Raw genomic sequence first — 51,818 nt, 5'->3', positions numbered from 1 at the left:
GACAGGGGTTAGCTCACCCTAAAAGGCTCAGGAACAAAATTCAACAGATACTTGTACACATACAATTAGAAAACATTTAATCCAGGACTTTAAAGAATTCAAAAAGTAACTTATTCTAAAATAATTCTGATGTGTGTGGCCTGCTGAGTTCCCAAGCATCCAGCCTGGCCTAGGGAACCTTCCCCTCCCTCCCTCTCTCCATCCCTCTCCCAGCCACCATAACTTTTTGTGCATGGGCTGTTGTCCTGTTCCCAGGCACATTCCAATGTACTCCAAGGAAAAACAAGAACGAGCAGCTCAGCATCAGGACAGACATTTCAAACATGTGGCTCAACACATGTTTTATCCAAATCCTTGGTGATTTTCTTTTCCCCGTTGGGGCAGGCAAGAACTCCGCAGCGAGCTCCCACCCCTTCAGTGTCCCACTCTGGCTTCCTGACCAAGATGGGACCTGTAGCATCTTTCCCATAAGCAGCAGGAATATTTCTGTTCACCCTGCAGTGCTCCCTTTCCCTCCCTTTCCCTCCTCAGGCTGGACCTCTGGACATGTCCAGTGTGACAATTCCAGCGGGGCGCTCAGGGCAGCCGTGCTCTGTTCGGGTTCCCATCCCCAGGGCTTTCTGCAGCCCACACCAGCCTTTGGGTGCTTGTCCCACAAGGATTTTCCTTTGCCTGTGGCCCTGGCTGGCCCCAGAGGCCAAGGAGTGCCCTAGATGCTGTCGTAGGGCACTGCCAGGCCGATGTTGTAGTTGTAACCTGTCACCTCATCGTAGGAGGAGCGGCAGATGGGGAGGACACTGTCCACAGCCAGCTGGTCCACAGAAAACTCGTAGGAATAAATGACCCCTCGGTACCTGTGTGGAAAACAACCAGGACACACCGTTTCACCCCGGAGGGAGAGCAAACAGAGGTAGAAATCACTGGAAAAATCATCTGAACTGAAAAATGCAACGCTGCAGGAGCTGGATAAAAACCTCCATCCTTCTGCGGGAGGCTGAGCACTTTGAACAGGGAAAGCTCCCTCCTGCCTCCTCCCAGGGACCCAGCAAGCTGGGAAGGGCTGTGAATCACCCCCTCCAGCCCTGCAGAGACCGACTGTCATCTGCTGAAACATCTCCAGGCTCTCCAGCACGGGGGAAGATAAATACATTGGTATTTGATAGTTCAATTAGCACTAACAGCCATTTGAGATGCAAATACCAAAACCTGCAGCTTAAATGCCAGTAGTTTTCCTTTAGGAGGAGACAGCATTACTAATATTTCAAGCATGGAGAGGCCTGTGTTCCCTGCCTGGCTTCAGTGGGTTTTATGTTCCCCTGCTGAGGGAAAAAAGCTTTTTTTTTTTTGGTGCTCAAGCAAATCAAGAGCCAATTCATCACTTGTTTTATAAACCTTACCCTTAAACTTTTTTAAATTTAATTTTTCTGCTGCTACCCCCTCTCTGTAAGTGCTCTGGGTGATGACTCAGGTGCTCAGAGATCTATTTAAAAAGCAGATTGCTGAGGGCTGGTTTCTCACTTTCGGTGCAAGCTGGGGTCGTCCTCGGTGATGCTGGAGCCTCGGGGATTCTTCTCCTCGGGGATGTTGGCAGTGATCAGGCTGTGGGAATTGAACCACACGTGGCGGACTGGATGTCTGCAAAACAACCCAGAGCACGGGCTGAGGGCCACCTGCACTGGACTGCCCAAGTCTGAGTGCTGGGACGGGAATGGCTTCGGATGAAACACGGAGTGACTGAAATCAGCGCCCTCCCCATGGCCAGAGGCCGGGAACCTGCACTGCTGGCTCTTCCAGCCTGGAGCACATCCCACATCTTCTATCCCCACCTAGTGGACTCTTCCCAGAACACACAAGGAGGCCAGAAAATACTGCTGCAAAGCTGGCAGAGCACCGGCTGTGAGGGATGGATGTGAGCTGGGCTGGGCTGGCTGCCCTAAGGGCTGCAGCTGTCCTGGAAGGGCAGGATGCTTCCCAAAACGAGGGGAAGGGCACCCCACACACTGAGCTGGTTTAGAAATGCACGATATGGCACAAGCTAAGATCCATGGAGTGGGAGGGAACCACAGGATCACCCAGCCCAGCTCCTGTCCCTGCACAGACCCCCCAACAATCCCACCCTGTCCATCCCTGGTGTCCAAACACTCCTGGAGCTCTGGCAGCCTCGGGGCCGGGACCATTCCCTGGGGAGCCTGGGCAGTGCCCAGCACCCTCTGGGGGAGGGAAGAACCTTTCCCTGATCTCCAGCCTGAGCCTGCCCTGGCCCAGCTCCAGCCATTCCCTGGGTGCTGTCCCTGTCCCATGAAGCAGAGATTGGAGCTGCCCTCCGGAGGAGCTGCTGCCCCTGAGGGATCTCCTCTGCTTCAGCTGAACATTCCAAGTGCCCTCAGCCCCTCCAGAGCCTTCCCCATCCTCGTGCCCCTCCTTTGGACACTCAAGTCAGGTCTTCATACCTTTCCCTTTCCCTGGTGAGTAAGTGACCCCGAATCTGAGGAACAGCACTTTCTGTTGAAGCAGGAGTCACTTCTCTCCTCAGATGAGGATGGCTCATCTCCACACCCCAAATATGTCTCCTGTCACCTCCCTCAGCTCCTGCTCCTGTTTTCCATTCCTGGGATAACAACACACACCTTATCTAGGAAAGCCCTTTGACTGAAGTGATCCCTTCTGACTACTCTATAGATTAAACAGTTTTCTACATGTTTAATCTAATGGTTTCACCTGGAGTACATCCCTGAGCTCAGCCCTGCTCTCCTCCTGGAGCAGCACTAATGAGCATGCCAAGGAGACAATCAATGGAATATTGTCCTTAATGCATCAGCCACATCACAACAGGCTTTATCACTCCCAGGGTCAACACAGAAAGTGATACCTGCTATTAATCAATGACAACTCCAGCTTGAACTTCCCTGGCTGTAAATACCTCATCTAGCCCCTCTTTGGGGAAGATGCATTAAAATAATAATAAAAAGAAATCAGGACTTACCTGTTCATTTTATGGATAGCACTCAATCTACAGGGGGCTAAATCCTCAAGTCTTTATCCAGACAAAGCCAGGGAATTGTGCTTTGACCAGGAAAACTTAATTTAGCTGTACAGTGTCAGCTCCAGGATGCCGATATCTGCTTGTACTTTTAGTACTGTGCTCCCTGTGCTCAGTACAAACCAATATTTCAATATTTAACTGAGTTTAAATGCTTTGATCCACACCATTAAGGGTATTTGTGGATGAGGTGAACAGAAATACTGGGAGTGTGATGGATGCATTGCATGGAGACAGCCAGAAACAGACACTCTCAAAACAGCCAGTGCAAAACTTCAAACCCAGTGTTCCACAAGTAAATAGAGGTTGGGGATGGGGCAGGGAGAAGTCACTGATTGAACTTCATGGAAAGTCCAAGGGGAACTGCTGGATCCCAGAAACCTGGGAATTTTTGAGCTTTCTGTGCTTTCTGGCACTGAGCCCCTGGAGAACACTGCTTTTAACCTGAGGCCTTGGAAAAGGCTTCTGAACTTGAGTGATGAAGTTAAAATCACGGGTGTGTAATTAGAATAGAAGGGTGTGATTTCACAAGGGTTTTGAATTTGAGGTTTTTATAATATAGTAATAGATATGGGACAAGATGGAGGATTTGGGGGGGTGTTTCCTTCTGTCTTCTTCCTTCTTCATGGTTTCAGGTAGTAGTTTCTGGTTGGATAATTAGTGCTGCACTACAGATCACAGGAGTTTGGTGATTGGGTCAAAAGTGTAAATAATATAGGTGTTAATTCTCTATTGGACTGTTTAGCTTTAAGAGACCTTGTAACTAGCTAAATTCATCTCCATTTTTCTCACTTTTAGCTGGTAGCTAGAAGCGTTGCTGAACTCTCTGTACTTTAGATAAGATTTAATAAACAATCAAGCCTGAACACGAGAAAATTTGTCTCCTTCATGGTTTTTAATCCTGGCTCTGAGTGACTACAAAAAAAAAAAAAAAAAAAAACCCAAAAAACAAAACCCTCAGACAAGCCACTAATTAAGTGGTGCAAATATCCCTGTTACAAGAACAACTTCCCTGCTCCCCAACACCAACTGAAACACTCAGCTAATGAGTAAAAAGGTCAGGAGAGCTAAAGAAACACACAGGGCTCCAGCTGGGGAAACAACCTGTCCCCAAACCACATGGAAACCACACAGAACTCCCAAAATTCTCTCATTCCCACATCCTCCTTCCCCCCAGGCCGAGTTACCTGGCGTGCATCTCCCAGAGTTTGGTGCCCATGCGCTGGTCCCACACACACACCAGCCCCTCCTCCCCTCCACTGACGATTTTCCACTCGTCCATCTGCACTGCAGACACTCCCAGCTGGTGGCCATACATGGAGCACACGGCCTCGGCACAGCGCAGGTCAAACACCCTCACCCTGCAGGGAAACCAGGGAGAAAAACGGGGATCAAACAGGGTAAACACAGGGATACAAACAGGGTGAATACAGGGATAATGCAGGGTAAAAACAGGGTAAACACAGGGATACAAACAGGGTAAAAACAGCAATGATACAGGGATACAAACAGGGTAAAAACAGGGATACAAACAGGGTAAACACAGGGATACAAACAGGGTGAATACAGGGATAATGCAGGGTAAAAACAGGGATAATGCAGGGTAAAAACAGGGATAATGCAGGGTAAAAACAGGGATAATGCAGGGTAAAAACAGGGATAATACAGGGTAAAAACAGGGTAAACACAGGGATACAAACAGGGTAAAAACAGCAATGATACAGGGATACAAACAGGGTAAAAACAGGGATACAAACAGGGTAAACACAGGGATACAAACAGGGTGAATACAGGGATACAAACAGGGTAAAAACAAGGATACAAACTGGGTTAAAACAAGGATACAAACAGGGATACAATCAGGGTAAAAACAGGGATGATACAGGGATACAAACAGGGATAATACAGGGATACAAACAGGGTAAACACAGGGATACAAACAGGGTGAATACAGGGATACAAACAGGGTTAAAACAAGGATATAACCAGGGATACAATCAGGGTAAAAACAGGGATACAACCAGGGTAAAATCAGGGGTATAACCAGAGTAAAAACAGGGATACAAACAGCTCTGGACACGCAGCCTGAGGGTTCTGACAGCACAAGAGTTTGGAGTTATAGAAATATATCTGGGGCAGCTGCAGTGCCACTGCTGTTCCATGGCTGGAAAACCAGTGAGCCCAGCCCCTCCTCACCACTGAATTTTCACCCTGACTTCTGCTATCAAAGATCTTTTCCAGGCAGATTTCTCCCACTATACAGGACCTCTCTTGAGTTTTTACAGGTTCTAGGACATAAAGAGGGCTCTGGGATCTCAGCACAGGAGGGATCTGGAGCTGCTGGAGAGAGTCCAGAGGAGGCCATGGAGGGCTGGAGCCAGGCTGGGAGAGCTGCGGGTGCTCACCCAGAGAAGAGAAGGATCCAGGGAGAGCTCAGAGCCCCTTCCAGGGCCTAAAGGGGCTCCAGGAGAGCTGGAGAGGGACTGGGGACAAGGGCTGGAGGGACAGGACACAGGCAATGGCTTCCCACTGCCAGAGGGCAGGGCTGGGTGGGATATTGGGAAGGAATTGTTCCCTGGGAAGGTGGGGAGGCCCAGAGCAGCTGTGACTGCCCCTGGATCCCTGGAAGTGTCCCAAGGCCAGGCTGGACATTGGGGCTTGGAGCAGCCTGGGACAGTGGAAGGTGTCCCTGCCCATGGCAGGGGGTGGCACTGGATGAGCTTTAAGGTCCTTCCCCAACCATTCCATGATTCCATGAATTATGATATAAAATCAAAGTGAAATTTGGAGAAAGCTCCTCTCTCTGTGCCTCCCAAATCATCAGTAATGCCATGAGGCAAGACACACCCGTTCTGGGCTCACTGTTAACACATCCCACCCCTTCCATGGGTACATGCCCACTTCCACTATGGATGAGGGGTGGTATTACCAGGATCAAGGAAAGGATTATTATTGCAAAGATTTCAGAGAAGATTAAATGTGTGGCAATTCAAAACAGACAGGGAATTACAGGTTCATACCCTTGACTTAATCACCAATATTCAAAGCAAGCACCCAGCAACCAGGATTTGCTTTGACTTCAAAAATGCAACTGACTGTGGGCAGTTTTTAGGTACGTCTGATTTTTGGACATTATTGACCACCCAGACAAAGCATTTCAAAGAGAAATAGATTGAAGACTCAGCCAGAAGCAGAACTACAGAAAAAGAGCTTAGTGCTTAGCAAAGCTCTGCTACCAAGGCCACAATACCAGTTATAGCTAATGGTGTTAAGTTTTAAACCCAGCTCATACCACAAAGGAGTGTGGAGTTTGATCCTTATTTATCAAGATTAAAAGATAAAGCAAAGTACATAAATAAATCAGAAATGCAGCAAGTGAAAACAGAAGGAAAGGGGAAACACTGATCTCAGATTTGAGAAAAAGCCAGACCAAGTTCCTCCCAGCTGATGGCTATCAAGAACAAATCCATCAGGTACACATTAATTCCAGAAAAAGCCAAAACACACTCGTTCCAACACATTAACTGCACTTCATTCCATACCCCTGCTAGGATCCTAATGGTGCTGCAAGTCCTTCCTCTCCCCTTCTCCGGAGATTGCATCATATGATTTTACAAACAACACATTTCAGGGGCTGAGAGACAAGGCAGCAGAGACTCCAGAGCTCCAGCAGAGCAGCATCCATCTGAGTCTGACAAGGAGCAAAACCCATGGGCAGGGTGAGGAGAGCTCTGTGTGCCACAGCCCATCCCACAGCAAGGACTTCTCGCTTCCCCCAGCTCCAGCAGAGAGGAGCTCTGGCTACAGCCTGGGGCTGTGCTCTGGGAAAAGATGGGGTTTTTGGAAGGGCTCACTCCTGGAGCTCTCCCCATTGCCCTGTGTGCTCTCACAGCAACCAAAGCTGCTCCTGTTTGGAAAGCACAGCTGGAAGGCAAGATCTGAGCGAGCCCTGCTCATCCCATGAGGAAGCACCCAGCTTTCAGGCAGGTGTCCATGTGGCACACCCCTGGGAGAACCAGAGGCACACTTGGCTGCTCACATGTGCCTTAAGGAAAAAAAGGAACAGTGTTTTGCCAAACCCACGTGCTGCTGTAACACAAACCTGGCCCAGCAGGTCCTGCCTGGACAGCTGGGCTCAGTGGGAACACTTTGGACTCATCCCAGCTCCAGGGAGGTGTCCTCCCTGCCTTGGGACTGAGCTGCCTGGCCTTCAGGAGAGCATGGAACACGTTTGGATCCACACCTTTCTGGGTTTGCCATATGTTTGCTTTCCCAACACTACTCTCCACCTTAGCTTCCACCAAGGAAAAGCAGGATCAGCACACACTCCCTGCTAGGAGGCCTCTTGCCAGAGCAAAGCACAGCTCAGCAATCAAATCAATCAGCAGTGCTTCAGCAGGAATTTCAGATGGAAAGACAGATTTTACAGGTCCTACCAAAACCATTTCATGATTATTACTTTTCAAAATCATGGTTTTGAGTAAAAGATGGGCAAATTCAAGTGAAACAGGTAAATTGCTGCATTTAATTCAAACACTAAGTGTTCTCTCCGGCCAGCAGCAGCCTGAGCTCCTACGGCAAGGTCCCTGCTTAATAAACTCACTCCATAATATGGCTATGGAGATTCCAGTCTCATTCCACCTGTGGATGCCCAGCACGTTCCTGCAGCATCACAGAAGGATCTGAGCTCTGAGATACTCTGCTCCTGCCTCCTGGATGCCAAACCTACCTTCCCAACTATTAATCCCTAACTCCTTGCTGTTCCAGTGACATCCAGCCCCCTGAACTCAGTCAGTGCTAAAGCTGAAAACCCCTAAAGCTTTCTGGAGGGGAAGGGCACAGACATTTACTCTGCTATGAAGGGGAGGGATATCAACTCCAGCTCCTCTCCTGTCATTGTGCAGGAGATCAAAACTGGACGTAGCTTTACTGGGGTGCTTTGGAAAAACAATTATCTGCTTTTAGAGGAAAAACCACTCCCAGGGATTCAATTCCACTTGTCAAACTTCAGCTATTTCCTTTATCCTCCTTGCTGAGAAAGTGTGAGGCTTGCTTCACTCCCTATTCTCCAGGAAGGCAGAAGAAAAAAAAAAAAGCTGCTTGACAAAATAATCATTTTTGCAAGCTGCTGCACTGGCGGGACAGAGGTCTGGGATTTGGCAGAGTGAAGTGCCCGCCTTCCAATCTGATCCCAGCACCAGAGCAGAGCACCACCTGCAGCCTGGTGCCCAGTGTGGAAAGGAGGAGGGAAGGAAGCAGGAGCCATTAGAGACTGGCTCCTGGCCATCCCACATCTCCTTTGGTGCACTGGATCAGACCCCACAGACGACTCGCCAAAAAAAGGAAATCTAAAAATTGGACTCAAAGGGTCTTTTTAAGCACTTTAATCCTTTCGCACAGCCTGTTCCCAGCGCAGCCATTCCTGGCAGCAGCCACTGAGCTGGGAAAATCCTACTCCCCAAGCCAAGGAGTTAAAGAGAAAGCTGCTAATCAGCTAAATAGAAGCTGGAATCTGTTCATATGAAAGTCTCTTTTTCTCTCTGTCACCTGAGGGACATCACAGTGTTCCGAAATACACTTTTGACATCATTTGGCAGCCAGGCCCATCTCATCCTCCATGATTCATCCCTTAGGTTATGTTTTTAATATCAGAAAGTGAGCTTTTAAATGCCAAACTCATTTTGTGGGTGGCGATGGGGAAGTAGAAGATATTCCAAGTGGTCTCGCTGGGCTGTGAACCAACTGTGTCCACCAAATGGCTCCAAGAGCTCCTCTTCCCATGGAGCTTCCCAGACAAAGCATACTGACAGCCACATCCAACTATTACCTAATAGTTTGGTCCTCAACTTCATGGAAACACGACAGCAGAAACCAACTGCAGCAGGACCAGATGTAGGACAGGAAGCTGGAGATGGGCTCTGGGGATCACCTACCTTCTGTCCTTGTTGCCTGCCACCAGCATGTTGGGGGGGCTGCTGTGCAGGTTGACACATGAGAAGTCACCTATGGCGTTGCCCACCTTGGTCACACACTGGTTTGTTTCCAGGTTGTAAAGAAGGACCTGGCAGAGAGAGAATAAAACACCACATAAATTCAGCAGGAGCACCACCACTGTTTTGCAGCAGCACAAAACAGAGCTGTGACCACCAGAGGAGTCCTGCAGGCCTTGTTTCTTGATGTGTAAAACAGAACCAAGAACCAGATCTACCCCTATGAAGAAAGGCAATGACACCCTCAGAAAGAAGGAATTCAAGTTTCCTAGTGAGATCCAGCAAGAAGCAGGGATGCACCACCAGAATGGCCAGGTACAGCTCTCAAAAAAACCACACAGGTGAAATCTTCAGGGTTACAGGAAAAGGAAAGTTTCCTCATCAATTTTAACTTTTGAGAGAGCAGCAAAAGCAAACAGGACCAGCCCTGAGAAGGTTTGGACAGATGGACAGTGAGAGCAAGTGCAGGGCAGAACTGACCACAGCCCTGCTGAGGGCCTGTGCCACACACACACACACAGAAATGTCACATCTGAAGTGGCAGCTCAGATGGGAAAGGCAGAAAAACAATTCTGATTGTAGGCAGGATCCGAGATGATTCAACCAGAGCCTGGATGAGAAGCACGAGTTGTTCCCCATCCGTTCCCACTCCTCTCCTCAATCAGTTTAATTATGTTTGCTGTCCCCCCTGTGGGGCCAGATCTGACCTGTCTGTTTGGGCCTTTCAATCTAGGAGAACAAGTATTTTTAGAAACAGAAAAATGCACTGGTCAAAGCCCAGTGGAGCTCAGTGCACCTGGCCTTATATAACTTCATAAACGTGATTAAATTTCATGGTGATGCTAATTTAAATGAAAAGAAACCTTGTGACCATAAAAAGAGTTAATGGTATTTAAAACATCAGAACTACCCCACAGCTTCCATGGCAACATCAGCATGGTCATGTCAACGTCACATCAATATTCTTAACTTCTAATTTGCTGATTATAGCCACGTGCAGTTCAATAAACATTGCACTATCTGGATGTATTATTTCAACATTTGCCAGAACAGCAGCACTGATGCTGCCTGGCCTTTTATTTCCTATCTGTGCCATTTCAGAGATCTGAAAGCTGAATTAGGAGAGCAGGAGAGGATCATTTTGTGATGGAGGCCTCTGGGCAACCGAAGTGAAGCTTCAAAGATCTTGAGGAACAGGGCAAAGAGAGGCAGAGAATTTGCAGGTTTCCTCCACCCGCCATTCTCCCAGGTTAATGACCAGGTAAATTCAGACATAATTCAGATCCCTGTTAGGATCAACACATCCACATCGAACTCCCTTAGGTGTTCCTAAGAATTATAATCACCCAATTATTTCTTTGTGAAGCTGTCTTAAAAAAAAATAAAACAACAAAAAAAACCCATGGCATTTTCCATCCTTAAGACCCAAAAAACCAAAGCAAGGATGACCTTTGTTGGAAAACCTAGGACATAAAAGTTAACCTTAAAAGTTAAATTTAAATAAAAATTAATTTAAACTTCCACCCCAAGGAAAAAGCTGCTACAAACTGTGTGGAAATGTTAGTGTTTGAGGTAAAAATCAGTTTACAGCCTGTTCTCACTTCAGCCCAGCTCCCAACAGCTCAGTAACCAAACCCACAGATAATGATGTTCTGGCAAAGGCACCTCCAGGGGTTTTCAGTGCAAAGGAAATTAATATCTGTGCCTGGCAACCCAAACTTCTCTTTGGAAAGTTTGGAACAAAAGACATAGTCAATAAACTGCTGAATTCAGCCTAAGAACAAGAAGTGACAGGGTCAGGAGTGAGGTATTCCAGCTCCCAGTTGAGCCCTGCCCAGCTGGATGTTAAAACTCCAGAGGGGAGAGGGCCAAAAGCTGATTTCTTAAAAGTCCCCTGGGGCTGATACTCTCAGTGAACATCCATAAACTATTAATTTATCTAAATGACCAGAGTTCCCATCTCTGCTATAAACATAGGATACATACTCGAACATCCAGCCATGGCCATGAAAGGCTGCAATGAAAAATTGCTTCCATGTAGCACTGAAAGATTCCCATGTAACATTTTCCAAGATACACTTTCTCCTGCCTGCAGACCCCTGATAAAGCTCACAGGCAAAGGCAGCTGGGAAAATGTCTTATTTCTCCTCACATAAACGGTAGGTGGTCACCAATTTAAGGTGTTTGTATCTCAGAATCTGTTAAAAAAATAAGGGTTCACACCCACAAAACAGGAAGAAAAGCTTGTATAATTTCCTCCTACCCCCTTCAATTCCTTCTCATGCCCTTCTCTATTCTTTTAAAGATTGTTTATTTTAACCATCAATAAAAAGACTGATGGTTAAAATAAAATTTGTTTTAAATTTTATCACGCACAAATGTCTTTCTAACCAATAAGTCACATCACTGGAAGTCTCTGTGATTTTCAGTATCCAGGTTTTGCCTTGCTCAAAATTCAACCTGTCCTGAGCAGTTTTTGACCTGCAAATGAATTTCAAACCCTTATTCTGACCAACTGATAAGTAAAGAAGCTAAAAGCACTTAGAATGCTTCAGTGTGAATAATAACTTCCTGGAGACAGGGATTTAAAAGCAGGCTGATGACAATTCTGAAGTTACTGGAACACCTCTGATGAGCTCTCCTGTAATATCCCAAGGCAAGAAGGATTTTCCTTACAAAGGCCAAGGAGAGAGAATGGAAATACCTGGTCAATAGGGACTTGAAATAAGGGCCTCTGTGTTAAAGGGCAGATAAAGTATAAAATCTCTGGGAGGCTTATAATCCTATAATGCACACTGCAAAGGGATTACCCTTTTAAAGGTATTTATAATCCTATAATGGACACCCAAGCCCAGTGACCTAATAGGTACTGAACTGAGGGAAGTGAACCAAGAGCATCTGGGTGTGAAATGAAGAACCCTGGGATAACACACTAACGAGCAGCCCTGGCCCCACTGGGACCTCAGGGAGGAAAAGCATTAAAGACCCCGTGCAGCCTGCACCAGGATCCAACGCCCCAAATAAAAAGTGTCACCTATTAACATTGGCCAAATGAAAAGTCCAAGTTGCTGGCCAAGAGCCAGGCAATCTCCCTGAATGCTTAATAATTCAACAAGCCAGGAATAGCCAGAGCACCTCCAGCATTCTGTTTAGTTAAAGACCACAGAGATTAGCAAACACATTATCCATCTCCGAGGCGATGCTTTCCCTGTTACAAGTCCCTTAACGACCTTTACCATCCCTCCCTCCCTCTCTCTCTCTCTTTTAATAAGGCTGAGCAAATGGGACTTCATTTCAGCCTACTGCCACAGACTGGGGGTATTAATTATTCATGCTCATAGTCTCCCCTTTGTTAAGGCAGTGCATTAGACTAATTCCCCTCTTTACTGGGTGACTTGGGCATGGCTCAGCTCCTCCGGGAGGGATGCGCTGGGAACCCGGCAAATCCACAAGCCCAGGCACAGGAAAAAAGGAAAAGTTACTGTTCTGCATGGAATTGCAGAGTGGTGGGGACAGGGAACTCTCTTTAAATGCTGTCCAAGAACTCGTGAAAGATGCCTGAAATTAATTCCTGAAGAATTAAAGGATCTGGAGCCAGAAGAGCTGAGCTGTGAGCTTTGTTACATCTCACAGCTAAGTGAGGTCAAGCGTGGTCGATGCACTCTGCTTGAGACACTTCCAAGAAAAGCCAAGGAACTGAAGGAAATGCTGGTGATGGAACTCTTCCATGCATGGCCAAAATCCCAGCAGGTGTTTTGGGATGCTGTGTTGTTGGAGATGTCTTTTTTGGACAGAACATTAAAACAACAAATCCCTGAGCACTTGTTATCAAAGAGCCTGTGGTACTTTCAACAAGAGCTGGGGTGTCCATCCCACTGTCCTGGATGGCAGCCAGCACACGCCTGCTCTGGGGAAGAGCTGCTTTCCCTTTCCCTCTCCTTTTTCCTTTCCCTTTCCCTCCCCAGCCCATTCCTGCCTCCTGTCCACAGGAACAGCTGGAGATCGAGCTGTGTCTCAGAACTAGGTGAATCCCTCTGTGTGTGGGGTGTATTTGGTTCTTATTTAGATGTTCTTATTTAGTATTGGAGGGAGGATCATAAATATCAGCAAAAAGCACATTGTAAAACCACACTCAAACCCTACATCCTTCTCCTCACTGAACAACACGCAGGATTGTTCACATCACTGAACCACATCCATTATAAAACCACTTTTTCAGAAAGAACCATCCAGGATTGAGGTTTCTGTCATTTTAAGTAAAACAAAAACCACCCCGAGTTGCACAGAGAGACAGAAGATCAAGCAGCAAGCCTGAGAACTGAATTTACATTTATTTTCAGGTTATGCTTCTTCCTTTTGCTTCTGTCCAGCCCTCTGCCAATTGGAAAAAAAAATGCCTGAATACACACAAATATTACCAATGAAAAAGGGGTTGTGAAATTCCAAGTCCACCATAAATATAAAGGGATCTGGTTTCTGCTCAGGTCACACCCATCCAATCCAGAGGTTACCTACAAAAGCAGGAATATGCATTTGTGGGAAACTCATCAAATTAAAGACAACATATGGTACACACTGCTGCAAGTTTGGATTTTATTTCTAAAGTGATGTGGAAAACAAGAATATTTTGAAAGTTTACAAGCCCCAGGGGCACAGTTTCCCAGTGCAAATGTATTGGATTGCCTACTGTAAATATGGCACATAGCACTGCGACAACAACAAAAACAATCTGACTGTTAACAAATGCAAGGTCAGCACACTGATACTTGTGCACACAGATAAGTGTTCTGGCTCCATAAATTTCAAGATGAGCTAAGATTTAAAAGGAGCAGCTGAGAGAGACAGACAATCAGAGAGGAAGAAAAAGAGTAAATCAAACACAAAACAGCCAGTTAAAAAAATAAATAAATAAAAATGCAGTTAATATCCATGAATAATGGATGTTTGATTTAAAAGCAGTTTACTCCAATATGATGTAATTTTTGACAATCAGCCAGAGACACTATTTTTCAAGTTCTTGCCAGATATAAGTCATTGTGGGGAGCTGGGAACACGAGTGCTTCTCTGAGCATGTGGAAAATTGACTTTCATGCCATCCTAAAGGTGACTCTTCCTGGCAGACGCATGCGCCAGGCGATGCCTGCAAACCCAAAAGCAGCAGAGCCCGCACAGCTCCCAGCAAATCCAGCAGGAAAAGCAGCTCCCTGCTCCTCCCCATCCAACACCTGCTGCACAAGTCACAGACAGAGCTAAAGACAAGTGGAGTTGGCTTTTCCCTTTGAAGTTTCCCTGAGCCTGGAGTTCCAGAGTGAGGCTTCAGGCTGGTGGCAAACAGGGGAGCCAAGCGTTGTGCTGGTGCTGCCAATGCACCTGCAGCCCTGGGCACTGCCAGCCCCCGGGGCTCTGCCAGCCTGGGATGGGCTGGGATGTGGGCAGATGTCTGCTAGGACCTGGAATGGGGTCACCAGGCTCGTTTGACTCGTGGCTGAAGCCTGGGCTAAGAGCTCCAGGGCCCGTGGGGAGGATGTTGTGTTTACCCACTGAACCACCCACACACTCAAAAAACCCCGCTAGCCCAGGGACAGGTTTCCCCTAACCTGAGGGAAACCTTCTCCCATGGAGAAGGGAGGCAAGGTGAACCTTAAAAACGGAATTAAATCCCTTGGTTTCATCACCTGGAATATTTGAGGCACATCTTAGCAGCTCTATTTTCTAAACCTGAGGCACTCACCTCAGCGGCCGTGCCAATTTTGAGGCACTCACACTATAACACAAACAGGGGAAAAAAAGCAGAAAGTCCTTAATGTCAGACAATACAAAGGGATTTGTTTATTTGCTATTTATATACTCTTTTATTCCATATTATTCCTGGTCATTTCGAGTGTTTGATCAATAAATCATGCAAAATTTACACACAGAAAAGTTCTGGACTCTCTGCTGGTCTCTTTCTCTTGTAGAGGCCAACACAGTTCAGTTCCTCACAGAGCTCTGCCTCTCTGAAGTGGTGCCAAAAGTTTAGAAGGAAAAAGGTATTTAAAACACCTTTCAACACCTGCAAAGATCTGCTAACACCCTGCAGTCCTGCAGCCCCTCAAAGAGAGACATTTGGGCAAGTTCCATCTGTTCAGTCACCAGCAAGCCCTGCCCTTCTACTGGTATGAAAACAAGAGCTCATAAAGATGAATTTGTTGAAAACTGGGCTCTTTACAAGGGTCATGGAGGTTAACAGAAGTGAAAAAACCCCCTTTCTTTAAACCTAAGATTAAACATATGGAAGTCTTCGGAACTCCATGAGAACTGGAGACATTTGACACCAGAAAAGAGACAATGCAGCTTCCTAATTAGAAGGAAAAGGTATAAGTAAGGTGTAAACTAAGGCAGAAGTAAGGTTAAAATAAGGTATAAATAAAGTGCAAAAGCTCACATAAAGCAGCCATGACATGACCTAAATATATCATTCAAAATGGCTGTAAAGTATGAAACTCAATTTAAAAGATTATTTACTTTGTCTAGAGAATCTGTGGCTGTCCCTGGATCCCTGGAAGTGTCCAAGGCCAGGCTGGACAGGTCTTGGGAGTACCCTGGGATAGTAGAAGGTGTCCCTGCCCATGGCATGGGGTGGCACTGGATGGGTTTAAGGTCCCTTCCAACTCAAATCACTCTGGGAGTCGATGATTTCAAATCTGTTTTCACTCACTATCAATTCACAACAGGGGCTAATTCCAGTGTTTGCAGGCTGCTGAAAGAAGCCAGGTGAGGTTGAACACCTTTCCTCAAGCACAAGCCAATCCACAGCTCTGGAGAGCTTCAAAACCAAGAGCATTAATAAGCAGCACCCAAGAGAGCTGATCTCAGCACATGCAGCCTTCTGCCTCTGAGCTGGAAGCTGGAAAATCATCCCTTCCCTCCTTTCTTTCCCCTCCACCAGTCCCGGAATCAGGTTCATGTTTGTGCACAAAGCAACCAAACCAAACAACTGAACTGTGCCTGACAATATCTGCAATAAAAATCCTCATGCGTGCTGTATGAAGCTTCTTTGGTAGAAAATCCCCCCAAATCCTACATCCACCTTTGCTCATTATCTCACATCCCCAAGAACTGCTGAATATGTTAAAATTTTCAAACAGAATTTAAAAGTTGTGTTTTAGGACTTTTCCCCTCATCTCAGGAGAATAAAGACCTCTAAATTACATACAAATAATCCACAAAGCTCACCTGAGCTACAGCAGGACCTACCTGATAGCAGATTCAAAAAAGGTTATAATGGTACCAGCTATGAGAAAAGCTCCAGCCAGATCCAGATTCCATCAGAAATCAGATGAAGTCAAGCCTAACGTTCATCCTGCTGCCTCCTTGTGAGGTTTAGATCCTGACATGAAGAGGACCAAAGCCAATCTGTGGATTTAATCTCCCCCATGGTGTTTAAACCCAAAATTCCCACAGGTGAATGCCCAGCCTTGGTGCTGCTGCAGCAGCTCTGTGATCACGGGGCTCCCAACTGCCTGACAAGGGGGATGTGTCACTGGCCTGACATCATCTCTCAAGGAATGTCCCCTGGATGCCCTGGGAATCAGGATTTCCCCCATGGGTCATTATCTGGGCTATTTAATTAGCTCTAGACAAGCCTAGATGAGAACTCAGAGCTCAACATTAGGACTTTAAGGGATTTCGTGTTGAGTTAGCAGAGCTGAAACAATAAAATCTTTCATAGCTTAACTTCAGAGAGTTCAGGGAGCACTAAAACAGAAGAACTTTCAGGAAACAGCATCATATTTGGGTTGTTTGGTGCTACTGAAGTGCAAGCTGAACTCCTAAGGGATGAAGCATTTCTATTTACCCCTCCCTTCTGCACGGGTGTCTCTCATCTGACAGGAGCCAAGTCTAGGCCACAGATTTGATGTTTCCTCCTCTCCAACATGAAAGTTCCCACAAAATTTATGCCTCAGATCTCGGTTCTGCTGTCAAACATAGCTAAAATTAGAAAATTATTTAAAAAAAAGAAGAGAGAGGGAGGAAAAATATGGCTTCCCTAAGTACTTTCACCAGGAAGCAGGTTACTAGGCAGGGATTGCAAGAAGGAAAATAACAACCCGGAGGAAAACAAAGAAAACCCCAAAGTGGGGAGAAACACAGGCAGCAGCAGCCAATGGGGCTGGAATCCTCCAGGATTCCATTTCCAGGCTGGAGAGCTCTCCCAAAGACAGATTGTCACCGTGTGCCCAGTGTAATCAGCCGCTGCAAAGTCCCTCCACGTCTGCGCGAGGCCGGTAATTATCATAATAGACATTAGTAATTAATTTCCGGCGTGATGTCAGCTGGAGCAGCAGTGCCAAGGCAGTGTCCTTGTCACACCACCCGGCTGTCTGGGCCCATCTCCCTGATTAGGATGCACCAGGCTCAATGCAATCTGCCAGCAAGAGCCAGGGAGCTCAGGACTAAATTAGGAAAGATGTCCGGCTTTGCTGAGTGGCATTGGGAGCCTGGGGAGGTTTCTCTGCTCTTTATGAGGCACAGAAGTGATCACTGGGGTAATGGCCCCAAATGAGGCACTTTTACCTCCTGACCTCCCACCTCTGGAGGGAAAAGAGCTGGATTAGAACAGCAGAGGAATTAATAAAGACAGCACAGCTCGTGGCATCTCAGCCCTCGAGGTATTGATGGCGAACGGGGAGTTTAAGGGGAAAGAGATGCAGCTGCACACATTTAATCCTTACAGAGAAGTCCTAAATAAAGCTTTCCCATTCCAGTCACTTGCCAAAGAAAATCCTGCATTTTTACAGTACAGACCACAGGTCCTTTCTCCTGGGTGCTCCACTCCTGCTCCCTTCTCCAGCACCCTCCTTCCCTCACTGCTGACAGCCTGCAGCATAACACAAAAGTGGAAAGGGGAGGCAAGATGCAGGAATAGGACAGGAATTCTTCCTATGCCATCTGGAAACACCAAAATCTCTTCACAGTTTGGCCAAATTCTCAAGAGCACAGCAGAAAAAGCATCCTCCTCCTAAGGGTGCTCATTTGCCTGACACTGCTCAGAAAAGCAGAAAAGCTGAGGGATGGTCTGGGATTTTGGGTTGTTTACTGGGGTTTTTAGGTGACCTTTCTGAGATGATGCCACTGATGCAGCATGAACTCAGCTGGGCCTTGCTGAGGAGCAGAGGTTGCAAAGTGAACTCAGCTGGCTGAACAATAATCCCTCACTTCAGCCTACAGAAGAACACAAAGCATCATCAGATTATTGCATTGAACTGTCCTCTCTACTGTCAAAACTGGAGAGCAGGGAAAGAAGTCCTCAGCATGAACTCTTTTCTCCTTCATTACAAAGATATCAAAATCTTATCAGAAAATAATTACAATACCTGGTTGGGCTCATTCAATAACCAGCCAAAGGTTTTGATGCCAAAGGCTGTTTCGTGAGCAGCCACATCGAGGCAGGTGACAGGCTGACCATAGACAGAGTGGAGAATTTTGCCAGGATCTTCTGCTTTCAGGAGATAAACAATGTCCTCTGCAGCTGCCACTGCCACTGGTCTCCCTGTGACATCTGGAACCAGATTAAGGAAGTTGACCTAAAAAGAGCACACTTTTTATTTTATTTTTTATTTTAATTTATTCTAATACAGTCTTTCTAAAAATTCTTTTGCATCACTAGTGCCACATGCTGAACTGAACAAAATATTCGTGTGTGTCCTGAATCATCCCAGCTATGGATTAATTCCACACAAAGACCAAGTGTCAACCTTGTTTCTGAACTGTAAGCCTGACTTAGCTTTGGAGGGGGGGATTAATCAGGATTGGTTTAAATCACTTCACACCCTTTAACTGCACAGCTTCCTCCTACAGGAGAGGCTGCAAGACTTAATTATTCCTACACTCTTCCTTCTCCTTTCAAACAAATGTTGATACTCTTGAGACAAAATAAAACTTCTGAGAATCAATTTTAATTACAACTCTCAAAACTTCAGTGACAGAAGGTGCAACCTAAAGAAGCTGCACGAGTACTTACAGCTTCACAAGTGACACTATTAGGCTGCCTGCAATATCCTGCCTCAGAATTAATCAGATAGTGTGGATCTGGAATGAGACCTGGAGTTTCAGCTCCAATTCTATGCGAGAAAACTGATTTACAAAATGAGCCAACTTAGTTTACTGTTGACAAAAAAGAGAAAAAAAATAAACCCAGCCAACCTCCTGCACCATATGGACTTGTGTTCATTTTCACTCCTGGTTGAAGCCAGCAGCTCACCCTTGCTCTTCAGGGATGGAAGACTCATCCCTTTACCTGCTCCAAAGTCAGAGCCTCGAGCTGGTAACACCCTGATCTAGTCCAGGCTGTAAGACTTTTATAGGAACCATCTTAACCCTACCAAAAATAATTAGTGGATCAGGAGCTCCTGGAACGAAGCAGAGTAGGCTGGAGACTCACCAATTTCTGGATTTCAAAGGTTCCTGGGGTTTGCCAGAATCCTTTGTCATCAGGGCTCTCCACCTTGACCTGGAAGCCGGACGCCGTGGCCACGGCGGGGCCGCCCGGGGCCAGTGCCAAAGCCTGGATGCGCTGGTTGTGCTGGAAGTGATGGATGGGCTCCTGCCCCAGCAGCAGGCTCCAAACACTGACAGTGCCTGCACACGGGAAATGGGCACTGGGTGTTAGCTCAGGGTCTGACACGGCTTTCAAAGAGTGCTTAAACAGCTGCAGATCTGGTGGAACAACGGAATACACGGGGAAAAGATGAGGGCAGGACACCTGAACTTCAGGATGCTCTGGTTCATCTGACCACAGGACAGGCTCACAGGAAAACTTATGTGCTCTGGCCTGAAGCTGAAGGAGGGGATGTATAGATGAGATATTGGGAAGGGATTCCTGCCTGTGAGGGGGGTGAGGTCCTGGCACAGGGTGCCCAGAGCAGCTGAGGCTGCCCCTGGATCCCTGGAAGTGTCCAAGGCCAGGCTGGATGGGGCTTGGAGCAGCCTGGGACAGTGGAAGGTGTCCCTGCCCGTGGCAGGGGTGGCACTGGATCGGGTTTAAGGACCCTTCCAACCCAAACCCATCAGCGATTTTGAGATTCCAGACTCTATTGCCCTTTACCTAATTCCTAATTTCTGACTTTGCAATAAGATTAGTAGCTACCTTGGGGAAGATTCTTGGACTTTTCTCACATTTCGATGTTTGGAGATCAAATGCAAACAGACACCTGAAATTTTATTCTATTGTAGAAAGGCTCTCAATTACTCCAAAACCAGACAGGAAAAACCCATACTCTAATTTTAAGTCACGTTGATGAATGATTCACAGAATCACAGAATATCTTGTGCTGGAAAGGACCCACAGGGATCATAGATCCAGCCCCTGTCCCTGCACAGACACCCCAGCAATCCCACCCTGTCCATCCCTGGTGTCCAAACACTCCTGGAGCTCTGGCAGCCTCGGGGCCGGGACCATTCCCTGGGGAGCCTGGGCAGTGCCCAGCACCCTCTGGGGGAGGGAAGAACCTTTCCCTAATCTCCACCTAAACCTCCTGACACAGCTCCAGCCTTTCCCTGGTACTGTCCCTGGTCACCACAGAAAAAAGCTAAAGATTACAAATCCTAAAGAATAAAGGAGTGTAAGTCAAATGAAAATGTATTTGTAATTGCATTTTTGCCAGCCTGGCTCCCCAGTTCTCTATTTAAAAGCATCATAATCTGAGTAAGAGCAACCTGAGGCAATCAGGAGGGAACAGAAGGGAATTGGAGCCTTCTGGGCCACCTTTGCACTGAATTAAGGAGAAGCAATCTTCCAACATGACAGGCAGGGCTGGAGAAGCCTCCCTTCCAGTGGAGCACGTTAATGATGAAATGATTAATGGCAGCTCTTCCTTCAGAAGGAGACATAAAAGCCCTGATAGACAGCTGTGGATGGGCACCACTGCCAGTTTGCAAACACTCCTCCCCAGTCCCAGAGGAGGTGAAGCAAGAGTGTGGTAATGAAACTGCACATAGTGAAATGGTAGCTAAATGAGTTTAAATTGATTTATGGTAGCTTTTGTAAAGATTATTTGGTATCTGGAAAGTGCTACCAATGTGAAATAATGCAGATAATCCTTAAGATCCCTGTCTAATGGCACTCCCACTGAATATTTATATTCCTTACCATGGGAATGAGTACCATAATGGGGACCATTTTTGTTTTATTAGGGATGAATATTTAAATTAATCTGCTATTTGCCTAAACAATTAGCTGCCTCTGTTTGTTTACACAAAGCCAAAACTGCAATTAGGCTTCCATCAAAAAGATAAGTCCCGACTAAAACTGTCCCGACGGAGTCATAAGGGCTCAGAGCAGAACTTCCCAAAATTACTTCTTAGCATAATGGTAATTATGTTAATTGCTTGAAAGGTAAATAACTGCTGAACTGGGTTTGCAAAACAGACTGGTTGCACACAGCTGAAAACCAGTTAACAAATGCAACTGGGCAGCACAGGCTGTATGCACTGCAACCCATGCCAGGGCAGAGCTGAGGCACTCTTCCCCAAAACACAGCCATGGGGAAGTCTCTTCTGCAGGAGAGATGATGGAGTCAGGCAAAAAAACCCATCAGTGATAAAATGGTATCAGATAAAGGAAGTTACAACTGGACTTTTGCGTCAGACCATGGATTTGGCTCCCAGGATTGTCCAAGTAGGAGGATTTTCAATTTTTGTTCAGCAGAAAATTTATTCCAATTAAAGACCAGGTTCATTAAAGGGAAAAGGGAGGATGATTTGCTTCCAGTGAAGCCTTTTGTTTACACATGTCTGTGATGAACATTCCACTGGGTTTAACAGTGTCTAAATGGACAAAAGTTCTGGAAAATAATAATAATAAATAAATAAATTCTGACCACAGCAGCAGATCAGGAAACCCAGAGCTCAGGGTTCTGCTCTCTAATTTTGATCAACAAGTCACTATACTATTATTATTATTATTATTATTATTATTATTATTATTATTACTATTACTATTATTATTGCAGCTCAAACATGACAAAATCTGTCCAAAATAAAAGATTTTAACCAGGTAAACACAGAGTGTGCAACATCTGATACATGATAAGGGCAATAAATTCCTTGTAATCTAAAAAAAAAGTGACTTGTAAGGTCACAAATTCACATGTGATGAAGGAGCATAAAGTAAAGAGTAACAAGGAGAATTCGAAGAATATCCTGAGTTGGAAGGGACCCACAAAGATCAGGTCAACAGAAATCAGAAAAAGCAAATACTCCACTGGATTTATAAATAGGCAAAGCTGCTGTAAGAGGTAAAATCACTGCTCGGAATATTCTGCATTTCACTGCAGAAACAGCAAAAGGTATTTATGAGTGTGCAAGTCCTTGCAACAGTCAATCATGTTTGGGTAAGAGCAAAATATCCCACATCATTCCAGTTCAGGTTATTAGTGTGGCACTAAAAAAAAAAAAAAAAAAAAAAAAAAAATCAGGCTAAGATTTAGCAGTGCAGATGAGATCACTGCTCTCCACAGTCTGTCTTCCTGCCTCCAGCACTGCCCAGCACCTCATTTCCACAGAAATTCCTCTGCTGAGGTGAAGTTAAGGTTGCAGCCATACGTTATCTTTTTGATTTTTTGTAATACTGAAAACTTACTAGAGTTAGAAGGTCATTAAATCAAAATTATAAGCAGCACTTTCACAGCACACTCAAATCTGAACCGTAATTCTGATTATTCCAACTGAACTCTCACAATAACTCCCCAAAATTATTTAGAATTATGAGCAAGCTGGAAAGTCATCATGGCTCAAGAGAAGAAGTGCAAGAAGCTGCTGCTGATGGTGTAATACTGACATTCAATGTGACAATCACTGTACCAGCCTCGTTTAACACTTTGCTCCAGATCTGACAAAAACATTCAACTCCCAACCCATATATTTCTGAATTGTGGCTTGATAAAGGTCCATTTACTGCCATTCACTGAAGACTGGAAAGTGCTTGGATAAAATACTGAGCACAAGGCTGTTGTGCCTCAGAGAGTGCAGCATTGATCCTGCCTGAAGTCCAAATTTCGGGAGCATCACCAGCCTTGCACAGCTCTTGCTGTGTCAAAGGGAGGCTGGAGGCTCCTCTCTCTCCACCAGCAGTGCTGGCAGCACAAAAGACATCCTGCAAAAGCAGCTGCTACATCTGCTTCCACACAGGTTTTTCTCTGCTATTACAGGCAACACATTTGCTACAAAATTCAACAAACCCAAGTATCTCTTTTCCTTTAAAATCCCCTAATCCTCCGACAGGGCAAGGCATCACAAACACAGAGCAAACAGTGTTAAATCTCATTTGTAAATATTATCCTGGCTGTGTCTGGCAGTGTCACACAGCCTGTCTGAGCCCCTCCTGAGCTGGGCACAGCACAGGGCACTGCCCACCTGAGCTGCCTGCTCGTGGAACTTGGAATGGGAGGGCTGGATCTGGGTGAGGAAGATCCCAGCTCAGACCCTAAAGACTCACTGCACTGGTTCAAACCAGCATTTGCTGTCCACTGGTGGCTGCTGCCAGCTTTGGAAGAGATGTAAAGCAATTTACATGTGTATTATCTGAAAAGAAAAATTAAAACCCCAGAATTTTGTCTGTGCTGGAGCAGCGAATCCAAATGTGCTCATGCTCATTCACTTCAGCTTCTAAACACAACAGCATGGGAAGGCCAGAAGGTCCTGAATTCACATCACCTCCATAATGCTTGTCCTGTTTCAGAGTTGTGAAGAGTTGTGGTCTTGCCACCTTGATTCAAACAAAATAAAATTCTTTTTTACCTTTTGAAGACCCTTGGATTTGATGATCCTTGTGGGTCCCTTCCAACTCAGGCTATACTGTGATTCTATGGCTCCTTACAGGTGTTTGGTTTTTTTACTCTGAAGTGGGAAGATTAATTTATTTCCTTATAATTTTCAGTTATATCATATCTCTATGAAATACAAACAGTGTAAGAAAAGTATGGGTAGATATGAACACCACCCAGGAGTATCAAAACTTGTTGCTGTGAATTTTGAGTTTTTCCCAAAAACAATTCTGGTTGGAGGAGCCAATTTAACCTTAGTAGATACCTAAAGTTCATTAAACAGCATTTTACATCTAGTTTTCACTTCCAGCAGGTCCTGAGGGTACAAAGAAAAATCAGACCTCAGTGACAAGAGCCTTGTCCTCACAATACCATTACACCAGTTCCCACCAAATGTTCCCAGATTTTACCTCCACCTCCCTTCTTCCAGTGATTTCCACACAACACCATCCCTGGACAGTCTCTCAGAGAAGGCACAGACCCTGTTTCATTCCCAGTGTGGGGAATGGGACCACTGGGATGGAAAATCACACCCCATTCACCCAAACCAAGAGATCTGCACCCACAGCCACCAATGGGAATAAACATCCCAGCCCCTGCTCCTGCAATTTTCTCCTAATATTTTTTCCTTCACTCCAGACAGCCTGGAATGCTCCTGCTCTCTTGGAGCATGTCCTGGCACTCAGGGAAAGGTACCAAACCCATCCCTCTGCAAAGAGGGTACAGAAGGGACAACACCCCCCAGGCAGTTTTAGGGGCTTCAGAAAGGACAAGAGAACAGAATTCCAAAAAGCAGCACTGCCAGAATTCCCCTCCTGGAGCCTGCAGCAGGCAGGAGCACCTCTGATCCCTGCAGCACCACCCTCCTCTGCTGCCTGGAGTGACTCTGCAGCTTGTGAAAGACCACCAGCTCCTCGCAGTGGGTCTGAGGGGGTACAAGCAGGGCTGTACCTGGGTGGCCATGGCATTTAAAGGACAGCAGGAAAAAGTTCTGCTCTCCTGTTGCTGCACATTGTTTTCCAGGCAAACCACGCAACTCCGGAGCGCAGGGGGGAGAGGGATGGCTGAAGTAGACTGCTGTTTCCCAAAAGCTGTGGCTCCCAGCCAAAGGCAGGCAAGCATGGAGCAGATGGAGTCCTGGCAAGGCCTCTCCTGTCCCTGCATTAGCAGCATCTGCTCATTACCCAGAACCCTCGCCTGCTTTATCTAATGCTCCAGGAAAAGCATTTTGATTTGATTCATTTCAGTTCGGTAACGTGCAACACAATTAGTGGTAAAATCAAACTGGAGCACTGCCAGCGCTGACAATAGGAAACAAGGCAGAAGAAATATGAGGCCAGTGGGTTGGAATTCAAAAATCACAACTGTGGCTCGAGTTGCCAAGTCCCGTTGCCCCAGGTGTACACCCAGCACCCCCACTGAGCCCTGGCACGGGCACAGGGAACTTCATTTGCTCCCCATCCATTTCTCCCTGTTCTCCCTCTCCCTGCAGCCCGTTTCTTCATCAGGAGCCACAATCCCACTTTCCTTCAGAGATGCCGTGGAGTGACAATCCACTTGGGCCAGGGAGGACAAACCTGTGTCCTTGCTCAGCCTGCTGTGCCTGGGGAAGGCAGCTCAGGAGCAGAGCAGGGCAGGCTGTGCTGTCAGCCCTTCCCTGGGATGGGCAGCCAAGGCCAGCGCTGCGGGAGCCCTGCGGGACCCGGAGCAGCCGATGGATTTGGGACGAGCCAGGGAAGTCTAGACTGCCTGACAGCACCACCTCCAACACGAGCAGATGGTTTCTCTGGGTTAGTCAAACTTACAAACAAAGAGGAAAGGGAGCTGGAAAAGTACAACAAAGAACAATCAAACGCATTATCTTCAAAGCTGTCCGCTCCCTCCCCAAAATTTTAAATAACTCTTCTCCACCAAACTGTAAATACGTGCTTTCGGCTTGCAGTTAGTAAACACTGCTAAAATGGGTCTTTTTATCTCCCTATTCCCATAGAAACTAATCTATTCTGACCGAGGCTTCTCAAATCAGAGTAACTGCCATATCACAGAGCCTATTAAAATTTCTACCCAAAAGAATAAAAGACGCTGAGCTTTATGCAAACTAGTTCAGTCACGGCACTGACAGCAAGGGATATGACAGGCAAAAAACCCAGACAAATTATTAGATTAGTCAGTGGGAAACTAGAAAACAAACAAAAGACCCTCTGCTAGTCATTGTTTGGCACACTGGAAAAAAAGCCAGCACTCAAACCTGTGTTATAATTTCCTATGACTCAAGTAAATAATATTAATAACACCAGATTTGCTGCTGTCAGAAAATGTTGCCTATTAACAATTTCTACCCACAGAATACCATCCTGGCCTGATCCAAGCCAGAAAAACAGCAAAGGATGTTGAAAATCTTAAAACACATAAAGCATTTAATTTACTTTTAAAATAAAACTATGGGCTAGGGATTTCGTTTGGATTATCCACCTTCTGTTTTCACCTGTAGAAATGCCAGGATCAAAGACAGTATGTGTACGAAGCTCTCTAAACTTACAAATATTCTTTATTTACACCCAAGGAGACATTTTAAGTATCAAATGATACATTTTAAAGCAAGATGATGGGAGTTGAGCTCTGCCTGAGCCCCCCAGTTTAGTATCCCAGCCGGCTGGCACCATCCAAACCTGACTTTTTTAATTGCTGTTCCCACATCCAGAAGATGTTGGTCTCTGGCTCTTGTTGTCCATTATAGAAACCCTCTAAGGATATTTAAAACAATGCACACAACCAGGATTTTATGAGGGTTTCACTAAATATTAGGTCAAAGCTTTCATTTCTTTCAATCCAAGTATATAATAACAACCCAGCACTACAAACCAACACTTCAGTGAATCCACACACCACGCCAAGAGCGAGAGGGATGGGGATTAATCAGACATCCAAGTTTACCACCATCCCCATAACAAAGCTCCACAGCACCCCAAGGGAGTTTTGGCCAGAGTAGAAGGCTGGTGGAAGAATATTTAATATTTTTATAGCAAAACAAGTTATTTGCTTAAGATAGCTTGGCTGGACTACAGCCTGGCACTCAAGCTTTGTGCAGCAGCTCCAGTAGGAATTAAAGCTCAGTTTTAATGGGTGCTATGTTCCAATGCCTCCTAATGCATTTAGGGTTATTGGCCAACTTTCTCACATAAAAGCAAGAGTGTGCGTGTGTGTGGATACACAGGATTACAGACACACAAAAAGCTGAGCACAGCTGCTTAATTTTTTTTTTTTTCTGTTGCTGTTGTTTTAATAGGGAGGAGAGTTGTGGTTGCTCACCGTCCTCGTAGGCTGCCACGGCCAGGGAGCTGCTTATCCTCACAAAAGAGACGTGTGGCAGGGCTCCAGCCCCTGCAGGGCCTGCCACTGCTGCCAGCACAGGAGCTGTGTAGTCCCAGGTGCGGGTGTCCCACAGCCTCACCTCCCCTGAGCTGTACCTGCAAAACAAGGGCAGAGTCACCCCACGGCATCTGCCAGGAGGTGACTGCAGCAGAACAGAGGAAGAAACAAGAATGGGTTCAAAGAGCCCCTGCACTGATTCTCCCTCAGTCCTCTGTGCACAAAACCAGCTTTGCCCATGGTTTGGACTTTACCCAAAGGCAGGCAGGTAAATGGAAACTGGAACTACAAGGAACAGTGTGGCCAGCAGGAGCAGGGCAGGGATTCTTCCCCTGTACTCAGCACTGGTGAGGCTGCACCTCAAGTGCTGTGCCCAGTTCTGGGCCCTCAGTTTAGGAAGGACATGGAGGGGCTGGGGAGGCAACTAGGTTAGTGAGGGGCTTGGAACACAAGCCCCGTGAGGAATGTCTGAGGGAGGTTGTTTAGCCTGGGGAAAATGAGACTCAGAGGTGACTTTATCACTCTCTACAACTCCCTGCCAGGTGGCTGTACCCAGGGGGGATTGGTCTCTTCTCCCAGGCAACAGTTGACAGAACCAGAGGACACAGCCTCAAGCTGCACCGAGGGAAGTTTAGGTTAAACATCAGAAAAAAACATTCTTCACTGAAAGAGCGATTGGGCACTTGAACTGTCTGTCCAGGGAGGTGGTGGAGTCACTGTCCCTGGATGTGGCACTCACTGCCATGGTTTAGTTGATAAGGAGCTGCTGGGTCACAGATTGGACTTGACGTTCTCAAAGGTCTTTTCCAACCCAGTTCATTCTGTGATTCCGTGACCCACACAACTGAGTTACCACTATCAGTATTCACTTTGCAACTAACACAAGGAGAGCCGTGCTCAAGAAGAAAAGGGAAATCAGAGACAAGCCTAAATTACATCGTGGTAAAACTTCAGACTGGTTCTTTTCAGTCTTTCAAGATTGGTGGTTGTGTTAAAACAGAGCATTTATCCATGTCCACCCAACCTACTGCTCTTTATAGGAAGAAATTTATTTTCATAGAAGAAATGTCTTGATGTCTCATCAACAGATCACTTTACCTACATCTCTGAAGACCAATTAATTAAACTGTTGCCTTTAGAATTAAGGCAGCATTTCTTTCATTGCAGCAGAATCACCAAAATATCACAAAAACTGTAGTTTAACATCAGCTTGTCAATGAGGAAATAAAGAAACAACTAAACTTCTCAGATCATATTGAATATATCTGAATGAAAAAAAGTTGTTACACAGCAAAAAACTGATAAACTGCTCTGAGCCACCTATGCCCGCACAAGAGACTATTAAAGGAAAAAAAAAATCACTGAAAAGGCAGAGAAGCTTCTACAACTGGTCAAAGACCACAGTTCAATAATTATTTAAGGCCAGTTTTGACAAAACTGTGATAATTAACACTGTCAGATGTCTTCCTCTGGTATAGCTGACACTTGGGATTCTTTTGGAAAATCAAAGGTGCTTCCTGCTCTGTCACCTTTGTTGTTACATCCTGATTTTTGGGGGAGAAGTATTATGGAAGAGTGATTCTTGCAAGCCTCAGAGGTCTGGTACTTGGAAATCTGGCTGTGCTTATGAGGAAAAAAACCGAGTTAATTACACAGAAAAAGAATGAAAGGAAGATTTAGGAGAGGTGGGAGTTGCAATCAGGCTTTCCAGTTCTCTGGGCAGTGCCATGCCCGGGGCTCCTGGTACTGGGAGCAGATCACTCCCAACATCTCCTGGTGAAAAGGCTCCAATTTACAGAAGGAATTAAAGTGGCTAGGGGGGTGGTGAAATCTGTCAGGCAAAAAGAGATGCACATTAATTCTCTGCACTGATCAGGAAGAGAGGGAAGCGTGTCCTTGTCACCTGCCTCCTTTGCTGTGCCTTACAGGGGAACACAAGGGAAATGAGAGAACAGGGTGGGACACTTCTCCCTTTCCCCTTCCTCTGCATATGAGGCCCAAAGCCCCTCCGAATCCTGCTTTCATTTCCAATTTACAGCAGCACAATTTAAGAAGAACAGACCAAGAAAGAAGCTTCCCCAAAGCAAAATGTTTCCACGTTGGGTTGGACACAGAACATGGATCAGATCACAACAAATCTCTTCAGTCTGCAAAACTGGAAAGGGCTCACTTTGCTTCAAAATCTGGAGATAAACCACAACAGGACAGGTGATTGCACAGATCTGCTGCAGTCCCCTTCAACAAGAGGCACACAATGTTTTGAAAGCATTTTAATTTTGAGCTGATTTTTGTTTCCTTATGTTAGGGTTGGTTGGAGTCGTGTTTCCAAGCTTCTCCTGACTGCCAAGAGCAGCAGATTCCACCCAAAGGAAGCAAAAATTCTCTTGTCACTGAAAAGTGAGTTTCAGGGGAGACATGAAACATTGATAGACTGGACAGAACTCAGTGACAGAATATTTGTTTTTATCTCTAAATAAACAAGGAAGAACAGCATCTCCTCCTAGTGTAGCTCTCACATAGTCCAGGCTGGAGATGTAAAAAGAAAGACTGAAAGATGGAGAAAATGGCAGGAGGAGAGACCCAGGGCTGGATAATTCTCAGGGCACACTGCATCTGGCTCCCCTACACAGCCTGGAACACAAAGGACCCACCAAAAATAACAATGCAGTGACTACAGTCCTGGAATTAGAGAACCAACATCACCACACCACAGGAAATTCTTAAATTGATTTTATCTCAGAATTCAATCAAGTCAAAACTTTGTGAACAAAGAACTGTTCAAACTAAGAACCACCTGAACCACCTCTAAGTCAAGCTCAAACTGGAGCAGCACCACCAAACACTTCTGGCCATTGGTTTGAAATCAATTTGACCCAAATTCTGATGTGTTTGTGCTGGGACCTGGTTGGCAGGGTCTGCATCAGCCCAACCTGCAGCCTCCTCCTCCTCACTCCTGCACTCCCTGGTGGATCAGTTCATGCTGGAGAGCTCCCACTCCTATGCCACGAAGCCACGGTGCTCTCCCAGCCCTTGCCAGGACCTTCAGGACACCAGAGTTGGTCCAGTTGTGCCCAGTGGGCTCTGACACTGCCCAACAACCCCTGAGAGCATCCTGGCCGTGGTGCTCCCTCCAGTGACAGAGACCAGGAGAACCCTACAAGAGCCCAGCAAACCTCCCCCAGAAATCTCAGCAGTGCCAGCACAGGAGAAGTTCCTCAGGAAAGTTCCTAAGGCTTCCTGTATCCCTCCTTCCCCATTTCTCACCATTCCAATCCTTCCCAGTGCAGCCCCATGCTGCAAAGCTGAAGGACTGGCAGAGATGTTCCACCAGAGTGTGGTGGGAACACAAGGGGAGCTCCAGGTCTGGGCAGGGAACCAGCCTAGGGAAATGGGAGATATAAACCAGCTCCTCCACTGCCCATTTCCAGTGTACCCTGGGCCTGCAACAACAGGACTGAACTGGAAGAATTTCAAACACAGATGAATCCAATTCAGAAGGGAAAAAAAAATAATGCTGTCATAAAGAGCACCACACTTTCAATTTGCAACCACAACAAAAGGCTTTTAAACTATTAAAGCACTGCCTTGCTGTAAAAAAATAAAAAGGCTGCTTTATTGCAGATAATTGGCAAATCTGCCCTATCAACAGAGATGGCTGGAGAGAGGAACACACTGCACTATTTCCAGATCATTTCAAGATTTCTGTTCATTTCCCACCACAACTTTTACATTTTGCCCTGAAAAATTCATTTGAATCACTCAATGAAATAACCCCAGATGCAAGTCCTACCCAAGAACAAGCCCACTCAGTTACTGATTTTTCTACCAAGATGGCAATGAAATGCTCACTTTGCTTTCTGTTGGAGTGAAAAAACCCCAAACCAACTCAAACCTCCTTTCCTGTTTAATACAACAATGATCACATCCTATTTGCTCTGACACAAAGAGCATTCAGCTGCTGCTGTTTTCCCCTGATGGGGGCCATGGGCTGATTATTGCAGTGGCAGGCAAATATTCCAACACCTGATATCACTTGCACTGAGCAGACCAAACAACCCAACTCCAAACCCTAAAATAACCTACATTAGAGACCACAACTGCGTCATTTCATTTAGAAGGGCTGTCCAAAGTCTTGCTCTCCTGAGCACAACAGGGAGCAAGAAGAAGCCTGTTGCTCACAAGGCAAATTTCCCCCTCTTCTGATACCCCTTCCCTGATTCCTTCCATCCACACCAGACCTGCCTCCCAGCTTTCTCACAGACATATTTTTCCTTCTCTGATGTTCAACAGGACTTCTCCACCCAAAAAAATCAGCTTCTTTGATGAACTCATATTCCACTTTGCCCTTGTTCTTCAGAATATTTCAGTACAGACACATGAGAAGCAGCAGCAGAAGAGACAAGCTGTTTGTCTAAATATATTTCTCCTCAATGAGCCCATTCCATAATTCTGGCCAGATATGGATCCAGCTGTAAAAATTAGCTTAAGTTTTACAGAGATGCATCAAAACCTTACTGAAACAGAGCAACAGTAGGTGGAATGGATGTGGTACAGAAAAATTGGGAAAAATTAAATTCATATACAATAAAAACACCTACTCACCAAAAGCATTATGACTACTTTTTACTGGCACTAATACCCTAATGAGATGAACAGTTTGCTCATGTCCCCTCATATGAGTGAAAGCAGAAGGAGCTGGGGTTAAAAGCTGCTGCTGCTTCCCCACGATGAATGTCTGGGAAGCAGGTGGTGGAGTGCAGAGCACATGTGGGAGGAAGCAGAGCTGGAGGCTGGGCACAGTTCTAATGAAGTGGTGCTGAAGAGGCAGACGATTTCATAAGGAGAAAAACATCAGGAAACTGGTCAAAACACAGAATCTCATCTGAAAAAGCTCCACTGTGCTGGATAGCAGTAGCCAGAACAAATTTGGGGAAGAGGAGGAGGCTGATCTCTCTCCAGAGCCCCAGATGTCTTTATGGTTGCCTAATGACAATTATACTCAACCAATTAAGACACTGCTATCACAGTTGCATTGTTAGTAAGCCTTTGGCCCTGAGTGTTGATGGCTGTCTAATTAGTGTTTGTGCAAAGTACAACTGCAACTAATATATAAACTGACAAATACACAAAAGAAAAACTGTTAACAGGAACATTTTCCAAACAGCCGAGACTCTGCTTGTTCAGTCCATGGCAGCAGCAAACACAAACTGCTTTCCTTCATAGCTGGGGTACTGCTGGCACTGCAGAATTTCACTTCAAACCACGGGGTCAACAAGACCCTTGCTGGGTTTCTGTTCAGACAGGATGCTGGTGTCACTCACTTTTGGTGCTGCCTCAAGCACACCCCTCCAGGGCAAGGCTTGCTGCACCAAATCGGGATGGTCACCAAAGACTTCTGATAAAATACATCAGAAAACAATTCACATTTTCCATATTTTCTCTAAAGAATCTGTAGCAAGGAAAAGCAAGGAGAAAGAACCCCCTTTGTTTCACAGTCAGGTCTGATTTCCAGAAGGCAAAGTCTGTTCGGTTTCCAGATACCTGCAGTGATCAACAAACCAAAAAAAAAAATCCCAACAACTTTGTTTCAGGCAGTCAGTGACCATCTGTTAATACTCAAAAGATCTTATTATGAAGTCTTTACAATGTCAGTGCATTTTATTGAAGTCAGTAGGAATTTTGCTGCAGTAACAGTCTCTGTTTAAATGGATGCCTGTTGATAAGCAAGTAAAATAATGAGTATTTTGCATTGTCTTGCTCCAACAAGCACCTTAAAGCTTTCATCCTTATTCCACCAAAAGCAACTCTCCAGTCCTTCATGTGTTTAATTAAGGTATCAGCCAGTGCCCCCCTCAGCAGGCTCAAGAATAAGGCCCAATTAAAGATGCAAACCCAAGCCCAAACGCCTTCAAGTTGGTTCAAATTGCTCCTGAGCTTCATCTTCTCTCCAAGGCTCAAGTGAGACAGTGGTAACTCAATGTCCAATTTCAAAACACCCCTTCACATCAGAGCCATGGCACCTTGGGAGGTACCTCAATCACAATTAAAAATACTAGAATTAAAGGAATTCTAGCACCTCCTTTGTACTCCTCTGAAGTGAGGGATAAATGATGGACTGCTTAGAAACATCAACCACGGCATGAGATGCCTCAAAGACTGGGAGAAATAAAAGTTCCCAATTCTCCCTGCATTCTCATTCCCAGGTATTTGGATATATTGATTTTGGCAACTCTAACCAACAGGTAGCTTGGCTGAGGGATTCCTTGAGGAAAAGATTCAGGAAAAACTAATAGTAGTAGAAAAGAGCTATTTCACGTGGCAGAAAAGAATATAAATAGAACACAACGGCCAAAAATAAAACACAAATGGAACAGGGAAGAGAAAAATTTCTATTACACAGCAAAAACCTACACCATAAAACACAAGGAAAAACAGATGGGGGTAAACCAAAACCAGAGTTTGAAACAATCCTAATGCTGGTAGAAGACTGCAGAGTAGAAAATTAATCTCACTGATTTCATCCAAATGTTCTTTTAGGTTGCTTGATATATGAGTGCAGCTATGAAAAATGTGACTAATATGTCCCGAAATGGATCTGGAAGCACTTTTAGATTTAGCATGTAGGAAATTCATTCTGAACATCCTCGTGATCAGTTCCCAAACTCTTCTGCTGGAAACCCAACTTTCCAATTGACCAACCCACGCCCATATGTGTACCCCTCACAGAAATGGAGCTGCAGAGAGCTTCTACCTTCATTTTTAGGGCTTTATTTAGGAAATTATCCCTCAAGAAAGTGGGTTAAGCTGCTGGAGTGTGTAGTTCTGCAGCTCAGCACTGTTATCTGTAACAAAATTAACATTTCACCATCCTCACTGCTTCTGCCTCACCTTCTATATTAAGTGCATGCAAATGTCACATCAAGGGAACAGAAACAAGCCAAAGGGCTGTATTGTAAGGAAGACATTTTAATGAACATTTATAAAAAGCAGCAACTAGAAAAAAACAAGCTGTTTCTAGTAACTTGATTTTTAAAGCAAAATATCTCCCATCCCTTAGCTTAAGGTTCCAGTGGCTTGCATCAGCCCAGACCCATTAATTAAAGCAGCTGCTCTACCAAGGCAACAGATTACTGTGGATACAGGAAAAAAAAATATCTTTTCCATAAGAATTCAGGAGGAATTATGATGCAATTTGGGAAGGCTCTGCTCTATCAGCCCTATTATGTCACGAAAGACAAACCACAGATAAAACAAAGGCTCCAGTTGCAGACAGAGGTGAGAAAACACCATTGAGGGATGCTAGAAATTGATCTGTTTTGCTTGTTAGAAGGAACACAAACTGCAACACACAGCAAGCAGCAGAGAGGAGAGGCATCACCTGATCACTCCAGGTACTGATAGTGACAGCCTGAAGAGTAAAAATGAAATCTTCAAGTTTAGTAGAAAGAAGGATGGGTTTGTCTGGCCTTAGTAAAAAAGCAGGATTTACAAGCTCAAAATTACTGCCTGTGCTTGAGAACACAGAAGGCATCACTGAGCACACCCCTGCAGCAGCAAAACCCTCAGGTAAACCAGGAGCTCCAGGGCCAGGCAGGCTGGAAAAGCAGCTTCCACAGAGTCAGATCAGGCTCCTACCCTTGGTTTCACCTGAAAGGTTTTTTTCAGGAGCTGCCAGAAAAGACAAGCTGGCTGTCACTAACACAACCTTACCTAAGCTCTGTGGTCATCTGTCACCCGAGCCCTCTGAACTCATGATGTCATTCCCGTGTTCAGCCTCCGCAGGGTGAAAAGAAGAGCCCTGACACTGCTTCTTAATGACTGGAATGAGTGAAGAGAGCACGAAAGGTCTGGGGAAGGCTGAAGAAAAAAGCAATTATTTTCACCTTCTGCTTTGTTTGACATCTGGCTCGCAGTCACAGTGAGGGGAGGGAGAAACCTACGAAAGTTGTGCCATCATGTAAGTGAATTTTAGGCAATTAAACAAGGCAGGGGTTTATTCAGGCTGTTGGAAGTCTTCAGTTTGTTAACTTTGATTCATTTTCATTACTAATTAATATTTTGGTTTCCTCAGGTCTGCATGCTGAATTAAGATGCAAGAGCTAATAATAAATACCTTGAGAATAATCCACAAGCCCTATAGCAAAAAATCCAAATTAGATGAGAGTTGACATGAAGTTTTAAAAAGTGCAGGAAAGTGTTTTCAAGCCTTTCGGGCTAGTTTCACACATCATTATGAAACTAAAGAGAGTGGCAAGCCCAGCTTCTAAAAAGTCATTTGCAGGTCACCTTTGAGCAGGAGCAAAGTGGAGTGGGAGGTAAAGGAAGAGAACAAAGGAACTCACCATAAAGGAGCAGCTAGTTGTGTGTAGTGTTGCTCAAAATGACTTAAACTGAAAGGCCCAAATTGTTTGTGAGTGCTCCCACAAGATTCACTAGAACAGAGACAACTGAATAAAATAATTTCAGCATTTAGGAGAAATAAATGTCCAGATTCCCCTAACGAACCACGTAGGATATTTAGGAAGTTCTTCCTTAGCTTCTCATTGCCTTTATCGAGCATCACTTGGGGAAACACCACCTTGTGCCAGGTGCCCCCCCCCACCCGCCCCCGTGCTGGTTTATCACAGCAATCAGCAGAGGAATCTCACCAGTCCTAACTCTTCAAATCTCAAGGTAAGCTAGCAGTACTTAGTGGGGAAGGAGGAAAACATCTGAAATTTAAATTTCAAGAGAATCCAGGGCTGATTTCCCAGTCCATAAGAGGTACAGGGACTCCTCAGAGCATCTGCTAAATCAGTTTGTGGCCAAGCTCTTCACTAACAGGCTACCACTCAATCATGGAAAACCGAAGAAAAAAGGAAAGGATAAGATGGTACTTCATAGCTCTGTGTCTTGGGAAGGGTGGTCTGACTCTGGGCCTCTTCTCTTTATTCATTTTCAGAGCCACCAGCAGCAGCAGCGAAACCACTTGCATTTCTGCAAGCATTAAAAAATTAACACTTCCCCCTCAAAGCCTTCTTGGGGTGGTTTTAGGGGTGAGCTGTGATGTGAGATGGGCACCACCAGCACAAGGCAAGTTCACCACAGGGCTCAAGAACAGCCACAGGTGAGTATTTCAGAGCCAGTCAGGCAGCAACAGTCTCACCATGAGCATATCACACCACGGGATCCTCTGCTATGACAAGGTCAGACAAGGACCAGAGGCATGTTCTGAGTTCACTCTGCCCAGGAAGACCCAACCTCTGACTACACTGCTAAGAAATTTTTTTAAAAAGTAGCAATTTTACTGTCTGAACACACACTCGGTTAAAAATAACCCAAATAAATCCAAATTTTATTAAAAGAAGGTGAAGCAATCCAGGCATTCTGCACAGTAATGACAGCATTAGGCACAGTGAGCCTCATCACCAGTAGGAATTTCTAAAAGCCAAGCAAGCAGCTACATAATTGCTTTAAGCTCTGACTTAGGGCTGAAACTCCATTTGAATCGAGGATGAGAGGGAGAACATCATCCCTTTAGAGAAGATCCTTCGAGACGAGTAACCGTAGAAAGGCTGGCAAATACAACATTGATTGGGAGTGAGGTAACCACAACCACCACTGGCTTAAATGAAAAGAGATTCAGGGGCTGACCCAGAAAACAAGCCTCGTAACCACTGGGATGAAATTTTAATGACAAACACAAGAAGCTCTGCGTGCAGGCCAGATTGAATTATCTGATGTCAGGCAGCAATCGTGTGGTGCTTGCACAAAGGGGAGCTGCTCGCAGCCACCTTCGCTCCCAGCTCACGTTGCACTTAATCAATCCTTGATATTCTGCCATCTCCTGGCTTCAGCCTGGGCAGCAGCGTGTGCAAAAGTGGAGAGAGCATGGAATAGGGGCATTTCTGTGAAGTGTACCTCTGCTTCCTTCACAGATTAATAAAGAGCTGCTCCTGAACCAGTTCAAACTGTGTCTCTGTAAACTGCACCTGCTGGTTTAAGTCGCTCTGCCCACAACCAGTATAAATTCCCTTCTCAAAATATTAAAAAACTCTACAGCAACTAAAATAAAAGTGATTCCACTTTGCAGCAGAGTTTGAAGCAGGACAGTAAAGATGACAAGATCATGCCTAGCACAGCACAGGTTCAAATCAATCAGGAGCAAGATTCCAGGCTTGCTCAAAGATTCCCAAACACAGCAACCTCAGCATTCCTGTTCTCTCCAACTAGAACTTAATCTGGCTGCTGCCAGAAAAAGAATTAAAGATGCTTCTATAAATACATCAGCAATAAAAGGATCGCTAAGGAGAATCTTCATCTTTATTGGATCAGGGAAAAACAGTGACAAAAGATGAAGAAAAGGCTGAAGGAAATAAGGCCTTGTCCTCAGGGTACCCAGGCTGGAAAACAGGGACAAGGGAGCACAATGAAGGCCCCACGATCCAAGGGGAAGTGTTGAGCATCCTGCTGCAGCACTGGGATACACAATTCCATGGGGTGGGATGGGATCCAGCCCAGGGTGTTGAGGGAGAGGGGCAGAGCTCACCCAGACACTTCCAATCTTTCCCACCAGGAAAAGTTTCACACATCGTTATGAAACTAAAGAGAGTGGCAAGCCCAACTTCTAAAGGGTCATCTGCACAGGGTCACCTTTAAGCAGGAGCAAAGTGATGGAAAAGAACAAAGGAACTCACCATAAAGGAGCAGCTACCTGTGTGTACATGTTGCTCAAAGTGACTTAAAATGAAAGGCCCAATTTGGAGGATCACGGACCCTCCTCACCCAGGGCACTGAAGTCAGAGCTGTCCGTCCAGGAGCTGGGCTGGAAGGAGGACCCAGGGAAATGCTGGCCCCTCTCAGCCTGACCTCAGTGCCAGAACATCTGGAACAGAACATCACCAGGGCTGGGTGCTACCCTGGGCCACAACCACCCCAGGGAATGCTAAAGGCCTGGGAGGAGTGGCTGCACAAGGTGGACAAGGTCCCGGGGGTGCTGGTGACAGCAGCTGGTCACCAGCCCAGGCGTGCAGCAAGGCCAAGGGCAGCTGGGCTGTCCCAGGGCCACTCCTGGAGCACCTCCAATCCTCTGTCCAGTTCGGGGCCCCTCAGGACAAAAAGGACCTGGAAGGGCTGGAGCTTGTGCAGGGAAGGGGCTGGAGCACCAGAAGTGCCTGAGGGAATTATGATCAAAGAAACTTCTAAAAACTGAGCAGCCCTGAGTGTCCAGTGCAGCAACCCAGGACAGAAGAAAGGTGATGGCCCAAGGCACTGGAGACAAAACCTTTGGGAAATGCCCCACAATTCTGGATTAGCAACACCAGGCCTTGCAAACTCACACACCATCTTAGCTCAGACACACAGTCCCTCTGCAATCACTGATTATTCCCAAGCAAAACTGAGCACACAAGTGTTTGTGAAACAGGAGAGAGAATCATTAAATGTAACAGATAATTGATATTTATACTGAGAGAATTGACTTTGTAAACCTCAGCTATTAAATTACTTCTTCAGTACTGAAAGAATGCAACAGTTTGCTATTGATCACCAGATTCATTACACTTTTATGACAAATTTGAAAGCACAATGCCATTAAGTACAATTTTATAAGCTGGGAGAGACAGGGGAGGGTTATGGTTGGATTTAAAAAAAAAACAGAGCAAACAACAAAACCCCAACAAATTCCTCAGTATCCTAAATACTTACCAAATGCACATAAAGTATTTCCCTGCACAATCTGCTGATGCCCTTCGAAGTTTTAGTTATATCTTGAAGTCTCCCTTGTTTGGTATTTACCAAATTAAGAGACAAAGTAGAGTGAAGGACAAGCAGTAAACAGCAAAGGACGTAATTTCTGTGTTGTAATACTATAAACTTTTCATTTACTAACCAGGTAAATTCAAGCAGCTGAATAATTTCCTCTTGTTGTTTTAACAAATACATGCTCACAGCTTCATAAAGAGGTAATTCATTTTTCAGAGAAATTACTGGGAAGTCCTTTAAGTGAACATGATTTTTTCTAAAGGATACACAAATGCAGATTACCCTCAGCAGTCTCTTACCTACTCATGTTTTCAGGAACTTGAATTGTTTAATTGTATCACACTCCTGATGCAAATTCACCAAGAGAATCAGGAGATACAGGAGGACCAATGTGAAAAGTCTATGTATGTCAGAACCCAACTTCTGTAAAACACCAAGCCAAAATATGGACGATTTGAGTTTAATACTTCAGAAATGTAATTTAATCTGCATAACTCCTATCTACTGCATGTTTGGATACAAATACAATGGAGAAAATGAAGGAAATAAAGAGCTGGAGGTTTTGGCAGCAGCACGGTAACAACTGGGTTTGCTGTCTGATTAAAAGTTTAGAGTCCTGCTCTCAGTTGTCCAAGAGCATTCAAAAGCATTTCTATGAATTAGAGTTTTCCAGGCATTGTTCTTATAACCAATCTGTGAATTTTAAAGTATTTTAGAAGCAGTTTTCTCTAATCTTGCACCATTAAAATGAAGTTCTACCATAAAACATTGAACTCTGGCCTGTCAAGAACAATCCAGCTCCCCAGATATAAAAAGTAATTTTTATTTACTCATGTGATTTCTGGAGGGTTACTAATTACTGAGCCTGTGAAATTTAAACAGAGTACAGCCCCACACTTACTGATAGAATCACTGTAGCCTCTTTTAAAAATTTGTGAGGCTCTTAAAATTGTATTTAAGAGTATAAACCACATGAATAGCTAACATTAAACCAAGGTCCAGAAAACTTCTATATTAAGAAAAGAGAGGTTTGAGTTTATCTATTCTGAGCGAGTTATTTTCTTCCCAGGCTGTCTTTTAATTAAGAATGGAGAAAAGTTAACAGTCCTTCAAAGTTATTTTTGTTCTGTGACAAGATATCCTTGTGATTAAGACTATTTTTATGGAAAAAAACATAAGAAAAGGGGATTTTTTCAGTAGATGTGTAAAATACTTAATACATTCTGGGTGCTTCCACAGCAAAACAATAGATGGGAGTTCATCAGAAAGCACCTGAGTTTTTACAGGGATTACTTGTGCCTGAGATAACTTTTGAACAGTTCCACAAAAATTTGAACTGCTGAGGTAAATTGTAGATTAACATCCTTATCAGTCACTTAAGGAGATGCCCGTCTCAGGAACTGCAGGTGCTTCCATTCTTATGATTCCAACAGGTGTTGCCTTTGAATTTATTAGAAGAAACATCTGAGATTTCAAGTGGTGAAGGTGGAATGAGCCTTACACAGACTGATAAAGATGGAGTGGGCATTACACAGCTTGGTAGAAGTGGAGTGAGTATTACACAGCCTGGTAAGGATGGAGCAAGCTTTACACACTCTATTAAAGCTGGAGTGAGCACTACACACTTTATAAAAGGTGGAGTGGGCATTGCACGCTCTGGTAAATGTGGAGTGAACATTACATACCCTGTGAAAGGTGGAGTGGGAATTACACACTTTTAAGGATGGAGTGGGCACTACACACTTGTAAACATGGAGTGGGAATTACACACTCCAGTAAATGTGAAGATTACACACTGAATAAAGACAGGGTGGGCATTACATACTCTAGAAAAGATGGGGTGAACATGACACGCTCTAGAGAAGACGGGGTGAACATGACACACTCTGGAGAAGACGGGGTGAACATGACACACTCTAGAGAAGATGGGGTGAACCTGACACGCTGTAGAGAAGATGGGGTGAACCTGACACGCTGTAGAGAAGATGGGGTGAACATGACACGCTGTAGAGAAGATGGGGTGAACATGACACACTCTAGAGAAGATGGGGTGAACCTGACACGCTGTAGAGAAGATGGAGTGAACATGACACACTCTGGAGAAGATGGGGTGAACATGACACACTCTGGAGAAGATGGAGTGAACATGACACACTCTAGAGAAGATGGAGTGAACATGACACTCTAGAGAAGACGGAGTGAACATGACACTCTAGAGAAGACGGAGTGAACATGACACACTCTAGAGAAGATGGAGTGAACATGACACACTCTGGAGAAGATGGGGTGAACATGACACACTCTGGAGAAGATGGAGTGAACATGACACACTCTGGAGAAGATGGAGTGAACATGACACGCTCTGGAGAAGACGGGGTGAACATGACACACTCTAGAGAAGATGGGGTGGGCCCTGCCCAGCCCGGTGCTCACCCAGCCATGACCACCCCATCGCAGCAGTGGACGTCACAAAGGACCCGGCCGGGCTCGTAGCGCAGCTGGCTCACGGCACCCACGCGGTTCTGCAGAGAGGAACACAAGGGTTGGTGCTCCCATTCCTTCATCCACCAAAATCTGCTGCTGCCAAACTCCCAGCTTTGCTACTGCTGCTGAGAGAAGACACCTCTATCCCAACCACCCCCCCCCAGCAGCTGTCAACTAGAAGAGAGGAGCTGCCAAACTCAACACCAACTCTCCTCTCCCACTTGCTCGAGCCAGGTTCCCATTTTTCCCCAGCACCTGGATCCCTCTAAGGAAATTCCCTCTCACCTTCCAGTTGGTTTTCAGCATGTGATCTCTGGCTCTGCAGTTTTTGAGGGCGAGCTTCCAGCAGGAATTGTCAGAGATGCTCATGTCCAACAGGTATCCCTCCTGCTGGCACAGCCGGTACCACAACACCTCGTCTTCTGCAAGGATTTTCCACGTCCTGCTGACCTAGAAATCAATGTTTAGATATGGATCTCTCATAAATGTGTAAGGAAAAATTAGATTTTATGTGAAATATTAAACAGTATCTGAAATACAAATGTATAAATTAATACGGGCCCGTACTAAGATGGAAGTCTTATTTAAACAAATATATTTGTTCATACTTTGTACACCTGAGTGTATAAAAACCCCATACTTTTTAAAAAAGGCTTGTTTTCTGTGGGTTTTTCAGGAAATAACTGAGTTTATACTCCAATAAAACTCCACATAATGTGCACACCAGTTTAGTGGCAACACAGTCAACCTGAAATATCAGTGACTGGGAACTTCTGACAGGAAAAGCAGAAGAAAACAATTAAGAGGGAATTGTGAGCTTAGAGCAAAAATACGAATTTATTTTCACATTTGTAGCTAAAAAACCCTCTCAGATCACAGCACCATATCTCTGAAGTCCCACTGACAACACCTGATTAGGGGTATGACATTAGTGATTTATAACCTATTGTATTACAGTATGCATAAATAGGAATGAATTATTAAGTTTTTCAAGCAGCCTCAAGTTGCTGCCCATTCCAGAGAGAACAGCTTCATCACAATCAATTGTGGGCTCAGAATTAAAGATTCAAGAGCTAAGAGCCAACTTAAGTAGCTTTTTTTTCTCTGTAATTTTTAATTTAAAAAAACAGACGTAACCAATAAGAGCCACGACTGGTGAAAGCAGCAATCAATCGTGCTCTGTTTCTAAAGAGATTAAAAGCACCTTCTGAGACTGACATCATTTTTAGAAAGTTACAATTAAGCATCTAATGTTCGTTTCAGTCCCCAGATTATGCCAAGAATACAAGCCTCCCATGGACACAAACTCTCCCAGGACCATCTCTTTATATTTATTTGCCATTTTTTCCATAGTCACATTAAAAAAATGTTTAATATGATGAAAGAAGGGGTGATCTGAGCAACCTGCAAGTGTTTTTAATATTTGAGACCTACACAGAAGAGCAGTGCTCAATTAGGAATATCCAAATGCAGCAAAATGAATATTCTTAATCACCCAGAGACCTCAGTGCAAAGTGGCAGAGGGAGACAACCCCTTTCCATCCTCTGACAAAGGAAACAACCTGCACAGGGCAAGAATAATGCCCTGAAATGACAGAACAAGCACTGAGGCTTCTCCAGCAACACACATCACCCTGGAATCAGTGCTGAGTGCTCCTGTCCCTAGAGGGACACACTCAGCAACTTCAAAAGCACCAAAAAGAGGCGATCCCAAATCCAAACCATTAGGAATTTGCTCTCAATTTGATTTGAAAGGAGGCAAGATATCTATGCTATTACTCCAAGAATACAAAATAGAATAAAATAAATAAATAAAAAATAAAAAGCCCCAAAACAGCTTTCTGCTGACACACCAAAAGTGCAGCTGTGGTGCAGGAGTGGAGCTCCCCAGGCAGAACCTCTGCCCCCTCCCCAAACAGCAGCACATTTTCCTGACAGGGACAGCCTGAGAACACGCACAGGGAAGCACAGCCAAACCAGGCCAGCTTTTGCCTTGCTTTCCAAAAGAAAAATCAAAAATAAACACACACCTTTCAGTCTGCCAAAACAGACAATATTGCACAGACCTTTCAAATTTCAAGGTCTTAAAAGCATTTTATAAAGACAGTAAAACAAAAGAAAAGGAGGGGGGAGCTACATAAAATTTCTACTGCCTTTTCAACTTTCAGGGGGAATAAAGATCCTATCCTATCCTGATTTTTTTTCAATCAAATTACAGCAAACCCTGCTGCTTTACAAGCCTGAATTTCCAAAGGGTCCCTAACCCAGCCTTTTCTTCCAGCCCCAAACTCGCATGCCAATCCCTTGTAAAACCCCACTGAGCGAGGCTCAGCTGCACGAAATCACTAATAAAGAGTCTCAAGCATTTCACTTTACAGCACCACTGTGAGCTGCAGCATTAAAACCAGCCATTGGCTTCAAGTCAGCTTTATTAGATCTGCTTGACTTGGAGTTTCAGGTGAGGCCCCAAAAGCCAGGGCATTATGGTTTTATTTACATGCACCCAAACACTGGGTGCTGGAGAAGAGCTGAGATGTGCAAAGCTCTTGTTAAAACTATTTCCAAACCTAAACTGCACAGAAACTCCAGCAAGGATCAATGACAGAATCTTACAGACTTGTTTATAGATTTGGAGTCCTGAATTTAATTTTTTCTTCAGTGTTGCTATTATCTTTTTACAACTGTTCTCAGCAAAGAAAGTTTGGGCTCTCCTGAACTCCACACAGGGACAGTTTTATATTTTATAGTTCAGCAAGTAATAATGTTCTGAAGGACTTCAAAGGCTTTTGCTGACATAGGCTTTGCTCTTTGGTTTTGCCTCTGGGGGATATTTTTCCCCCTAAAAAACCCCACCTCTTCCATCAAATCCAAAATTTCTTCTAATCCCATCTAAATCAACTGGCTCAAATCCTAATGAAGGTTTATTCATCCCTCTGCATCTGATAATGGTTTTTATTTCACTAGGTTTATTTTCTTCCCCAGACACACAAAGGCAGAGTCAAGGCTCATTTGCTGGGACCAGGGGCCTCAATTAGAACTAGCTGGACCTTGAGCTCAGTACAAAAAATAGTGCCAAGTGTTTAATCCAAAGCCATTCTGATGGAAGCTGCCCATTTTTTCTGTTCACAGCCCTGAGCACAACATGGTTTGGGCTGGAAGGGACCTTAAAGACCACCCAGTGCCACCCCTGCCATGGGCAGGGGGCACCTTCCACTGTTCCAGGCTGCTTCAAGCCCCAATGTCCAACCTGACCTGGGACACTCCCAATGATCCACAAGCAGCCACAGCTTCTATGAAAATTCCATCCCAGCCCCTCACCACCCTCCCAGGGAACAATTCCTCCCCAGTATCCCACCTAACCCTACCCTCTGGCAGTGGGAAGCCATTCCCTGTGTCCTGTCCCTCCAGCCCTTGTCCCCAGTCCCTCTCCAGCTCTCCTGGAGCCCCTTTAGGCCCTGGAAGGGGCTCTGAGCTCTCCCTGGATCCTGCACTTCTCCAGGTGAGCACCCCCAGCTCTCCCAACCTGGCTCCAGCCCGTGGAGCATCTCCTCCTCTCTTTTCCAGCAGCTCCATGTCCTCCTCATGTTGGGGACCACAGAGCTGGGGGCAGCTATGCAGGTGGGGTCTCACCTGAGTGAGGCAGAGGGGCAGAATCCCTCCCTCCTTTCCTGCTGCCCCTGCTAGGGGCTCAGCCCAGGACAGGGGGAAATCTTTATCCTTCCATTTCCCTGCTCTCTCTGGGAATCACAAGGGGGATGGATGATGATGGCTTTTACCCATAAACAACCCTGATGAAAAACCATGCTCAAAAAAAAAACACATTCAATTTTCTTTTTGTAAATGTATAAACATTAAAACCTCAACAGTTTGACAATCCCAGAAGTCCTGGAGGAAAGCAGCTGAAATTCAAATTCTTGATTTATGCATGACAATTCATTCCTAAATTCCTAGAAACAGTCTCCCTTGCCCCAGATACATACACAATTCCTGTGTTGGTAAACACTTCTGAACCTTCTCTGAGATAAAAACCTAATAGGTCAAGGGAATTTCCCATTGATCTGCTAAGAAACAAAACTTCCAAAATTCAGTGCTGCTGAACTCAAACACATCCCCTCATCACCAATGTGAGCCACAAAGGCCAGGTCCCCAGGCCATGGGTAAAATTAATGGATCTACAGTATCAGCTCCAAATCACACAAGGACATTTCAGTTTGTCACAAGTGTCCCAAGGACTTGTTTTTCCTTTCCCTCTACATCCTGACAAGAAGGAAGGAGTGACTGTTCCCAAACCTGCTCACAGTCACAGGAGAGTCCCTCATGGCACAGATACTTCTGCCAATGGTCAGAACACAATTAAAAAGTGCTCACAGGGTAAAATTCTGCATTACTCTGGCCTGTTCTGTGCTGCGTGACAGCCTGGAGACTTTTCTCCTTGAATTCCAAATATGGGATACCAGCACGGACTGGTCTGGTGGATGCTACTGAATGTCACCCCCCTACTGCAGACCCAGCAGAGCTCAGCACTGAGGACACTTATTTACAGGCTTTTGTATTTCCAGTGCCACACAGACAGGTTGTGGTTTACAGCACTAATTCCAAAAATCAAAGAAAAGCTGTGGGGGAGCGAGAGAGAGGGAAATATCAAGGTGAAATTAAAGTTCTCCAGACAGTCTGTGGTGTGATAAAATCTCAGAGAGGCTCTGCAGTCAGGCTTCTTTCCTGTTAGCTGGTTACCAATTTGGCATCAAGAACTAAGCAAACAGGTTTTCTCCAAAGGCACTCACATGGATCACGATGCCAATTCCACCAACTGGCCCAATTGCACTGAAATCCCAAGGCACCTTAATAAAAAAACCTTTCTAGGATAACACCATAAAGCAGCAGGGTTTTCCATGGAACAGAAGAGGGCTTCCCCCCCCCCCCCACTTCAGAAACAAAACCACCAAGAGAAAAATTAAAATTCTATTTCTTTTTATGGCTCTGCTTTTCATTTAAACACTTAAAAGAAGCCAGCTCTGTACTGGATATTCATCTGATTGGGAAAGCCCTGTAAAACACTGGGCACTTGCTCAGCTACCTGTCAGCTGCCACAAAGGAACAATGCCTTGGGAAGAGGAGAATGAGAAATGTGGAAAATTATGTTAAAACACATCTTACGAGAACAGGTTCAAGCTAAAAAGCAAAGTGAAGGGAGGAGAAATCCAGTACAGCCCCAAGCACAAGGAAAAGGAGCAGCCCTACAGGAGCCAATCTTTTTACTATGCCATAAGGTAAAATGATCATGCCTAAGGAGGGGGGAAAAGAGAGTGAAAGAATAACCTTAAACTAATCCACTTCAAAAATGCAACCCTGTTCCATGTCATGGGCTGTGGCCTTTTACTGATGGCCTATCTGTACCCCAAGGGACAGAAATTTGAGCATATCTGAAAGCTTCCCTGTCCTGGACAGCGTCAAAAAATAATCCTAGAGAATTTTCCCCTCTGCAAGAGCAGCCCTGCATGAGGAATTAATTTTCTTTAAACAGTCCCTGTTCCTAAAAGGCATTAGCAAGTCAAAGATTTAAGCAATAACCACTTGCAGCTATTCAACGCTAAAACACACTCATACTGAACACTAAAAGCCTAATTTCCTTTCAAAGCCTGGGCCATTTGCAGAATATCTGAGTTCAGTTTACCATCCTCAACAGGCCCTGTCTGTCACTTCTCAGTTTTCACACATTAACATTTTCTCTTCCACTCAAACCATGCCCTAGACTGTTTGTAATGCAAAAAATGGTTTTGTTTGGATTTTTGTGAAGGTGCAAGATGTGCTCTGAATATAGGAGTTAATGAAGATCATCCTGGAACCCTAAACAGTGGCAAGAGGAGGTTCATTCAGAGAGGAGGTTCCTCATTCAGTGTGTGAAGAAAGGAAATAAAGAGGCCCAACAGTGTGGGCTGAACAACCCTAAGTAGAATGAGGTAAGAGTGAGTGTTTCAGTTAGTAAAGTTCTGTCAGAGACAGGGAGTTTACAACTACACCTAAATTATGGACCATGCCTGAGTACAGACTGCTGAGAGCATTATCTGAAAGTATCAGAAAAGAAAAACAGAAATCCCTCGCAGCGCTGGGGGGAGGCAATCTGAGACATTTAAGAATTTGGCCTCATGTGGAAATACTACAGACAAAAAGTTACTACTCCAGTGCCTGTGGTTCAATCCCATGCTGAAAAGTGGGAGGAGCAGCTCTTGCCATGCCCCTAGCACTGCCAAGTGCTAAGTTCAAAGTACTGCAAGACACTCACCTGAATCAAAAATGCTTCTAAACACACTCACTCGAGTCAAAATATCTTTGCACTGTTTATTTTCAATGTTAAGGCTTTGCTTCTGCCCAAGCCACAGATGTTTTCTTTAACTCAGCTCAAGTGCAGCTGTAAATCCAGCTCCTGTGCCATTACATTTTCAATTTTCAACTTTGGAACTGTCTTCTGTGAGTGAAAGCACGACCAGCTGATTTCCTTGGGCTACCTCCCCACTTCCCCACATCAAGGTGCCTGTTTTTTCACTATTTCTGCCAGTTTTAAGTGGTATCAGCACTTTAACTAGCAGCAGCACTTACCTGAGCACACCTCCCCAGCTCAGCCTTGCCCAGGTACTGGAATATCTTCAGTGCCAGCTCATAAGGCAGCTGCACATCAAAAAAAGGAACCTCATTGATTTCATTCTGGAAAGGAAAAAGGAGAATATATTTGTGAGGCTGGTTTAACATAATTTGACAGCAGAAGAAGGAATGGGGTGTCCTCAGGGCTATCACAGCTCCATGAAAACATCAGGAGTTCTGCCTCTCCCCCCTTTCATGGCCCTTCAAAGACCAGAGACAAAGACACAAGTTCTGGTAAAACAGTTTGGTTGAAGTGCCAAAAAGACACAATAAATAAGCACTTTGAAGATATATGCTCATTATTAATTTCACTTGCCATACTTCAATCCCATGTGACAGAAAAATGAACAAATATTTTAAATAAAACTGAATGGAAATTATGTTTGTTTCTTTCATTACTAACATACAAATGTCTTTTTAATATGAAATGTTCCTCCTTTAACTGACTGAGCATCTCAAACAAAAATTTGAAGTCAAACCCATCAATTTAAGGTAACAGCTAAATGCAACACATAGATTTTTCCTAGATGCATTTTGTTTGGTTTAATGACTAAATTTTACATCTTTTTTTTCTGCAGTTATCACAGCAAGATTTATCTTCTCTCTTATCTTGTCTGGATATTCAAAACTTCTACACTCTGTAATAAAGAAAGAGCTAAATCAGCTGATTCTGACCATTTCTATGTCACCAGTTTTATTCTCCAGTGTTTTCTCTGGTTTCTGTGTCGTTCCCCCCCAGGTGCTCCTGATCATTGTCCATTAATCCTCAAGTACAAAATCAGCTGCTCAGTTAAAATCTCCACAGTTTGCCTTCAACTCAGGCATTCCAAAGCAGGATCATCTCCTGCCTCTTGGCCCTTCCCTAACTCTGGTACCTTTGTTTCTTTGTAGGTCTCTCCTACATCTTCTCATTCAAATCTGGGCCATTTGCAATACCAAAGCAGAATAGAAGGGATATTCTGGATTTATTTAAAGTAGAGTTACTCAGAGAAATCAATCTCATGTGGTGGTGTGGTTTTTAAAGCAGAAGATATTCTACACTAGGCAAGCGTTTAGACAACACAAACACCTGTAATGCTCCCATCAGGTCTTTTTATCAACAAAACATCACTTCACTCACACTGGAACCTCCCACTTGTTCCAAAGTGACTTAAAGCAGGACCTGCGCCAACGTGGCTGCTCCCCTCCCTCCTCATCCACAACCTCCCTGCACAAACAGCTCCTGTTCCCTGCCCTGTGCTGGGGCCGCCGGCTCCGCTCCCTGCTGTGGATCCGCAGGACCTGTTTTGCTTTCGTGTGCTGTAAATCCCATCTGTCTCCAGCACTGACACCGAAGGAAAACACAAAGGGAACCTCTCCACGGCCACATGCAGGCAGGCTCCGAGCTGGCCAGATGTGATCCTGCCCAGCTCCAGCAGCCACAGAACCGCTCTGGAGCCACGGGCTGCCCAAACAAATCACAGGAACCGTTGGGCAAGGATTGTTAGCTCCAGGCTTATGAGCTCAGGCACGGCACCACCATGGATGTGTTCCTTCCAAATTGGACTTGACTCGTGTCCAAGCAGCAGATCCTGGATGCACACAGAGGTCTCACTGCAAGCACTGAGGGCCTGCAGACACAGCAGTGCTGACACAACACTCCAACTTTCCAACGGTGCCCTCAAGGAAAGGAGGGGAAAAGAGCAAAATAAACAGCTATTCAGGTTTTTATAAACTGAGCTGCAAGAGGATTTATTCCCTGCTTCAAATAAACCCACAAGTGCCTTTTTTAAAATATTTTGGTGCTGCAAAGGGGCGCAAGTTTAAATGAAGAGTAGCGGCAGAAGAGACCTACAAAGAAACAAAGGGATTGGGGTTAGGAAAGTGCCAAGGGGCAGGGGATGATCCCGATTTGGGATCTGCCTGAGATTCTGAAGGCCCAGCACAAACTCATGCTGATTCCATTCTAATGCAATCCTAAGATTAGGGGCACATCCAGATCTTCCCACACCCCAAAAATTCTTGCAGATTGTCCTCAGCACAAGGAAGCAGCAATGTTAAGTCAGCACCAGCCCATGTAAAAGTGCACTGGAATGAGTCCAAAACTCAAATATAACCAGCCCCTCTGAGACAGATTCGGGCTCCTTTGTGCTAATGGAGCACTAATTCTGTAAATGGATTAATTTGTGCCTTGCAGACAGAAATTTAATCTGTTCCATTTAATTTTTTAAGCAAAGAGTAATTAGTCATAGTGAGGTTAGTGAGAAATAAGAAAATGGGTTTCCCCCTAGTTTTCCTATACTGTAAATAACATTTCTATGGCATTTAGAGGATTTACCAAAATAACTTTTATCTGGTTCAGAACTGTATTTAACAATATTCCCAAATTAACTCCTTCATTTAAAGAGTTAAAACTTGTTTTCTTACTATGCTGCTGTGTCACAAGGCAGGATATCCTTAATTACTACACCTGCATCAAACTGCCTGAGTAAACAACAAAAATCTTAAGAGGAAAAAAAAATTTATTTCATAGAGTCACGGAATACCTCGAGTTGGAAGGGACCCTCAAGGATCATCGAGCCCAACTCCTACCCCCTCACAAGACACTCCAACAATCCCACTCTGTGCCATTACATAGGACAAGCAGATTTTGAAGGCTTGGCACTTCGTAAAAGGATGTGTGTTCAGAAGCTAAAGTTATAAAAAAGCACACAGGAACACAAATTCAACGTCCCCTGTGCTCCCAGTGCCGCTTCAGCCGAGCCCCTCTCCGTGCTCCGGTACCCGGCCCCACCGCGACCCCGCGCCCCCCCGTCCCGCCCGGGGCCCGGCCTGTCCCGGGCACGGCCCCAGGGCCGCCCCCGGCCCCGCGCTGCCCTACCAGGTCTCGGATCAGCTGCCCCAGCAGATCGTCTCCATCTCCGGCTCCGTCCCCCGCGGGCTCCCCGGCGGGCCGGGCGGGCGCGGGGCTGCAGCGGGCCGGGGCGCCGCCGGCCAGCAGCCCGCGGGCCAGCGCCAGGTACCCGGGCTCGGCCGGGGACTCCCGCAGGGTCTCTTCCGGGCGCTCCGGGGACTCCCCCGGTCGTTCCTGAGGGGGCTCCTCCCGCCGCCGCCGCTTCGCGCCCCCTGCCCGCTCCTCCCGCCGCCGGGGCCTCTCCCGCTCCGCCGGCACCGCGGCCATGGCGGCGGGGCCGGCCCGGCGCGGCACGGAAACCGCGCCCCGCGCCCGCGCGTTCCGCCGCCGCAAGGTTCCGCCGCCGCCGGGACCGCGGCCGGTGATGAGGCCGAGACGGTGCCCGGGAAGGAAGTCGATGCTGGGGCCGGAGCCGTCATTTTGTGGTCTGCCATGAAGGCGGCGATGGCGGCCTGAGGGCCCGGCCTGGCTCTGGAGAGCCGCGCTGCCGAGAGAGGCCGCGGTGACGGCAGGGTCGCCCTGGGCTCTGGGCCGTAATGGGAGCCCTCAGCCCCTCACAGCCATGGCCAGCCCCAATGGGAGCCCTCAGCCCCTCACAACCATGGCCAGCCCCAGTGGGAGCCCTCAGCCCCTCACAGCCATGGCCGGCCATGCTAGGAGCCCTCAGCCCCTCACAGCCATGGCCTGTCTGGCAGGGAGAAGCTGCTCCACGAGAGGGTTGTTACCCATGGAACTGACTTCTCTGAGTGATGTACTTCTCTTAACGCCACTTTTTCCTTTCTCTTGGCCACGTCTGAAGCCAAGCGGGTGGGCAGGGGTGGCCCCACCACTGCCATGCCCACCATACCTGCTGGGAA

General features: G+C 45.6%; 1 protein-coding gene across 1 annotated transcript; it reads right to left on the bottom strand.

Annotated features, from left to right (window-relative positions):
* Window positions 1-215: 215 nt before the first annotated feature.
* FBXW8 (F-box and WD repeat domain containing 8) lies at window positions 216-51,228 on the bottom strand. The gene is made up of 11 exons (XM_062504562.1): window positions 50,929-51,228; window positions 48,027-48,131; window positions 41,715-41,879; window positions 41,379-41,467; window positions 27,144-27,301; window positions 19,454-19,650; window positions 18,387-18,596; window positions 8,974-9,101; window positions 4,228-4,401; window positions 1,519-1,635; window positions 216-854 (listed from the first exon to the last, which is right to left on the bottom strand). The coding sequence occupies exons 1-11, from the start codon at window positions 51,226-51,228 to the stop codon at window positions 710-712; spliced, it is 1,788 nt and encodes a 595-aa protein (XP_062360546.1). The 3' UTR covers window positions 216-709.
* Between the last annotated feature and the right edge of the window lie 590 nt (window positions 51,229-51,818).

Source organism: Cinclus cinclus, chromosome 17 (assembly GCF_963662255.1).
Source record: "Cinclus cinclus chromosome 17, bCinCin1.1, whole genome shotgun sequence".
In the NCBI taxonomy this organism is placed as follows: domain Eukaryota; kingdom Metazoa; phylum Chordata; class Aves; order Passeriformes; family Cinclidae; genus Cinclus; species Cinclus cinclus.
The sequence above is the reverse complement of the archived record's forward strand: the minus strand, read 5'-3'. Positions and strand labels throughout refer to the sequence as shown.

Coding starts and splice junctions, on each gene's coding strand:
- FBXW8 (XM_062504562.1), bottom strand. CDS start 51,228: ATGGCCGCGGTGCCGGCGGAGCGGGAGAGGCCCCGGCGGCGGGAGGAG. Junction 41,468..41,714: donor TGCTGAAAACCAACTGGAAG/GTGAGAGGGAAT, acceptor TCCTCTCTGCAG/AACCGCGTGGGTGCCGTGAG. Junction 19,651..27,143: donor CGTGGCAGCCTACGAGGACG/GTGAGCAACCAC, acceptor TCCCGTGTGCAG/GCACTGTCAGTGTTTGGAGC.